The sequence below is a fragment of the Vulpes lagopus genome, chromosome 6 (assembly GCF_018345385.1).
Source record: "Vulpes lagopus strain Blue_001 chromosome 6, ASM1834538v1, whole genome shotgun sequence".
NCBI classification, from domain to species: Eukaryota; Metazoa; Chordata; class Mammalia; order Carnivora; family Canidae; genus Vulpes; species Vulpes lagopus.
In genome coordinates, this window is record NC_054829.1 from 60860184 (window position 1) to 60932272 (window position 72089).

The window sequence follows — 72089 nt, forward strand, 5'->3', positions numbered from 1 at the left end:
TCAGACTATCCACATTTCTAGTGCTCAAAAGCCTCAATAGCCAGTGGCCACAATATTGCACAGTGCCAATATAGAACACCTCCAAAATTGCAGAAGGTTCAATTGGGCAGCTCTACTATAAAATGCTTTCATGATTCCTAAAACCAATGTTTATGAAGTCTGTTTCACTATTGTTCTCTCCACATACAGTTAAACCAGTATAAAATGTCAAGTGTTCCTGGCTACTCTGGAGGTATTGGCAGCTCAGCCAAACTAAAGATATTCTGAACACAAACTGAGTGAGGATAATTTATGTTCTAAAAAGCATTAGAAGGCTGGTACCATAAAGGACTACCAAAGACTCAGTCTGAAGGTGAGCCAGTGGGAGGCACCACTTCTGATACCAGTTCCAAACACAGGCCAAATCACATTATCGCTCTAGACTTTAGTTTCCACATTTGTCAAATGGGAACAAAGGCGCTGACGATCTCTCAAGTTTCTTCAAGCTCTAAAACTCAATGACTATACAGCCATCAAAAAGAATGAAATTTTGCCATTTGCAACTAGGTCAATGGAACTAGAGGGTACTATGCTAAGTGAAATAGTCTGTCAGAAAAAGACAAATGCCATATGATTTCACTAATAGGTGGAATTTAAGAAACAAAACAGATGAACACTGCAGAAGGGAAGGAAGAATAAGATAGAAACACAAAGATAGGCAAACCAGAAGAGACTCTTAACTATAGAGGACAAACTGAGGGTTGCTGTAGGGGAGGTTGGGGGGGGGGGTGGTGGACAAGATGGGTGATGGGCGCAAAGGAGGGCACTTGTGAGGAGCCCTGGGTGTTGTATGTAAGTGATGAGTCACTGACTTCTACTCCTGAAACCAATACTACACTATGTGTTAACTTGAATTTCGATAAAACTTGGAGAAAGGGGCATCTAGGTGGCTCAGTCGGTTGAGCCTCTGCCTTTGCTCAGGTCATGATCCCAGAGATTGAGTTTGCATCAGATCAGGCTCCCTGCTCAGCGGGAGGCTGCTTCTCCCTCTGCCCTTCACCCTGCTCCTGCTTTCTCTCTCTCTCTCTCTCACTCCTTCTGCATAGCTCAAATAAATAAATAAATAAATACATAAGTAAGTAAGTAGGTAAGTAAATAAATAAATAAATAAATAAATAAAATCTTTAAAAAAACGGAGAAAAAAATAAGAGAATAGAAAAAAACAAAACAAAACAAAACCCCATAACTATATATGCTACTCTAATGAAAAAACTGACCTGCGTAAAATATTTGATGACTCACAGATGCAGGGTAGGAATCCTACAACTGGTTTTAAACTGCCTCCTTCAGGTTCACCCAGGTGTCCAGACTCCTTTCTTCTACCAGGATATTAGGGCAAAGACAGGAGAACGGGGGAGGGAGTAGGATTGCACCTAGGGAGTTCAGCCACCTTCCTCTAAAGATCTGGCCATTCCTAACTCCTAGTCACCTTCGGTATCCCTCAATGGGTCTTGTGAGCCCTTGGGAATTTTTTTCATATCATGTGACTGCCATAGACAGTCAGGCCAGGTGGTCTCTCAGTGCTTTCTCTACCTAAGGATATTTTGCCACCATTTCCATTGCCCTGGGTTTACTTCATGTTGTGGGCTAAGATGCTTGAGCGTTTCCTGAGCTACTAGGTCTTGGAGGGCAAGAAACAAGCCCTTGTACCCAGGATTGTCTCAAATTTATCTATTCATTCCAAGTACTCCCTACTCCCCATTGACTCTTGGGTCTTCAGGTTTGTCCCAGGGTGGGGGTGGGGGAAGGAGCTCCCACATTCATACTTGACCTCTTGCCCTTCATCTCACTTCTCCTTCATGTCTAACCAAAAATGAGTTTTCACCTTACCCTGCCTTTGTACACTGTTTTTAAGCAAACTTTCCTTTTACACCCTCTAAAAGAATTCTGAAAGCTTTCACATTTTTAGGTTGACATCTGAAACTTTTTATCTCAAAATTTAATAGTTGAACAAGATGTTATCTCTGGTGTATTTTACATTGGATGTGTGCTCTAAATATATTTTTGTTGAAACCTTAGAACATTCGATTTTGCTAATTCAATGTATGGAAAATAACCACACAGAACCTGGCTGGCAAAGTCACTTTTTGTTATCTAGCCAGTCAGCGAAATCAGCCATACTTTCTGTCAGGACAAGTCTGGATTTTATTTTTCAATTTAAGTCAATGTTTCAATATAAGTCCTCATGACAACCATATCACTTCTGAATTCTAATACATAGAAACAACGATAAAATAGATGAGGCACTTAGCCATGGATGACGCTATAGCTTTGTTGAGATGAGCCCCCCCACCCCCCCCCACCCCCACCCCCCCACCCATGGCCCTTAGTATTTTCCTGGGAGCTCACCTGGTGTTGCTCTCAAAGAACCTTCCCTCAGGGGCATGCATTCTCCAGTCATTTGGTGACCTAGAGGTTTTTGTACCCTTAGGCAATGTATTATTTTAGGATTCTGGACAATGAGAGGTAGGCTTTTCTTTTGTGAAGGAGAATACTTTTAAAAAGCAGGGTAATCTGCAAATGCTAAAAGCAGGGTAATTTTAGGAACGAATACACATGGAAGTTGACCATTTTGAAAACTGTTCTCTTAAAATTCCCAGTGACCATGCATCCCTTAGCAAATCTTCATGTACTCCCAGAGCGACACACACAGCAGGGTGAAGACCAGAACATTCTAGTGAAGTTCTGGGCTCAGACCCCTGAGCTTTGCTCTTTAAATGTTGAAAAGAAACTTTTTGAATTTAGGCAAAACCCTTTTTTCTCTTAACAAAGCCTAGAATTATCTTGCTGTGAACTTAAGAAATCTAGTTTGACACTCCAAGCTGGGTAATGACTTTGTTCTACTTAAGTATGCAGCCTTTCTCTGAAGTAGTCAAACCCATTGATTGAGCGAGTGAGGGGTCATAGGACAACACCACTTATGGGGAATGAAAATTACTTTGGTTTAATATTTCAAGGGCATCATCTTTCCTTTTTCTTTCATTTGGAACAGGGATGAAACGGACTGAGTTGTTACAGAGCAGAACCAAAGGCACGGAGGCAGATGCAGATTGGGAGCTGCTCTGAGGCAGGAGCAGAGCTGTGGAAGGCGGGAGGAGGCCTCGCTGGGGCCTGTGGAACACAAGCAAGATGGAGCCTCCTCCCTCAGTTTCTGCCAGGTGAGGGTCCAGGGCTGCGACCAGGAGTTTGGCAAGTTCTGGTCTTGTGGTTAACGCCAACTCTGGGGGTCCACCTTCACTTGTTCAGTGTCCATTTCACAGCAGATCAGTCAAAGCTTAATGTCACCCACAACTCTGATTTTCACTAAAAGACAAGGAGCTGTTAACATCACAGAGAAAAAAAACCCCAAACAAACCAAGTAACAGTCTCGTGGTGTGCTAGGGAGAGAGACCGCCAGCCAGCCCCTCTCAGAGATGGCTGCGGGGGTCCCAGCTCTCTCAGCTTGTGAAATGCCCCCTCTTCTCATGTTTCTCTGCAAAGCTCTCTCCCATTCCCCTCAGGAAGAACAAAGATTATCCCTCTTGTCTTATACAGAGCACTGGGTCTGCCCCCTGGTCTTGGGGGCTCACCACACCCTAGTACCTTTAATATTCTGTATTTCTCCAAACTCTCTTCCCCTCCCAGATGGAATTCTGCTGTCATCAGAATTATCTTGTTATACTTGGAAAGTACTGAGTTTCCCATTCATTAAGTCTGGGTGAGGGTCTATCAGAAACCTCCAGAATGGATTCCAGCACTGGCAGTAAGAGGATGGTAGTGGGAGAATTGGATTAGGAAAGTTTTACTGTTTCTTCTACATTAAAACTCTTGGACTCAACCCTTCAAGCTGAGATTTTAAAAAATGAAAATAATATTACTATTGGTTCTACTATTAATTCTAATTCAAATAGCTCACCCATCATCTAGGGTGTCCATCATCTAGAGAAAAGCACTGCCATTTACATTTTGGCATACATCATTTGAAACTCCAGATTCATACAGTATTATTTATTTACTGACTTGCTGTACAAAAATGGGATTGAAACCTGCTGCTTTATAACCTGTTTTTTTCCCCGGTGAATATATTTCCATGTCAACAATTATGAGCCTACATCATTTTTAATAGCTACAGAGATTTCTATGGCTTATTTAACCACCATCCTATTATTGGACATTTAGGTTGTTTCCAGTTTTTAGATCATGCTGCAATAAGGATTCTAGCACTTAGCTCTTATAAAGAGACTTTCTAAAGTTTGCCTTCCCTGAAAATGTTTGAAAGTAACCACTTATGGAAATCCATTTTTCCAACACTTTCCTAAGTTATTTAAGATGCAATTGCAAAGTCATTTTAGAAGATGGTGGTTATTGGGATCCCTGGATGGCTCAGCGGTTAAGCATCTGCCTTTGACCTGGGGCATAGTCCTGGAGTCCCAGGATCGAGTCCCACATGGGGTCCCTGCATGGAGCCTGTTTCTCCCTCTGCCTGTGTCTCTGCCTCTCTCTCGGTGTGTCTCTCATGAATAAATAAATAAAATAAATAAATAAATAAAAGAAAAAGATAGTTATCAAATCAATACCATGTTGTTGTATCACTAGGTAAAGGCAGCTCTTAAAAAATTTAAATAAAGGCTTTTCTTTTGCATACACTCCAATGTAATATGCCATGTTAGAAAATATTTCCTGTAATTATTATTGGTAAACCTCATAAGGATAATTTTTATCAATTTGCAGCTCATTCTATCACTCCAGGAAAAGTTGGAATAATCTCAATCTCCTACAGGGAAATCCAATTTACATCAAGTTATATATCCATGAAGAAACAGCTGGACTATGATCCAAATGACTGTAATGAAGCTGATGATATTTAACAATAAAGTTTTCTGTAATTAAATTGAAGTGAGCTCCAAAAATTCTACCTAGAAAAAAAACTCTCAGATGCCCTCAAATCTAATGGCAGGATTTCCTCTGGAAAGAGAATTTTCTCTGTTAATGCTTTGGGGTTGGTCCGTCTGAGTTTGTATATGACCTGGTGGCTATATTAGTTAGACATACCTTTCTGGGTCCAAGTATCAGAAATCAGTTCATGCTAACTTAAGGTAAAATGAGAAATATGTTATGGGAATACAGAGGTGTCTTGTCAACGGGATCTTGAGGAGGTTCTGACCCAGGACCTGGAAAGCTGCGTAGCCACTCTGGCTACCCAGAGAAGCCACTGCTTCTCTGTGCACGCTGCCTCCTTCTCTTTGCTTATGATCTGGCCTCTCCGGAGTCTCTGCTGTGGAAAGGGCTTGCCCCACAGCTCAGCTTCACTTACCTTTTACGTGTCTAGCTCTCCGGAGAAGGCAAGTCAGCTGATCTTTTGCTCTTTCTCTCCCAGTTCCAAATGTATAGAAAAAGAAACTCGGGACTGGGTCAGATGACTGCCCCTTTCTCACTGTGGCCTGAGGGCCAGAGCACATCACACAAGATGGGTGCCTGGGAGGTGGTGATGGAGTAGTCATGGTGAGTTGGGAAAATGCTCCGAAGTATTCCCTCTGAGTATGATGAAACTTGTGAGAGAGGTGAGTCCTAGAGAAAGTCAAATGATATTAGATGATAGGTCTTGATTATAAACTTGGGAATAAACGAGATGGTGTAATTTTTAATTGTGTGAGTAAGGAGGGAAAGACAAGCAAAGAATCCTGAGGAATCTGACATGAGGGCTGAGCAAGGGAAAGGGAACCATTTCTCCCAAAATAAACCTGACTCGGTGAAGAGAACTCCAGGAATGTGTCAAGAGCTGCCAAGGGCATTTGCTTTTCATTTCTGGAATTTATCAAGTTCACTGCTTGTTTCCCTCAAGGGATTTTTCTAGATCCTTTGTCTGCTTCCCTTTCCACCTGGTGTAGGTTTTATAAATTTTCCACCTTGATCAATAATGATGCAGTTGTGCTTTCTGTTCTGGCATTTCTTCACACAGGGATGAATCCAGGCTTGAATGGGACCTTGAAGCTCACATGATAGTGGAGGCCATTTTAAGAAAAAGAATACAAAATTGTGGATACAAAACAAGGTATGCAAATATTTATGTAGAATGAAAACAAAAATAACAATCATTAGAAATTTTTAAAAGTTGAAAAATACTACAACATCACAAGATCTAGAAAGTCATATAAATTTTTTTAAAAATTTACTCTTTTAAGTACCTCTAAAATGCGTTTCCCCTAAATTTTTTACTTCATAGTTTTTTTTATCACTGATTCATATGATAATGAGTTTGCCATATCACTCTTCGTAAATAGGTATTTTTTCTTTCCTCTAGCATACTTGTTCAAACTTTAAAAAATTGGTGATTTAGAAACTTTTCTTTAAGCTTCACAACAATTATTGATGATGTCGTGTAAATATTTAAGATTGTTGTCAAATCTGGGAAAACTGTCAAGCTTCTTTCCTCTTTGAGCTGTAAAATTTGGAAGAGTTTTCCATAGACCAGCTTCTGGCTCCATATATGTCAAACCTGCTTCTCCACTAAACACATGCATCCAGGGCTGGGCTCTACAGGATGCATTCATGTTGCAATATAGCTTCTGTCTCTGTACTTTTGTGTTAGGAAGCTCACACAGGAGAGGTCAGCAACTTTGTGCGGGGGCTGGTCTTGAACAGGCTAGTTACCAGGGTGGGAGAGAGACAGGTAAATGTGTGTCTTAAGGTAGGAGAAGGGATGGTAGGAACTTGAGAGAGTTCCTGCTAATGACTTCAGATTTTACCAGGAGACAAAGGTGGCTGTGAGAGAAAGAGAAATTAGGGGCAGGGTTGTCAGGTTTTAGCAAATAAAAATATATGACATATTAAATATGGCAGGGAACATACACTAAAAATTATTCATTGCTTATCTAAAATTCAAATTTAACTGGGCATTCTGTATTTTTTCTTACAATAGATAGTAGACCCTTCAAGAGAAAAATGAAGCTCTGGAACAGTCACTGAGAGAATGGAAGAGCTAACCAAAGATTAGTGCAAGGAGGGCCCAATTAAGATTAGACACCAGAAAATTCATGGGGGGCGGGGGTGGATCTCTAATGGAGCTCAGACACTCAGGTGCATTGGGATTCACACAGCCTGTGATTACTGAAACAAGGTTTAATGTAGATGATAAAGGATGGGATTCAACTAGGTTTCTCATCTCTTTATGCTTACTATTTGTGCTTTCAATAAAACCAAGGCAGCAGAAATTTTAAAAGAAAGATGTACTGATTATGGATTGGAATCCAAATCACAGAATATGTTAACATAAGAATATTTTATTCTACACTTCCCAAACATGCCATAATATATTCACCCAAAGCAATAAATCCCAAGCTGCACAAGCAAATTATAAACAAATGATAGAAGCTGAAGTTTCCTCTCAAAAGAGGCTAAGGAACAGATAATTTAGAAAGAACAGATTTTATTGGAACGTCAATAGTTTTCATGACACAGATACTTAAACTACTCGTTTTCAACATTCCCATATAAAGAAAATTATAAAAGGTTTTTTTGTTTTTTTTTTAAGAAAAGATAATTTGACAGATGGAGTCTTTTTATGGGATCAGTAGAAGTGATAAAATTGAATAAATTACCAAGATTTTATCTCCATTTCTGTAATTCTCCCTAAAGATTTAGAGGTGGCAGATTGAATCAACTGGGAAATAAATTTGCATGTTTATAACATGTCTAAAACAGGAATTAAAGACAAAAAACTTCTCACTTGCTTTTGAGAGTGGTTTGTCTTGAGGAAACCTGCTCTTATGAGATCACACATTTCCTAACCAAGTATCAAGGTTCATCAAATGGAAACGTATTGCAAAAGGTACACAAGGTTCAGTGAACAGGGTAATGCCTATTATTATCATTAGTGTTAAAGAAAACTAAAAATAATCATGAACTGAAAAAAATTGAGGCAACTTAATTGAATTCTAGGTAATTTTATATGAGAGGATTTACTTATGCAGGCTGGACTAGATTTTGAGTAAAGTTGATCCACAGTATTTGGCTCACAAGATAGCCGCAAGATAGATAGCTTTTATGATACCTGAGCCATGTGACCACATTACAGAGCCCACAGTCCTGACTGCCCCGTAAGGAGCAAGTGCAGAAGGACCCCTGCCTGGGTGGTGGTGGGATGTTTTATGCACAGTGTATGTGTCTTACTTCAAGAAAAGCACCTAAAGAACACACGTGCCTCCTTCTCCTGAAGAATCCTTAGTGTTACACATCCAGTGGCTTTGGCTTAGACCAGAACATGAATGAGAAAAGGCGGTGGGATGTACAGTTTACATCGAACCATGGGAGATGGTGTCTGGAGAATCTGCCAGTTGTGTGCCCCTCACCTGACAGGTGAGAATCATGAGACCTAGGGGGCACAACTGACTTCTTCAAGCCTCATACACTTACTATGTGAGTGGCAAAACTGGCCCAATAGCGAGTCAGACAAAGGCTGCAATGGGAAGCCTTAGAAAGTGAAAACATCTTTGAGGGCCTCGTCCTAAGTCCTAAGTCAGCTGGCATTATCATTTTCCATTGGTTTCTTGGCATTCTCTAATTCAGGATTTACATAAGGAATATTCTGTGTTCTGTAATTATTTTTCTTTTTCGTTTGAACTTGTTCCATAAAAACAGCTTTCTGGATGTACTTTATTTATGTACCCATTGCTAAGAAAAATCTGCAGTAGGCAAGGAGTCATGTGGAATGGATTCATCAATTTTTTAAAAAGCAGAAAACCAGCTCTTGTTTCCTGGTATATTTTTGGCTGCTCACCCCTCTCCTCCATTTGCAAATGTTTGCCTTTGTTCTTGTCTTAAATTAATTTTGTAATATAAACAGTGAGCACATCAGAACATTTAAGGATTCTTTCTGCTTAATGTATTTAATAGTACTGCTCTGTGTTTGAAGTGGGACCCCTCTTATCTCCCAACTAAATCTATGGTGGGTAAAAAAAAAAAAAAAAAAGTTTAGAATTTCTTTTCCTCTTGGGTGTTTTCCCTCTTTGTGTAGGATTCCAATTCCAAATTAGTGTGGTTGCTATGTGTGGAAGAGAGATGTCTCAAGAGAATGTGGCCCCAGGGGAATTGGAAAGGAGTCAGTGCATCCAAAGTAAGCACACTGATACCGTCTTTGAGGAAACATTAAGATATTATTTGGATAAAAGATGGCCCTAGAACAAACATGACGTTGACTTGGCTGGAGGGAGAAGCTAAGAAAACTTGTAACTACAGTTCTCTTTTCCTTCTTCTGCCAAGAGCAGAGCATATCTGCTGGCCAGCTCACCTGGCTGAAGGCACATCCTGCACTCACCTGGAGACCTCCCTGACTCCACTTGGCCTGCCTGGCCCATGTTTTCGATAAGGGGAACTTTACTTTTTCTCTGATCAAGTGATAGAGGTGAGGCGTTGGAAGTAGACAGGGCATAAATCCCGGCACCATTGCCGCTCAGCGGTGTTACTCTAGGGAAGTCACTTGACTTTTCTTAGCCTCTGTTTCTGCAGCTCTAAAACAGGGATCATAATTTGAAACTTGGAGAACTGCCATGAAATGAAATGAAGCAAAAGATGTAAAGCACTTAGCAGCGTCTGGCTTAGCAGAGGTGCTGACTATGTGCCACCTGCTCTTGGGCCTTCCTTGCCCAACTCCCCTGTTGGTCTGCTCCACTTCGTGCCAGGTTCTGAGAGCAGCCTGCTCTGTCCCCTTTTTCTTCTTTTCTTCTCGTTTCAGTTCCTGGTCCTAACACGGCCTTTCTCCAAGTTTAGTATCACTTGGTATTGAAGGTGTTCCTTTGCTAGAAATCCTATGGATGTAGGCTTCATTTTTTTGCCCCTCTTCACCTCTACTGCATTCTGACTTTGTGATCCCATCTGTAATTGTGGCTTTGCCTCATTCATAGTGAAGACTCTTGAATCAACTTCCTATTCCTATCCTAACTCCTTAGGCCAGTCATTGCCCTCACAGTTCCTAGATCTGAACTGTTAAGAGGAAACCATACTATCTGCAGTTAGGCATTTTGCAGACACAGCCTGTGAATGCATATTAACGTTACCTGTTTTTTGAGCATGTAGTAGATCCTCGCTTCTGCACCAGAATACATACTGGAGGGAAAAGATGTGGTTCCTGCCCTCAGGGACTCCTGGGTCATAAGGGGCTCAGTGCCAGTTACATGCATAGTATCACTATAAACCGGTGTCACTGAAAATAGAAAGATATTTCCATATAAACACTGTATCACTTGTCCTTTAATGCTATCAGTGGAGGCGAGAATAAAGCATTGGCAGTACTATCAAGTGAGAGAAGATAAAGGAAAGGAAGGAAAGAAAGAAGGATGGACGGGAAAAAAGATTTATGAACAGAAAAGAAGGAGAGAACCTATGAAGGAAGAGAAAAGTGGGGGGGATGTATGATATACCATGGAAAATCTCAGAATCTTGGTATTCTTGGTAAAAAAAGAAATGTCACAGAGTTGAACTATGAAATGATTGTTTCCCCTAGTGTTTCCACCCAGCTGGGTTATACTTCTGCCTAGAAAATTCTAGGACCAGCAACTTGCAGATGAATACTTCTAGAGCCCAATCCATGCTGGACAGTGATAATATTTAGAAGATTCATCTAATAATATGTAGAATCTAAAATTGCTTCCTATTTTTAAAAGATCTTTACAAATTAATTAATCAATTAATTATTTGATAGAGAGAGAGAGAGCACAAACATGCAGGAGAGGTGGAGGCAGAGGGAGAAGCAGATTCCCCACTGAACAGGGGCTCAATGCAGGGCTTGATCCCAGGACCCCAAGGTCATGACCTGAGCTGAAGGCAGCCACTTAGCCCAGGTGCCTCTAAAATTGCTTTCTATTTTTTTTTTCCCCTCATTGATTTTGGTTCCCCTGTGGGGCCTTGAAGCTAGCCCATACTTCTTTTCCTGACCTTCAGAACCTTTATGATTTGGGCCCTTTCTAGCTCTTGCATTCCTTGTACACTGTGTTTGCTAACACCCAGACCACATTCCTTCCTTAGAGCCTTCTGATGAGAGTGCCTGTCTCCTGCTCTTTGCATGCATGAGGCCCCTCACACAAATAGATGAACATGAGATCTTTGAGGTTTCAGCTCAAGTGCCACCCTTTCTGGAGGCGACTTCCTACACTGCCATCACTAAAATTGCCCTCTCTTGGAAGGCTGAATTGGATGACTTTTAAAAAAATCTGATGGTAAAGCCCCTAGAAACCAAGTCAAAAGACCAATAAAAAAACTGGGAAAAATATTTGCATATTACATATTGCAGGGATAATTTTCCTAAAATAAAAAAGATGTCTATAATTCAGTAAGAAAAAGACCAATTAGGTTATTGGTCTATTGTAAAAACAAAACCAAACAAAACCAAAGCAAAGGATACAAACAGTTCAAGTAAACAACCCACATATGCTGCTCAAATATATGAAAAAGCACCCCCCCCCCAAAAAAAAAGAAAAGGAAGAGAGAGAGAGATACAATTTTTCATCTGTCACATTGGCAAAGATAAATAAATAATAGTATTACCAGCAAGGGTATGAGAAACAGGTACCCTCATTTCCTACTGTTAACAGTGTATGCTGGAACAATTTTTATAAAGGTAATTTCATAATATTTATCAAAATTAGATATGCACAAATGTACCTTTCACCCAGTGATTTTAGTCCTGGAAATTTGCCCTACAGATATGTTCCTGAATGTAGAAATTAATGTATGTACAAAAGTACTCATGGCATTGTTTTATATAATAGCAAGAAGCTGGAAACAATATATGAATCTATCAATATGGGAATGGATAAGTAAATTATAGTGCATTCATACAATAAAATAGTATGAAGTTATTAAAAAGAATGAGGCAGATCTGTTTGTGGCTCTGTAGTGCTCTAAGTGCATTTCATATTAGCTTACAGACATTTTATATCTGCTACTTTGTTTTTTTTTTTAAAAGAGAGCCCCTAAAATTCTATCAGCTTCAAGCCCCACAAAATCTGGATATACTCCTGGCCCCAATGCACTTGGAGACAGACACAATCCTGTGGGTAACAGAAGTTCGTTCTACAGTATAAGGTGGAAGAGGAGGGTACGGAGGGATGTGGGGGTGGAGGGCATGGCGGAGAGGGTTGGATCAAAATGATCCAGTTTGAAAAAAAATTTACAGGTGATTCTGGTATGCTTCCCTCTTTGAAATGCACTACTACCCTGTGTTCAGCCCACAATTCCCCAACCTGCATAGCCACCCTTTCCTCTTCTTCTCCTTTAAAGCTCTAAAACCACTTTCACTCTCAGATGAAGACTAACCTTGCAGCTAAAGCCCAGAGGGCCTTTGTCAAACCTAGTTCTCTGGGTCCTTAAGGTGCCTGAAGAAGGTGGACCAGCCATGCAAACTCCAGAATTGTTTCCTCTCTCGGATTTTCTGACCTCTAACTTGAAACACAGCTACTATTCACCTCATGTTTATTAAAAAAAAAAAAAAAAAAAAAGGGGATCCCAGGGTGGCGCAGCGGTTTGGCGCCTGCCTTTGACCCGGGGCGCGATCCTGGAGACCCGGGATCGAATCCCACGTCGGGCTCCCGGTGCATGGAGCCTGCTTCTCCCTCTGCCTGTGTCTCTGCCTCTCTCTCTCTCTCTGTGACTATCATAAATAAAAAAAAAAAAAATTAAAATGTGGCTACTAAAATATTTGAAATTAAATATGTGACTTACATTTCTATAGTGGAGATTGCTTTAAAAAAAAAAAAAAAAAAAAAGGCAATATGCTGAAGTTCCCAGATCATTCTCTAAGCCACTAAGTCTTCTTATAAGCAAGCAGCCTTTAAACAGTTCTTATCTTTTAAAAATCACCTGGGTATTCACTTTCTTTGTTTCCTTTTTGCCAGTTGTCAAACACCTACTGCTGCTGGGAAGGTTTGGAGAGATTTTGAGGAGGATGGGGAGTAAACCATATTGGCAGGAAAGATTATGGTCTCATAAATCAAGAAGTGAAGTTATGTGGGCTTTTTTTTTTTTAACCACATTTTTTAAAAAAGGGAATGAGGCACAGAACTTTGAAAAATGAAGGAGCACTCAGGAGTAACTCCACTGTATTTAGTAAGACATGATTCCATTTATATTCCTAGATTTTCCTCCTCCCTCCTTCCTTCCCTTCCTTTCTTTTCATGAATAAAATGAACTAAAAACACTCTATAAAGGTTTCTTTTTTTTGGTTTTAAATATTATTTTGTGGTACCGCCCAGGCTCTGTGTTCATCAGAGTTGCATTCAGACTTATAAAACAAAGACATCTTCAGGCAGTCCCCAAACTAAAGATTCCAACTCAAATCTACAATATTTGAGAAAAGCAATTTATGTTTTACAAATGGAATTGGGGTGCCTGGGTGGCTCTTCTGGTTGAGTGTCTGACTCTTGATTTCAGCTCAGGTCATGATCTTAGGGTCTTGGGATGGAGCTCCGCATGGTACTCTGCGCTCAGCGGGGAGTCTGCCGGAGATTCTCTCTCTCTCCCTCCCCCTCTGCCCCTCCCTGCCCATGCACATGTGCCCACTCTCTCTCAAAATTAATAAATAAAAGTCTTTAAAAATTGAATGGAACCTGAATGCAGTTGAGAGGGAACAAATGAGATGTGGTCGAAACCAGCTACTCTCAATCCGTCCAGGAAGTTTTGTCAAAAACCCACAGCCCGCTCCCCTTCCCTTGCCAGTAGGAGTCAACACTCAGAAGAAAGCAGATACAGAGTGGGCTGAGACAGCCACCAGCCAAGTGGCTGACTCAGTTCTCCAGTTAGAGAAAAGAGGCCACTTTGGTGGGGATCACACTGAAGAGGCACAGGCCTGTTTTGAATAGTCTCGGCTCTTGAGCCGGGAAGCCCATGAAGGTAGGCACATCAGCAGAGCTCCAGAAGACTCTCTGCCCTGTGATAAGGACCAGAGAGGGGGACACAGCACCAGAACTCTGGCATTAGCCTCCCATGGTTCTCAGCAGCTTGTCACCGAGAGAAGCTAGGGAGTGACAGCCACATCCGTATTTGTGTTTCCTACAGCTCGGGCAGCTGGCAGGGGCCTGGGGGACTCCCAAGGCATCTGGGAACTAGATTGGGATTCCAGTGTTCCAGAGGTTCCTGTGAAGGTCTGGAATGGGCCTCCATTCCAGAAGTACATCAGAGGCCTCTCAGATAAGATGACTAACCAAATGGGGCGATTCAAAAGGCATCTTTTTCTACTGATAAGAGCTAGACACCAGGAAGGATACCTGGATATGAGCCCTTTGGAGAGAAAAATAAGCCCATGTTGTTGGGAGACTTGACACCCACTGGTCCCATGCCAGTCCAAGCGCCGGGGACTCACCACAACTCCTGCCAGAGCCTCTACCTGCCTGACCCCGCCATGCCCGGCCCCCCACATTCTCCGCCCAGCTGCCGAAGCCACCTTTTAAAAAGGGAAAATGAAATCACGCTCCCTCCACAGCTGAAAATTCACCAGCTCTTGATCTAATTTCATACATAAAAAAAATAAAATAAAATCCACGGAGCAGCAAACTTCTGTGTACAGTGGGCCACTCAGTATTTTAGGTTTTGTCTGACAGGGCAGCTGTTGTGCTGTTGTCCTGCGGTGGTGGGCTGTGCCTGCGGGAGACAGACAGGTCGCCTAAGGGAAGGAACACAGTTAAAGGAGATAGTTCCTGTTGGTGACTGTCACGCAAGTGTGGAAGTTGACACAGATGATATACAAAGAATGGGTAAGGCCATGTTCCAGTAAAACTGCATCGGGCCCCCAGGCTGTACATACCAAGTTCTCAGTCAGAGTCTTTGCATTTGCTCTCCCTTCTTCCTGGAATACTTTCTCTTCAGATTTGTGCAAAGATGACTCTAAGTGCTAGATGACTCGGGAAACAGATGAAGAGTATACTTGGAGACTCAGAAAAAAAAAAAAAAGCGCTAAAAATGAGAAAGTATTTTGGAAAGAATTTGATTTTAGATATTTTCCCCAGTGGGGATGCCTGGGTGGCTCAGTGGTTGAGCGTCTGCCATTGGCTCAGGTCATGATCGTGCAGTCCTGCTTCTCCCTCTGCCTATGTCTCTGCCTCTCTCACTGTGTCTCTCTTGAATAAATTTAAAAAATCTTAAAAAGAAAAATTAGATATTTCCACAAACGTATTAAGTAGTTGTCATTGGGGGGGGGGGGGGGGTGATCAGAGCTTTGTTGACCTTCTTCACACTTATTTTAAGCCTCAGTTGGCTTTTTAAAATTTTAATTAAGTGGGGGGATGGTAAGGAGAGAAAAACACCATAATTTTTATATGTTCCAGTCTTAGTGCAGCCTTGCTGATGTGGCCTTCCTAGGGGAAGATTTCTCTGACCAGTAACTTGAGGACGCCCCTCCACTGCATATCACATTCTGCTGTTGTATTTTCCCAGAGCACTTAATCACCAGGTGAAATTATTGTGCTTTACTTATGGGCTTCCTTATTGACTGTCTGTCTCCTTTTGCATGTAGGCCTCCGAAGCCCAGGAATCCTGTCTTTCTTGTTTACCTCTGTAGCCTGCTCCTGGTGCAGTGTGTGGCACAGAGAAAGCATGCAAGAAAATATTTGTTGACTGACTAACTGATTCAATGAATGAATGTCTGGCTGAAGAGCTAAAAGTATTTGAAGAATGAGATGTGATCCTAAGTGAAATTCTCTGCTTGACCTTCATGTAGCCTTAAGAGACTCAGAAGTCAGGCTGGATAACTGAGCTTAAATCAGTTTAGGCAAAACTATATTTGTCAACAGAAGAATTTGGACCAAATCAGATTTGGTTGAATGTTTTGCAACTACATTATGGGAAAGTTGTTTAGCTCCTTATTATCTTCTGTCAGTTTGGTCTACTTTCCAAAATGTTTACTTGTTTCCTTTCTGCTTTTTAGATTTGTATTAACTTTTGGCTTATTCTCTACAGAAAGATAAGGTAAACACCCAACAATGAAAAAATTATTGAGAAAATCAGATTTCCTTGAGTTCCACTCATGAATTTAGAAACACACTTAAATATGCAGCACGCTCATTCAGTGGATCGCAAACATCTGATCTGTGTCAGATAGCATGGTGATCATGTCCCTGCCTTCAGACTTCTGGGAGAAATAGAGGTAAAACACACCAAAAAAAAAAAAAAGAAAAGTCAAGTTTTGATAGGCACTATTAAAGGAAATACACAAGGAACTGAGATGGGCAAAGCCCACATCTGTTAAGGGTGATAAAGAAGGCCTTTTTGAAGAAATAAAATGTAGGAAATGATAAGAAGAAGCTACCTTATGTAGGGTAGGGAATAATGTATCCCAAGGGGAAGATACCACATAATGCAGTATCACGAGGTAGGAAAGAGCTTCACTTGTTTCAAGAACTGAAAGAAAAGTGTGACTGGATCACAGTAAGTGGAGAAGACAAAGCACAATGATGACCTAGTCACTGGGGCTTTGTAGGCCATGGTCATGAATTTGGACTTTTAAAGGCAGGGGTTTCACAAAGGGGAATGACGCCATCTTGCTTATGTCTAAGGAAGATTTCTCTAGCTTCTATGTAGAGAATGGATGGTTGTAGGGCAAGTGTAAAAGAAGGAAGACATGAGAGAAGGCTGTAGGGACATGATGGTGGTCTGGACTGGTCATGGCAATGGAGACAGGGAGCAGAGGAGAGTTGGAGTTACAGATTGGCAGTAAAGGAGTTGTCGGTGAATTCAATGCAGGAACTGAGAGTACACAGTCATATCGATCCATGTCCAATTGGGAAAACAGAAATCTTTCTAGGTATTTCAAACAGAAGGAATTCAACTTGAGCAGTCAGTTACAAATGCTGGATTAGAGGAACAAAAAAGGGAAGGTGTGGTAACCTGGAGGTAAGCATCTGCAGGAAGTCAGGACCAGTCCTAATGCTGGAGGGGAAAAGGGAGGTAGTGATGGCATGTGACCCTGGGAAGCTGCTGATGCTCTTGGAACTGGCCACTGCCCCAACCACGGATGCTGTTGCTGGAACTGCTGAAGGCTACCGGAGCCCTTAGCTGCTGGTCACTGCCACAGCCACTGCCAGAAGCTTTTAACAAAGGGGAGGGTGTCTCTCCATCATTTCATACAGTTTCCCACCAATGCTTCCCACTGGCAGCGTCTCATTTGGCCAGCTGGCAAGGGAGTCTGGGAAATGCAATTCACAGGATTCCAGCCACCTCCAACAGAGCACTGCACAGAATGACAGGATTGGTACTTGGCACTGACAAGCCAATGACCAGCACATGGAAGAATTAGAGATTTGTTTTATGTAGGAAAAACAATCCCATATCCTTTATACAGATATATTTCTTTGTTTTTACAAAACCAATATGTGCCCATTAGAGAAAAATTAGAAACTGCAGACAAACAATAGGACATAAAAAAAACTTTCATATTCCCACTTATAAATAATTATTAGTAACATCTTGGTCTCAGTCTCTCTCTTCTTTTCTCTCTCCAAAAGGGATTCTTACTCTACATTCAGTTTTGTAACCTACGGTACTAAATTTATGCAATAGACATTTGTTGGACATTTACTTTGTTCCAACTAGCTCCCAGTGTTGAATATTTATGTTTTACTAACATTTTCTTATTATAAATATAAAAAAAGGATCATTGCCTGAAAACAAATTTGCAATTTAAGAAAACAGTTCATGAAGCATACAATTGTAACCTCCAATTTGACTATTGTGAGATTATTTGCTTAGGTAGATAGATAAAACTAATTATTTTTACAGAAGGTAAGATGTCAGGTCTTTCCTCATCCTGTTCATTTCCTCTGTCGGGGAGAAGAAAACACAATTTCAGAGCTGGAAACGTGCAGTCTGGAAAGGGAGAGGTGCTTAGCCACAGACTATACCAGAACTGTACTGCTGCCCCATCTGTCCAGTCTTCGTGAGTCAGATTTTTGACAAGAAAGCAGGTCCCTTGGAGTGTACAAAAGGGGTGACACCGAGCCAGGGTGTCTTTAAGAGTAGAAGCTATTTGTTATGGCGACAGGATGACCATTTCTCTGGGGTCACCTGTTAGAATGTTTCTCAGCACTAGTAGCTGAAAACCGTGACTTGAATTGGTTTTTAAAATGAGGAAATGTGTTATCTCACATTCTCACATAACTAGAAGTCCAGAGGTAGGACAGATTCCCAGAACAGTAAGATAAGCCACTCAGTGATGTCACCAAGGTCCCAAGTTCTTTCAACACTGTGTTCTGCCTTCCTCCGTGTTGGATTCATCCTGACACTGGCTCCCTTCATGGTGACTAGATGGCTGCCAGAGGCCACAGAGCTGCATGTTGCTTTTCTCAACATTCAGCATAAAGAAAAATAGAGAGACCTTTCCCTCCACTAGAAATTCTTTTCAGTTTAAGCAGACCAGGGGTTCTCAATACTGCTACGCATTAAAATCATGAGTGCTTTATTAATTAATTTATTATTTATTTATTTTTTAAAATTATTTATTGCTATTTCATTTTAATTGATTTTTAAATTAATTTATTACTTATTAATTTGTGATGGTCATGATGATGTATCATTTATTTACTTGCTATTTTGATCTTTAAACTGCTGGATAACTAGGCCTTATCGCTGGAAATAATAATTTATTAGTCTGGGGTGGGCCCTGGCTGGAGGTAGTTTTTAGGAACTCCCAAGTGAGTCTAATATACAGCCAGGAAGAAGAACCACTGGATTTGGCTGGTTAAGGTCACCTGTTCACCCACTGGCCTAATGGTTACCAGGGTAATGTCAGGAACTGATTGGCTTAGAAAAGTGGACCTCAAAGTGTGACCCCGACCTGCAGAAGCAGTTACTGGGAACCCTGTCAGAGATACAAATTATTGGACCCCATCCAGAGCTACTGAATCAAAAATTCTGGGGGTGGGCCCGGTAATCTGTGCTTTAGCAAGATTGACAGGTGATTCTGATGGATGCTAAAGTTTGGGACTTAGACCAATTGGTCTCCTTCTCTGGAGCTAGGCAGGAGGTAAATATGTGAACAAAATCGAGGTCTGTTAGAACAGTGAGCCCCAGGTCGCTGGAGTCTTTAGCACCTCCTCCTTTCATAGTCAGGCTGGAAGAGGGAGGAGAGAGGAGGGATTAGTGACATGAATCCTAGAGACCCCTGGTTGTACAGAGTGTCTCTCAATGGTGCCACCAAGGCTCAGCCACCACAATGGGTTGTTAGGATGGGAAGAAGACATGTTCTGTAGGTATCCGTTCCTTCTTATCCTGGGGAATTACTGGAAGTTTCTGCAGGAGCCCAAGGGATGAAAAGACTGTCTTGGCCTACACTTTCCTGAAAAGACTGTGAACTCATTTCAACCACCGTACAGAATAAATACTGTCCTCAACAAAATGGGAAAATCACTTAGGAAGACTGGGTTTGATAAAAATACAAGATGTTTGTTTCTTTCCTCCCTGTCATGCATTCGTTATTCATTCTTGCCCACCCTTTAAATATCACAGTGTAGTCCACAAGCTCCTGGAAAAGAAAAAGGCCATTCGGTAAAAACACAGGAAATCTGAATACAATAAGGACTTTTGTTAAAAATAAAGTATCGATATTGGTTCATAAATTGTGACAATATGCTATATCTGTACTAAATCAGATATAGAGGAAACTGGGCATGGGGCATATTGGAACCCTGTATAAATCTCCACAACTTTCCTGTAAATATAAAACTACTCTAAAATAAAAAGGTCTTTAAGAATACAATACATTAAGATGTGAAATTCTGATGAATGAAAACACTTTTGGAAAAGGATCTATGAAATTAAGCATAAAAAATTCTTTAAAATACTCCATATTAATATAAACCTGATCCTGCTGTATTTTTAAGATCAGTATCATGTTTTTAGCAAGAGCAAATGCTTTTAAAACATTTTCAGCTTTCGCAGGAGTTGAATTGGAAAATATTAATGAAGATTCCTGATATTTCACACCCCAGAATCTGCACATGGCCTGAATTATCAAAGAGCAAATGAGAGAGGTTTAAGCTTGTCCATATGTTAGAACAATTAAGAACCCATATAGGAGCGCCTGGGTGGCTCAGTTGGTTAACGCTCCATCTTGATTTCAGCTCAGGTCATGATCTCAGGGTTGTGAGATTAAGCCTGTGTCTGGCTCTGTGCTGGGTGTGGAGCCTGCTTAAGATTCTCCCTCAGCTCCTATCCCCCTCTATAAAAAGAAAGAAAGAAAGAAAGAAAGAAAGAAAGAAAGAAAGAAAGAAAGAAAGAAAGAAAGAAAGGAAGGAAGGAAGGAAGGAAGGAAGGAAGGAAGGAAGAAAGAAAGAAAGAAAGAAAGAAAGAAAGAAAGAAAGAGAGAGAAGAAAGAAAGAAAGAAAGAAAGAAAGAAAGAAAGAAAGAAAGAAAGAGAGAGAGAGAAGAAAGAAAGATAAAGAGTCCATATAGAAAGTCACTTTCTTTGCCATCCCCCTAGACCTGGAAAGGAGTAGGATGGGATGACTCACAGGGAATGGCACATAATCATATGCATCTTTCTCTAAACCCAATTCATTGCAGTGAGCTGTAGCATAAATTCCCTTCAGGAACTCTCCTCTTGTTTCACCTGCTCCATTTAAATTAAATGCACTTCCTGTATCCTGAGGGGTAAGCCATGCAACCCAGTAGACTGAGGTGTGGTTTATTATGAAGGACTACTTGACTACTGTCAACAGACTGTATATCACTGGATTTATGTGGGATCCCTGGAAACACTGGGCCATAATTGGTGGAATGGAGCAAGGAGCAAATCCTAATTTGTAGTTTGGACGTTTGGAAGATTACTCTTATTATAGCTGACTAATTTATGCACCAAATATCAGTACGGGAACCAATCATTAAAATTGTCATTGCAGGTGAGAGTGTTATAATTAAGAGTTATAATGAAAAAGAGTATTTAAGGGAAAAACATTGCTATGCCAAGCAAATGGTTCAAAATGATTTTTTTCCCCTAATATTACCACATTGGAATCTCTCTGATGAGAGTGTTATAATTAAGAGTTATAATGAAAAAGAGTATTTAAGGGAAAAACATTGCTATGCCAAGCAAATGGTTCAAAATGATTTTTTTCCCCTAATATTACCACATTGGAATCTCTCTGATTTTGTCCAGTGTTGTTATACTCTGTTACTGTGTGACTGGGACAAGTTCCTTAGCTTACATCTCCTTTTCATCATCTTCACAGTGTGGAATAATAATAATAATCGTACCTTGGTGGTGTCATCAGAATTAATGGAAGTAGTGTTTGTTAACACTTTAGCACAGTGCCTGGAATGTGGTAAATGTTACACATAAGATAGCCCTTGGCCACATTAAAGTTATTCAATGTAGTGATTGACCTCGATGTGGCATGGCAAAAACACAGGAGATGAGTATTCGGGTAGCAGCTAGGAGAGGGGGAACCTCAGGCACAGCCTAATGCTGAGAAGGCAGAAGAAATGTAGACAGTGTTCATCAGAAATAAAAAAGGAGGGCACCTGGGTGGCTTAGTCAGTTAAGTGTCTGACACTTGATCAGGACTTGATCTCAGGGTTGTGAGATCAAGTGTCTAAGCTTCTCTCTCTTCCTCTGCCCCTGCCTCTGCTTCTCTCTCCTTCTCTTAAAAAAAGAAAGAAAGAGAGAGAGAGAGAGAGAGAGAGAGAGAGAGAGAAAGAAAGAAAGAAAGAAAGAAAGAAAGAAAGAAAGAAAGAAAGAAAAGAAACAAAAAGGGATATAAAAGGACTCTTCCACTTTCCCCTATTATTGGTGGGAATGTAAAATGGTGCAGCTACTGTGGATCATAATTTGGTGGTTCCTCAGAAAGTTAAACACAGGATTACTGTATGACCCAGCAAATCTACTCCTGGATATATATCCCCAAAGAATAGAAAGCAGGTACTCAAATACTTACATATGGATACTTGTAACAGCATTACTCAAAATAACCCAAAGCTGGATACAACCCAAACGTGTGCTGGCTTATGAATGGATAAACACAAGTGGTATATCCATACAATGGAGTATTATTCAGCCGTAAAAAGGAAGTAATACTGATGATACATGGTGCAACATGGATGAACGTGGAAAACATGCCAAGTGAAAGGAGTCAGTCATAAAAGATCACATATCTTATGCTTCTACTTATGGGGACTCCAGATTGAAAGCAGATGGGTGGTTGTCAGGGGCTGGGGGGGGAGGTGGGAATTGGGGAATAACTGTTTAGTGGGTACAGGGCTTTCGTTTGGAGTGGGAAAAAGGTTTTGGCACCGGAGAAAGGTGGTAGTTGTACTCATATGAAAGTACAAAATGCCAATGAATTGTTCACTCTAAATGAGTTAATTTTATGTTTTGTAAATTTTACTTCATTTAAAAATGAGCAGGGTGAGAGGGAATGTTCTAGTTCTAGTTGAGAAGACAGAGGCATTCCAGGCTTCCTCTCCCACTTACCAGAGACTCCTTACCTCAGAGCTGATGCCCAACCCCTCTGGGCCTTGGTTTTCTCATCTGTAGGGAAAGGAAGTTGGACAATGTGGCCACTAGGATCCCTTTTAGTTCACATTCTAAGGCAAAGAAATTCAACATTCTTCTTTCTTCCTGACTCAACCACATGCTTGAAAATGACTGCATCTGTCCTGCAGATGTACACTAGAGGACGATATTATTGTAATTAAATGACATGGAAATTAATTTGTTTTGATTATTAATATGAAGAATATTTTAATATTATTATAATGCCACCAATTAATGGACAAATAACGAAAACAAATGTACTTTACCACTCGGCTTGGGGTTTGCCACTCTGAGGTTCAGCCTCCGAGCTTGCACACTAGGCTCCAGCCTGTCCGTGCCCCATTGTGTAACCGCACGCTGTGCTTTCTGCCAGCCACAGTGTCTCAGGCTCCTTTGCCAAGTGCATGGCTGGCAGCTCCAAGTGGATCGGGGTGGGGAGTGGGGGGATTGGGGGGGTGGGGTGGAGGGGGGGCCCTTGACTGATTAATCAGTGCCCTTGCTGAGCAGGAAGGGTGGCAAGGGATTGAGTACCCTTCTAAACTGCCCATGTCTTGCAACCAAATAATCTAGAACGGTTTAAGGCTGTCAGTCACTAGAACTTGTTTACAGACTATTGCTCTAGTTACTAGACCAGTAACAACTCTCCTCTAAAACTATTGAAACATTACTTGCCTAGTAAGCCTAATTTGCCCAGTCCTGGGATTTAAAGTCCTGGGTCAATATGTTCATTCTGGGAGATGGGTACACAATTTTCTGTATTTTGCTGACTGCCACTTTCCCCACCTGCTACTGCAGATTTCCAGCCCCCTATAAATTCCCTCTGAATTATTCCTACTAGTGGCAGGTGTATCTACAGAGAATTTTCAGCTAGAAAAATTTCAGCCAGCTACCAAGGATTATCTGTCATTTCCTCCTTTTTTTCATTCGGGGATATCTATTTCTAAGGTTTACAACAGACCCCAAAGCTGCAAATACTGCAAGCCATGGCCTAGCAAGTCTGCTATTCAGGCCATTTCAGACCACATCTCTCCTGGTTACCCAACTATCTGTAATGCCCCCAAGGGGAGATCACTGAATGGGCCAGAGCAGTTCCTGGCTATGTGGGGGGACAAGCAGAAGTGGCATAAGGGCTTTCTCCCCTTTCGGTATGGCTTCTCCATTTCCCTCCTTGCCATAAACGAAGTCAGTCCTTCAGCTTTCGCTTTAGGTCTCCTGCTCCCCATGGCTGGATGGGGAGACAAAGTCAAGAGACAAATAACCCCGCAGAATGCCTAACTGCCTCCTTCACTGGCCTCTGCAGTTTTGTTCTGGACCAGGCTGGTCTGCCAGACTCTCTTCCAGCGCTTCTCTTTGGGGAGGTTCCTCAGATCCTCAAGCAAATAGACCCTTCTGGTAGCCTCTCAGACAAGTCCAGACATGTCCAAAATCATCACGGAGGTAACCAGAGCTCAGGTTTGCACACCAGCTTCGAAGCAACTATTTATTAGGCACATATTAGGTGCCAGGGGCTGGGGGCTGGGGGTGGGATCCCAGGATGATGGGCTCCTGTCATCACAAAGCTGCTGTGGAAATTTGGACAAGAGCTCCTTGAGGCTGGCCAAGTCTTTACTCCAGTTGGTGCAGCTCCTCTTGAAAAGTCATGCTAACAGTGCCAGCTAATCACCATCCTGGCAGAGAACCTCCTCTCAGTAAAATAGAAGTTTCACCACAGGTTTCTTACTGACTGCTCCCTCTTGAACATCCCCCAGGTTCTTTCTCCACCAAGGGCCCCTGAGTGCTTCTTTCCATCATGTAGCAGCAGCGCCTTTCCTATTCTACTCTTTATTCTTGGCTTGGATTTCACTTGTCTCTTCCTTTCATATCTCTCCCTCAGCATGGAGAGCAGAGAGGGCTTTTGGAAGGAGAAAAAAGTGAAAAAGCTGTGGAGGGTTGTGTACAAAATACATGATACCTGTAAAACTTGTTCATTCCTTTGTTCAACCGAAATGAAGAACCTGAACGCAATGTAATGTAAAATTTAAAATATGGAAATGACTTTGCATGCAATTTAGGAATCTTTTCCCCCTGATTCTAATCTCTGGTGTTTGGCAGGAAAGGGAATGAAAAACCCATAAAGCAATCAGCTTACCTTTGAATAACTAAAAAAGTCTTTTAGGTGGTGTCCATCCCTCCTGAGTAAAGTGTAGTTTCTTGGAGAAAAGGTGAGATTGGAGACTAGAATTTAGTGTGTCTTTTGGGGGGTATACTTATATGGCTGTTACATGAGCATGTGATTAATTCTGAAGGTAGAGGTTCAGAACATCCTATTTTAATAAGAAGCTTGAAAGAGAAGAGGATGAAAACATCCAGCGAAGCAAAATACAGCATTTTCAGGGTTCAATCAGATAATATCCAGCATTTCTTCATTGTACACATCTCCTCCTCCTCTCTCCCGTCCCCCCCCCCTTCCAGTGAGAGGACACAGGGCTTTGGGGCGTGGAGGGGGGACACGAGGGTTAGGGAAATGTTTAATTTTCGCTTAAACTGGATTTATCCCACTCTCTGAGTGGCTTGAGTCTCCTGACCTGGGTCAAACAGCAGATGAAAGAGGAATAAGGCAAGGCACCAGGTAAAGCTAGACCTGGATCACTGTTCAGCACACCTATCTGTTTCTGAGTTTGTTATTCTGTTCAAGAGGTGACCAGCCCAGACCGTGGCAGTAAACTGTGCTAATTTCATTTACATTTTCAGAGTTGGGATCCTTCAAGTTTGTTATGGGCTTTTATGCAAAACATATGCAAATCGGTAGCATTCTAAAAACTCCGGTTGTTTTCCAGCCCTTTAGTCACAAACAACCGAGGCTGGCGCCGGGCTGCGGTAGTCGGGGAGTGGGCGCCGGTCCGGGGGCGGGGCCGGGGCGGGGCGGAGCCGCGGCCTGGGGCCGGGGGCGGGGCCGGGGGCGGGGCCGGGGCGGGGCCCGTGACGCGCCGAGTCGGCCGGCTCGGGGGCTGGACCTCCGCCTCTCCCCGCCTGGGGCCGCCGCGGCACCAGTGGCGGCTCCGCATCTCCAAAAGGGGCCCGCCGACTCCTCGCTGGGCCAGTCCGGCGCTAGGTCGTGGATCCCCGCGCAACTCGCACTGGTCTCTGAAGGGATCCCCCCTCCCAGAGTTTCGAACAACTTTCCCCTCTCCCTGGCGCGGCGGTGGCTCGGGGGCCGTGGCCGCCGCAGGTAGCTGAACCCCGGGCCACGCTCCCCGCGCCTCGGCTGCGCGCGCGCAGGTCGCTCCGGGTCTCGGTGCACGCTGGGGATCCCCGAGCGTGGCTCTGAGGGCGAGATGCCCCTGGGACACATCATGAGGCTGGATCTGGAGAAAATCGCCCTGGAGTACATCGTGCCCTGTCTGCACGAGGTCGGCTTCTGCTACCTGGACAACTTCCTCGGCGAGGTGGTGGGCGACTGCGTCCTGGAACGCGTCAAGCAGCTGCACTGCAACGGGGCCCTGCGGGACGGCCAGTTGGCGGGGCCGCGCGCCGGCGTCTCTAAGCGGCACCTGCGGGGCGACCAGATCACGTGGATCGGGGGCAACGAGGAGGGCTGCGAGGCCATCAGCTTCCTGCTGTCCCTCATCGACAGGCTCGTCCTGTACTGCGGGAGCCGGCTGGGCAAATACTACGTCAAGGAAAGGTCCAAGGTAGGACGCGCGGGCTCCCCGCCGCCGCCGCCGCCGCCGCCGCCGCCGCCGCCGCCGCCGCCGCAGCGCCCGGGGCCTGGGGACCTTCGGGGCCCGTAGTCTGTTGCCTTCGCTGGGCTGCGAGTGAACTTTAGCTTTTAACCGACGAGCAAGAAGTCAGTCCGGGCCCCCTCCCCCACCCCGCCTCCCCGCGAAAATCCGTGCTGAGGGACTCAGGTGTATGATTACCATGACCTTCTGTTGACTGAAATAGTGGGTCTCGTGGGTGGTACGCACCGGGCAAGCTGCGGGTTTTGGGCTGACTTTAATACGTGGAGGCTCTCAAAGGTCCAGATGGGGGACAGGTTATTGGAAACGTTGCGTATGATGGGAGACACGTGCGAATTCATGGTATTAAATGTGTCCACTATAAAAGTCCCCTACTACTGTACCTCATTTGTGTTCAGAGGGTATTCCTCTTAAAGGATTCTGGAGACAGTTGTGATGTTTTTCAGGGTGACATTTGGTGTGTGGAGTTTGGCAGGCGTGACAAAGTTTGACCTGAGAAAGAGTTAAGCTGGTCTGCACTTTTGAGTGCTGCCCTTGGCTTGTTGCTGCCCTTGGCTTGTTGCACACTACTAGATGGGCTCCTTGGCTGAGCAAAATCTGTCCTGGTGCTGAGCCCTACGCCACCACCTTCCCTTTCCGAACTATCCATTGGTGGAGAAATCTACTCAAAACAACCAGTTAAGTGATGGGGAGAGAGTGTAGTCAGGTACCTCTGGAAAGAAACCCTGTTTTTGTCCGCCACAGCCAGAAGTGACTCCCTGGGTGGTAATTTATCTTGGAAACGTTTACAGGTAGATTGGCAGAAATACGGAGCCGTGGTACCACGATGTTGGTCTGTGTATGTTACTTTGGGATAGTCCAGCTGCTCAGCCTTTTCTACAAATGCTAACCCGGCCATTCTCCAGTGGCAGTTCCGAGTGATTTGCACTTTTATTGCAGACTGGTCAAGGTGCACCCAGAGCCATAGAAAACTTTAACACAGGAGGCAGGGCATGCTAGCATGAGAAGAAAGGTGCACCAATCTTTAACAATATCTATACCATTTCTCAGTTTAAGATCGACCCTTTGATAAAACATACCATTATTGTCTCATTTGTCTCATAGACCGAGGGGATGCTTTTAGTAAAGGGCAAGTGAAAGACTGAAAGTGGGTAGAAAGGACCCATTGGAGTGGGGGGACAGAGTAGGGGAGAAACACATTGCTATATGCCTTTCAAGCCAGGAGGACATGAATAGAATGTCTGAAAGCACTTGTTAATCAGACGCAAATAAAGTAAATCTTGGGAGAAAATGCTGCTTTCTAAGTTTTATTTTGATTTGGGGAAAACTCAGCTGCCTGGACTCTGTACAAGATTGACATGGAAGTGTTTTACTCTTTTATCACTTTAGTGATTAGAAAGCCATTTGTCTTGGTTAGTTTTGTTTTTGCACTGAATGACCTTGCCTCCTGGGGCCGGAATGGGGGGTGGGGCGGGGGGGCTAGCCTCAGTGTTACAGAAGTGCTTGTTGCCTCAGTCTGGAAGAGCAGATGGCTTCTTATCAGTTTTGCAAGTTTCATTGCAACTCAGGTGCTAAGAATTTTACCCCCAGCGTTCTAGGAATGTAATTTGCTCAGAGGGAGGTCAGGATTAATTGGTAGAAAGTCGTCACTAACAAATTTGAAAGTTAAGTATTTGTATTTAGCTTTGACTAGAAATTGACTCCACAGACTGGGGGAGAAACACTGTATGTCTGGGTAAGGAAAAAGATCTCTAGATAAGATTCTTCAGTTATAGATTATCTTCTGGGTAGAACAAATAGCTTCTCAATTAACCCTTTCAGAAGGTGACCGAATTGAAAGGAGAAAAGTCATCTCTTGTCCATACCTAGATTTCTGGCTTTTCTTGGAGCTGTTTTGGCACAAAGCTTTTCATTCCTGTCCTTTAGAAAAATCACCTCTAGGTTGGGCTATTCCGTGGCCAACTGGAACCAGCTGTAAACCAGACTTGAGCCAACAATTATTAAGAGTCGAAGATAAAAAGTTTGATTTGTTTGTATAAAGAGTTCTCCCTCGCTTTGTGGCCTTGGGTCTTAATAAAGCATGGTAGAAATGCAGTGCATTTCTTTGTGATTTATATTAGTTTCACATTAACTTAACTTTCTTCTTCTCTTCCCTCATCTGAGTGCCTTACCCTATCCACTTCCCAGAGTAGTGATATAAACCCAGTTTCCTGCTGCATTCACTGAGCAGGTTTTCAGTAGAAACTAAATTTTTAAAAGGCACAATTTGTGCATTTATTTCCAAAATTTATCTGCAACGTCTTAGCATGGAAAATTTCAAACACGTATATAATGTACAGAGGTGAGTGGAATGAATTATGCTCCTATGACCCATTTTCAACAATCACCAATTTACACGTTTGGTTTAGACCAGCTGTTTTTTAGGTATTTCTTAGGGTTATGTGTGTCAACCCGTTCATCCTAATTAAATACTTTTCCTTCTTGGACTTTTAAAGGTCACTGAATAATGCAAGAATGTCCTTTATCTCAAATGAAGCAAAAGCAAAGGCATTGCCACTTGATGGGATGAGCACTGGGTGTTATACTATATATTGGCACATGGAACTTAAATAAAAACAAGTTAAAAAAAAAAAAAAAGCAAAGGCATTGGGAATAAAATAGAAATCTCTATGTCGGACCTAAAGTTGAAATTGTGGAAGAGTGTGGGAAGAAATATTAAAGGCTTCCCTCTTCCTGCCAAAAAAGTTGTCACCAGTTAGAATTTATCTGCCTGCCATTTGTTGGCTAAAACTCCAAGGGTGCTGGGGACCCTCTGGGGAAGTGGTTTCCTAAAATGTACAGCAGCATGGCGCCCCCTAACTTCCAGCATGGTCATCGCTTTCAGGCTATCAAGAGATTTCTTATCTATTATACTCCCTTTCGGAGAATTTAGACCATATCCAAGATAAATATTGGTCATAATTTGCTCCTTTTGCTTTGGCTGCCTACATCTTGGAAATGGCTCTTTTCCAGAGAACGTGTAATTTATGGAACTAAATGTTCTCCTGCTTGAAGCATCTCACTGTAGGCTCACTATTTAGTAACTTTAAGAATAATAACTTTTTTATTGAGCAGTCTGCCCCCTCTGGCACTGTGCTAAGCACTTTATAAACACTAGATAGTTTATAAACACTATCTCTCTGACTTAGTCTTCAGAACTACAATCTTCAGCAAATTGAGTGATGAAATCATTTCCCCAAGGTCAGAGTGAGTGGTATGCAGCAGTTTCTCCTAGGTGTTAGGGGCTTAGGCTCAGGAACTCTGTGGCCTTAGGTAAGTCGCTTACTTTTCACCAAGTGTAAAACAAAGGGTAATAATACCTTAAAGCTTTTTGGGGGAAGGAGCATTAAATAAGATAACATACATAAAATTCTTAGTGCAATTCTGTGCACCTGAGAATGTTACAAGGCTCTAGGAGGACGATTAGAATTCTAACCCAGATCTGACTCCAGAGTTTGTGTTCTTGACTATTCTACTTTTCGTCCTTTGATTTGTTCAGTGGTGTTCACTCTGTGTGGGGTACTGGGCAGGGGCTGGGGATACAGAGGTAAACAGGCACAACCCCCGCCTCAGAGAGCTTCCATTCCCTTCTGCTTTCAAATTGTAAGATCCCTGTAGTTCACACCGATTAATTCTGGAGCTTAAAACAGCAAAAAGACAAAACCCAAACATTGAAGAAGAAAGGGAGCGACTATGTTAATGTTCTCCTACTGTTACTTCCAGGAAAAGTATTTGCCAACAAGACTGGTTGTTAGGATCCCTGACTGGAGAAGTTCCGGACGTTGGGGTCACAGGAGTTGTGTTGTGAACAGAGACATCAGTCCTCCTGAAGCAGTACAGACAAAAGATGGCAGGGATAAGTTATGAATAAAAGAAAATGTGTTGCAAGGTGGTGGGCTTGTTCCCCTGCTGCTGAGCAGTAACAGTTGTGGCCTACCCTCCTCATGTGATATCAGGAATATCTTTTACTCAAGGGAGCTGATCATGGTTACAAGCTACTTTAAGCAAAAATGGCATCTTCAAAGATCAGGGTATGTCTCAGGACGCAAGTGCAGGAAATGCGATCAAGGTTCACAGAAGACTGGGGCCATGAACTAGGAACCAGAAAGTCCTAAGGACAGCTGGTGTGGTAATTGTTTTCTCCAGAGTTTTATGGCCCTCATCTTTGCTTCTCTTCTTGTTCTCTTCATTTCTGCTCCACAGTCTACTCACCATCTAGCTTTGGCTGCCTCTCCATGCTGCCCCACGATGGCCACCTCAGCCTCAGTTGAGGTCAACAGAGACTTGACTGACATTCTAGAATCCCTTCATTCCATCTTCATTCTGTGGAGTAAGTCTGATGGCTTCTTCACCTTGCCCCAGGGGACCTGTCAACCTGGGCTGAGGGTGGGAGTGGGGCATGTAGAATCCTATGAAACAACAGCTGCCAGAGCCCACGGAAGGTCCAGGCCTTAGAGCATGGTGTTGGAGGCCTAGACATCATGCATGGTGGCTCTGTAATTAAGATCTTAAAAGTCTGTGAATAAGGTATTTTAGGCAGAAGATTCGCTGAGTTTGAAGCACCGGAATATCTTGTGAGGATGTGAGGAATTTCTATAAAAGGTTTTGAATTTAAAAATAACTTAGCTCCTGGAGGAAGGATATTAATTCAAGGAAATAATTTATAGGGTACGGCCTTAGTGGCAGGGAAGCAGGTTTCCCCATTGGGTGAGATTTCATAATGTTCTTGGTTGATTTTGTAGAATGACACTTAGGAGCAAAGAAAAAGCAGTAGGGAGAGGTGTGTTTATGTTTACCTTGTAATTTCTTTTGTTCACTTTTGGGCCCCTTGCCATTCTACCACACTTTATCTGCTTGCTGTAAAGTGGCAAATCAGTGATTATTGGTTTAATTTATTCACAAATTGTTATAAATGCCTTGCACTGCAGTGGACCTGGACATGGACAGGCAAAAGGAGGTGGAAAGCGATTATGAAACTACCTAAAGAAGAACACTGAAAATAGGGTGGGGTGAGATAGTTGTCACCAACTTTGCTTTCTCTTTTTCTGTTGTTTTTTTTTTTTTAAGATTTTATTTATTTATTCATGAGAGACAGCATGGAGAGGCAGAGACATAGGCGGAGGGAGAAGCGGGCACCCTGCGAGGAACCTGATGCGGGTCGGGACTCATCCCAGGACCCTGGGATCACGACCTGAGCCAAAGGTAGACGGTCAACCCAGGGGCCCCTCTTTTTTTGGTTAAACGGTCCACTCGTGGCCTGATTTGTCATTTTTGTTTCTCTTCTTTGGGCTTTCGACGATTTTTCTGTTTACTTAAAATAAGATGTGACCAAAATATACTTAAAATAAGTGACCAAAAATACACAGATCTTTAATGATAGAGGTTTTTAGAGCTAGAGACGTCTGAGAAATCACACCTATCCAGTCCATCAGTCACGCAGCAGGTAAGGTGTTTTTATATTTGGAGAGATGAGGTCTTCCGCAAGCCCTGGAGAAGGGATCAGGGTGTGTCTTGGGCCTGGGCAAAGGTGCTCTAGACAGGGGCTCTCCTGGCTCGGCTTGCTTTGTGAGTGAGTGGACTAGAAGGCAGGGTCGTTAGGTTAATTCAGCCACATCAGCATGTGATCTGGGAATTTTAAATATACCTGTGACTTAAAATTGATGAACACCTTCAGGTGGAATTATGTGCCTTTGACCTTTGGGTGTCATGAATTATTTCGCTTTCTGACCTTACTCAGCTCAAGCAGAATTTGTAAATTCCTTCCTGTATCCTGACTCTGGCTTAGACAAATTTCAAATGTGTAAATAACAAGCCGCCTTGCAAGTTACAGCTCCATTCTGAAAACACCCCATGTATGGAAGATTTCTCTGCCGAAGCTTAAAGGTGGGGTGGAGTTTAACTCCTAATGAGCAGAGCACATCTGAGAAGCATCTCCGAGCACCCCAGCATCATCATGCACTTGAGGATAACACTTCGAGGACCTTGCCTGCGGGCCAGGTTTGCTCACTTTGGCAAGGACTCTGCCTCTGACACACCTTTGTGGCCTTGGGTACATTAAGTGACATTGTGACCCAAGTCTATTGAGCACCAAGGAGCAGCTTGCAGGTTAGCACTATGGAGAAGGTTATTAGTTCTTTGTTAATTATTACAGGAACAGATTTGGTAATTCCTTGGTAGTATCACTTTGTAGTTGGTAACTAATATTGCTCTAAGAAATGGGTGTCGTATTTTTCTAGTGTTTGTCAAATGCTGACGTTCTGACAGTAATGATAGTTCAGATGCATTCTGCTGGGCAACTGCCAGGGGTGCCCAGCGGGTAGTGGAATCCAGAGGCCCTGGAATTGTAAATGCGACAGACAAATCATTTTATGATGCCAGACTAAGGAATTCGGTTTTGGCAGATTGCCAGGAGCCGTTGATTTGGCTCCGATTCAGAGCCGTGTGTCTCTTTGCCAAGCGAGATTAGTTAGCTTGGTTCATTATACATAGAATTTATACCCTGTTTCCCTCGATTATTTCAATCTTAAACCAATATGGCACTTACTTTAATTTTGTATCTTCTTTTGACCATGATTTGTGGGTTACATTTCTGTTCCTGTTTTGGTGAGCTGGTCCTGACTGAGGGTTATAAGTTTCAGTCCCTCCCCCAACTTGGTCCCAGCCTTACAGACGTGGGTTTATAAGCCTGTAACGCAGGCTTTCGGATCTTGTACCGGATTCATCCAGCAGTACCTCCTTACTGAGGGTCCCTCATGTTCTGTGCCCTGTTAATACCTCCTTATTAGGCCAAACCAGTTTTTTTTTTTTTTATCCTTTAGGAGATGCAGTGATCAATGTTTCTCACGTTCTGGAATAAATGTGCCTATTGCATACGAAGTATTATTTTTCCTTCCAAAATGAGGCCAAAATGCTATTACCATATTTAAAAAAGCCCTAAGATACAAAGGATCAAAGACTATGATCATAGTCTTGTTTTCCTTTTTTCACTGGGAAGAAAACAGAATGAAAAACTCAATTCCAGGTGTCCGTGACATCTATTTCTGGTTCTGCTGGGGGAATGTGAAGTCGTTTTGAAGCATTGAGGATAATACTCTTTTGAGCTTTGCTTGCAAGTCGTAAGGACATACTGTTTTAAACAGTCTGAACATCTTTGGGTGCTCGCTCTGTGTTGTCCGGACACAACATGTAGAACAAAGTTTCTGCCTGTGTTCTTCCCCCCCACACCGCCTCCTATTTCTCCCCATCTTTCTAGTTAAACCGGAGGGACCGTTGGTCAGAGAGCTCCATGGACCGTTGCTCAGAGAGCTCCATGCCCCACACAGAACTGACGTGAGTCTGTGTGTGCGTGGTTCTGGATGTCTTTCTTTCAGGTTCATTACTGTTTTGCAGGTCAATTTGAATGATCGGAGTGGGCAGAAAAAACCTTTTTATTTTTTATCTTAATTATTTATTAAAAAAATTTTTTTTGACGATTTTATTACTCATGAGAGACACACAGAGAGAGGTAGAGACACAGGGAGAGGGAGAAGCAGGCTCCATGCAGGGAGCCGATGTGGGACTCGATCCTGGGACTCCGGAATCATGCCCTGGGCCAAAGGCAGGCGCTAAACTGCTGAGCCACCCAGGCTTCCCGAGATTTTGTTTTTTAAGGAGTCTCTATACTCAAGGTGGGGCTCAGACCCAAAACCCCAAGATCAAGAGTCCCATGCTCTACCGACTGAGCCAGCCAGACGCCCCTACACAAAACCTTTTTAAAACACAAAATAGCAAATACTCGGGCCAGAGCATGCAGTATTATTGGTCCAAATTTGGCCTATTTTGTACTGTTTTGGATTTTTGTTTTTGTTTTGTTTTAGGTTCACCATGGAACCTCAAGTTTTGTCTTTTTTTTTCTTCTTCTTTCCTTTAACTAAATTTTGTCTTGCTTTCATAGTAGGAATCCCTGAGGAGGGAATTATTTTAAAGAGACTTATTTTAACCATAAATCCCCTGCCTTTGTTTCTTGTTCTCCCTGTCATCCATTTTAATGTGATTCTCCCAGAATGTAAGTAGGCTAAAACCCAACAAGAATCCTTCGTCTCCATGCTTTCAACAGACCCAACTGTGCTCTAACACCATTGTCTACTGTACGTGCTGCGAACGAACTTCTTACCAGGTCATTTAAGGCCCTCCCCGTCTGACCCCCCTTGACCCCATCTGACCCTTCTACACTCACTCTCCTGCTGACCGACTTCCTTCCCTCCCACTCCCTGAAATGCTAGAAGCTAATTTGCCAGACACACTGAGCTCTCTGCTATTTGTCTCCTACTCTTCAGCATCCATCTTTGTGCCTTCTCCATGAGGCCTTGCCTTCTGCTCCCTGGAGAAAAAGTGCCTGTATTTACCTCCTTCCTTTCCCTGCCCTCCGTTTACTTACGAATTCCTTGAAGGCAGAGACGGTTAAGCAGATACTTTCAGGGCCTGGAGCAGGTCTCTCCCAATTCACAGGTGCCTGACTTAATTTCATCTTCAAACAGAACTTTGATTTCAAAGGATGGCAGGGTGACAGGAAAGCTATAAATGTTTTGTTAGGCGAAAAAAAAAGAGCTTTTGCAGTATGGCCCCTACTTTGATATCAAAGTGTTTCTATATTTTATTATGTTAAACATGCTATGAAGGAGCATCCGAGAGACAAGACTTTGGCTTTCTAAAGGTTTCTTTTATCTGTTCTGAAATTTTATTCTCGGTCCCAGAAAGTCCCCAGGTCACACCTGGATCCTGGCAGCTCATACAAACGGGCCTGCTGCAGAGAGCCCCCAAAAAAACCCAGGGCCGTGAACTTAGAACCCTGGCCTCTGATCCTGGCTCCCTGGCCAGTGGTGTCTCAGGACCTCAATCTCCACTTCTTCTTCATGAATGAGATGGATTCTTATTTTTATATTTTAGTTTAATTTAGTTGGTACTCACTACTAGGCCCAAGGTTGGGCATTTTACATTTCAGGCCATCTCGTTTTCCGAGCCTTGCTTTCCTCATCTATAACATGGATACCATCGTATTTATCGACCTCCAGGGTTAGAGGGAATTAAATGAAAATTGAGACTGAATTTCCATCTGAGAGGGCAAATCCGGGCTCTCAGTGCTTCTTATTTGATTCCCGAAGAGCCTCCTACTAGCAGTCACACTCCACCGCTGACATGACGGTAATCCTCAGCAGTGCTGCAAGAGTTACAATTGGAATGTTTCCTGCCAGCTTTAGGCAGCCCGCCGCCAAGCCTGTGCCAGAAACTGCCTGAGGGGTTCCTCTCCCCTCCTGCTGTGCCCACCACCTCCTCCATCTACCCACCACCCTCCCCTAATTAGCCAGTGCACTTGACTCATCACTCGGTACCTTTTATCATCTAGGGTGAGGCACGGCACAAAACCCCTTGATTTTGCCACAGGATAGACCATGGTTCTCAGTGTGGTTGTCAGACCAGCTTTATCAGCATTGTCTGGAAACTTGATGTAAATGTAAGTTCTTGGGCCTCTCCCCAAACCTAGTGAATCAGAAGCGCATGAGTCCTGCAGGTGATTCTCACACATGCTCAAGTCTGAGAAACACTGAGTGAAATTAGTACGGGGAGGCTGAACACCGAGTGGGTGTCAGATCTTCCTACACTTTGTTAGTAAGAAAATCAGAGTTTAATCGTTCGATCCGATCTGAGTTTATTCATTGCTACAACGAAAACACACAAGGGTGTGCAGTTTATTTGGAAGATGGTTGAGAAAAACCCACCACCTGTAAACATGTTAAGACATTTTTTTCCTGAGGTGCCTGGGTGGCTCAGTCGATTAAGCATCTGCCTTAGACTCAGGTCATGATCCCAGGGTCCTGGGATCGAGCCCCCCTTGGGGCTCCCTACTCGGCGGGGAGCCTGCTGTTCCCTCCCTCTCCCTCTTCCTACCACTCCCCTACTTATGCTTGTGCTCTGCTGAATAAAGAAATAAAATCTTTTTAAAAACTGCATGTTTTCCTATTATTTTGTGTCAGTAAACTTAAATTTGCTAAGAGCTCGAATTGGAGCGAAATTTGGAACTGATTCCCTTCCGTTGACGTTCAATGCGGGGGTGGGGGGTGAGGAAAAGTCTTTGTTAATGTCTGCAGGATATTGCCTCCCTCCGTGTGTGTCCAACAGTCTTGCAAAAAGTGAGCTGAAGGCACCAGGAGAAGGGGGAAAGGATCCTCCGGATTTGGGGAGCAGTAAGTGCGGTGGTTCCATGCTAACTATTAAGCGCTCCCTGCTAGGACCGAGGACCGTACGGAAGCCTCTGGCCTCTGGGGTCGGATGTCGGATGGCTGCCCCCTGGGACACCTGAGAAGGCCGAGATGAGCGGCTCTCTGGGGGTGCGGAGGAGAGTGACCGCAGATCCAGCTTGACGGGGATCAGCGATAAGACCTGGTGGAGGTCAGAGTAGCTGCTGCTTGGCCTTTTCTTACTTCTTCGGCATGGAGGCCTTTGATTCCTAGTTAAAGGTTTGAGTCTGTATCTGGTAAGTCATAAGAGTCATCGGGGAGTCATCCTTGTCGCTCTACCTTGGAGTTGAAGCGGTCGCTCTGGACATAAGAGCACCTGTTTTCACTTAACAGATGCTTCCTGATATTTCAGAAGCAGCGTTCAGTGGTGGAAAGACCATGCTTAGTTCTATAATGTTCCATGAGTTACTTTTGGTTTCTGCTTGTATATATCGTGGAAAGAACATGGGGACAGTTAAATTAATGATCCCTGTCCCCTCAGTTCAGAGCCAGGCACTCCTTTCTGGTCCCCTCGCAGTTAGTTCCCCAAAATAGTCAATACTCTGCTCTCAGAGGAGCCTTTTACTTTCTACCCCTTCAAGTTATCCCTTTGGATCTCGCCCCTCCTCTAGGGCCTAGGGGGTCTGTACCCAGCATATTCTAATTACCATGATCTTAGAAAGTTCTGTATTCAGTGAGTTCCAGTTAACACGGTAGCGCTGGAGTTGTCTCCTAAACAAGCTTTGTGCGTGAGCAAGGAAAATTTATCTCATCCCTGGGATTCCTTTGAGTTGATCAGGTGCCGCTCCTGTTACGAAAACACTTGTATTTCCTTTATGATTTTTTTCTTAATTGGTCGTTTATCTTCTGACTTTGAAACAAGTCCAAAAACCTTGGCTGGTGTTGACCTGAGCTGACAAGGAAAGGTCCAGAGACGCTGACTTCCTCCTATAGAACCTGAGCAGAGCAGCCTGGGGATGACTTGGGCTAATTGTTGAGCAATTGCATGCAGAGCAGATTAGGGGCTCTGCTGGGGCTGCAGAGAGTTTAGGGCGGGAGTGAGTTTGTCTTGCAGCGGGAGGAACTGAAGCCAAGACCAAGTGGACAGCTGGTACTCTGCGCCAGGATTCAAAGTCACTTTGCTTTGCCCTGTGCTTTTGTTAACCCCGCCCCCCCTACTTTGGAGTTTCCCTTCACAGACTCAATACCAAGCCCGCTTCTTTTTCACATTTGTTTTTTTTGCACTTTGCAATTTCCTTGATTATGGAAGGGTGAGAGGGATTCAGATACTTCAAGTACAAATGAAGATCTCTGTTCCCCCGAAAAGGAGTGACTTGGTTAATGCCAGACATTAGGTGAGCGTGACTTGATGAGGACAGCCTCACACTCCGTAGCCAGACTCACTGGGTTCAGAAAGCAAGGGACCTAACCTCCTCATGCCTCGGTTTCCCCATGTGTGTCAAATGGATATAATGATGGCTTATGAGGTTATGAATATTGAATGAGGGAATATTCATGAAGCATATAGAATGGTGTCAGGAAGGTAGTAACCATTATACAAATGTTCGTTCGGTAAGTAAACGTCTACTGAATGTCACGAATGCTAATTCCAGCTAATTTGCTGTGTGTCATTTCTTTCATTGAGCAGATACATTTTTCCAGGTACCAAAAGGCACATGAAAATAGGAGATCTGGCTTCCTAGAAAGTTCTCTGACTTTATTTTATCCGGCATAGTTGCAGTGTCCCCTAATTAATACTCTGAAAATTCATTGGGAATGGTAGGTAAAGCGCTTGCCTGGTTTTTCTTAGCTTAAGGATATTGTTTCAAGACATTTTTCCTGATGTGTTTTGACCGGTAATTTTTTTTTTAATTTCCCATTTATAAAATCTTGTCTTACCAACTACATGTGAGTTATCGTGGATTCCCTTATTTTAGAATTCATGGCAGATGAGAAGTTAAGGACGGCCACACTTAATTCTGTGACAATCCTGCAAACCACAAACATTCCTGTTTTCTGCTATTCCCAGAGCCTTTGGAGGGCTGCAGGTAAAGTTTTGTTTTTCTGAGAGGTCTGCTTCACACATCAGAAGTTAAGTGTTGTGAGTCCCTACCCCCTGTGGCCTTACTCATGAATTTGCTTTTCTATGCAAAGAAGATAACTTACAGGGTGGGGCAGGGGGTGTAATGACTTCTGCTGAGAACCCGTGAGCAGCGTGACTCCAGGCTGCTGGCTGCAGCTCACCTTCCCCGTGATCAGGACATTAACCGGGAGGGCGTGTGCAAAGTGCCACCTGGCTGCATAGGTCCTCAGGACACGGCTGCTGGTACCGTGTGGAGCAAGGCGTCGGGAGGGATCCGGTTAGACGCCCCTCTTAACGCCCTTCACCCTGAGTCTGGCTGACTTTTGCGGATCTCATAAGTGCAAGGAAGCCCTTCTTCAGAACATTTCTCTGGTGACTCGGGCGGTGGCGGGGGAGGGCTGTCCTGTGCCGGTTCCCTCCGCAGTCTGCCCTGCGGTGCGCTCGGGTGTGGGCTGGCTGCCACCCTCACGCAGCGCACGTAGCCCTGTCACTCAGCCGTCACCCTGCTGGCCTGCAGCCAGGCCTCGGGGGAAGGGCCGCCTCTGCAAACCCAAACAGCCTGTATTGATATGTCGGTGTTCCTCCGCCTGTTTACTGTGCCTAATTGCAAAGCTCTGGCTGAGCCCTCTCCAAGGAGAGGAATTAACCACAATTCGGAAAGGAATGACAATAGTTTCTTAAATTCTTGGCCTCAGCAGAGTTTCAATGGCTTCTCCTGGGAGAATGATTCACTCAAGTTCATGCACGAAATGCAGGATTCCCTGGAGTAGGATCTTGATCTAGTGCAGAGTTTACAGGCCTGTGACTCTTAGGGAGACGTGTGTGCGCGCGCGTGCGCGTGTTTCTGGGGTGGGGGTGGGAGCCTAACTCTTGAGTGTAAGAACCCCAAGGGGCGCTGGCATCTGGTAAAACTGCCCTCCCTGAGCTAGGAGAATTAAATCGAAGGTTCTAGAGTCTGGGTAGTTGTTGATCGTTTGGATGATCCCAAAGCGAGGACCAGACTCATAGTAGAGCAGCAGATCGAGGGTGCGGATGGAAGCCTACCTGGGGACAGGTTTTCAAGTGAAGCTGGTAAATTCCTGCCTTTACAGGCACGATGCTCTCACCTGACCTGAAAAGGGGTGAACTCACATCACCAGAGCAACTGAGAGTTGGTTATGTCTCTTTACTTTTCATTTTCAGAATTACCTAAGCTCTTGCATTTCAACGAAATTCATGCAAGGCGGGGGGTGGGGGAGTTGATAATTATTGCTCTAAACCGAAGGTGAGGTTTTGTGTAGCAACGTTCTGGGTTCAGGAAGAGGCTTCTAAAACAGACTTATTATTATTATTATTATTATTATTATTATTTTTTTTTTTAAGAACGCTCCATGTGGGATCCCTGGGTGGCCCAGCGGTTTGGTGCCTGCCTTTGGCCCAGGGCGCGATCCTGGAGACCCGGGATCGAATCCCACATCAGGCTCCCGGTGCATGGAGCCTGCTTCTCCCTCCGCCTGTGTCTCTGCCTCTCTCTCTCTGTGACTATCATAAATAAATAAAAAAAAATTAAAAAAAAAAAAAAAAAAAAGAACGCTCCATGTACAGTGTGGAGCCCAACACAGAGCTTGAACTCAGGACCCTGAGATCAAGAGCCAGATACTTAAGGGACTGAGCCACCGAGGCACCTCAGAAAGAGGCGTTTTTAGTGTGGATTTAGAATAAGGGAGGAAGACAGAAGTGGTTCTCCGTGTAGAAATCAAATAGCAGAAAACATTTTAATGAATAACGTGAGGTTTGTTGAAAGGATTACTTACCTTACAGTTGGTTGTATTTGACTGGTGTTCTGACTCCTGTGAATTGTCTGGTCAGATACTGAAACTTTAGGAAGGGGAACATGCTCGTTGGCCAAGGCTCACGTTCTCCACCAAGAGCATATTTCCTATTTTTTCCCTCATTTTGCTACATCAATCTTTAACTAGAAGCAGAAAAAGGAAGGAAATAGCTAGGTTTGCTCTTAACCAACAAGATAGATAACAAGCAAGATGCCAAGATAACTAGTGACAGTTTGCAGTTTCCTACTTTTTTTCGAAAGTACCTACATTTAACTGAATAATTCCTTTACGCCAATCTAGATGAAGTTAGAATGAATGTAAAAGGTTCTTTTTTTTTAAAATTTTTTTTTTAAATTTATGATAGTCACACAGAGAGAGAGAGAGAGGCAGAGACACAGGCAGAGGGAGAAGCAGGCCCCATGCACCGGGAGCCCGACATGGGATTCAATCCCGGGTCTCCAGGATCGCGCCCTGGGCCAAACGCAGGCGCCAAACCGCTGCACCACCCAGGGATCCCAATGTAAAAGGTTCTAAAGCCCTTTTCTTGTTCATGAGCAGTTCATCATCACCTTGAGAGCTTGCTTTTTGTTGTTGTTTTTGTTCAACTTCAGATAAAGGATGGGACTGGCAGCAGTGGTGAACTTTGTAGGGTGATGTTTTCTGGAAATCCGTGGAGAAAGCTCTGCATAGTTGCCTTTATCTTGTAAAGATGTCTTACTGAGTATTGGACAGTAGGAATTTAAGTGACAGTCATGGGTCCCACAAGGTATCCTTGAAGATTATGTCCCCCTGAACCAGAAAGAACCAACATGGGGGAAAAGGCTAAAGCAGTCATCTCAGTTTGCCTTCCTTGTCCTCTGGATTTGAGTTCCTTGCCCTTACAAAGGGCTTTTATAGTTCTTTCCTCTGGGTCCCTGTCAGAGCCAAATGGAAAATCATGGAAAATGAAATCTTGGCTTAATTTATATTTTATCTTTACTTTTTCTTTTTTTTTTCAAAGAACAAAACTTGGAAAGATCCTGCTTCTTCCAGTCTTTCTATCTAGCCTTTCTCATGGTTTACCTGCATAGAGCAGCTTGAGTACTTGGTTTTTAATTTTTGTTTTTCTTTTTAAAGAGGAGATCTTCGATTTTAGAGCTAGTGCCTTTGTTGCAGTGGCTAACAACCACCCCACCCCTCGCATTACCAAACTGGGTCCCTTCCTTAGTGGGTGCTTCTGTGAATATGGAACATGAAGTACGCAGCCAGGGGGCTGCCCTGCTCACTCTCCCCATTAAATGCTCTGAACTCAGAGCACCCAGAAAAATGACCCTGGGAGCATATAGCCTTCAGCTCCTCGAACCCACAGCCAACTAGAAAAATCGGCAAGTTTATTGCCTTGGCGGTTGTCATCCAACTATCAGTTGGACCCATTTCTAGCCAGAAAATTTGATCCATTACGTTTTCTACTATGATGAGCCGCCTGGCTATTTTTCCAAGCTGAAGAATGTACGTAATCTCATGTATTACTTCTCAAATCTTTACACATCAAGTTGTCCATGTGGTTAACTGTTTCATGGTGGAGAGGGGAAGGACCCTGTCCAGAGCTAGCACGGGGGAAGGACTGGAGGAGGCATGTGGAATGTGGATGGCGCTGAGGGATGGGGGCTCTGCCTGGGGACAGAATGCATCTGAGCCAGGGGAAAAGAGATGGAGTGCCCACCTGAGCTCTGGAGCTGTCACAGAGCTGCTTGACTTAGGAGACCACAGGCAGTGACCTCAGAGTACAGCCTGAGGTATCTTTTGTGGCCATGATTAAAAACTTGGGATAAAAGCTGTTCAAGAGAGTTTACATGCAACTCTGGTTCAGTCGCCTGTATTTCTCCTAAAATCTGCAGATTTGGGACATTGGGCCTTCATGGCAAAGGACGGCAGATTCCCTGGTTGTAGGCAGCAGAGCACACACGCCAGAGTTCAGGCACATATATTTCCGATTGGCTTCAATCATTTATGTTACTCGGAAGTGCCAAAAGCTATTTGAGTTTGCCAGGCCTGGATTTGAAGCTACTGAGCACTTAAGTAGAATATCAGATCCCTGATGGGAGACATTCAGAAGCCCTGGGTGAGGGGAAGACAGCTGTGCACATCAGGAACTTTAAACAACCCCAAGAAGCAGCGTTTAGTGTATGCCAGGCCTTGGCTAAAGCATTTTACATGGATTAACTCCTTCAACCTTCATAAACCCATTTTACAAACGAGAAAACTGAAGCAACCAAGAGGTTAAGTACAGGTTATCCTGTACTTAGGTTGTATTTTATTTAAAATATGCTGCACCCAAGACCATTCATAATTCAAAATAAATCCTTACAAAGACTGACTGGTATTTCTGCCCAGCAGTTAAAAGGGTCTAGCATTTGGCATTGGACCAAAATACTGGTTTTAAAGGTCACTCTACCAGGTAGCTTTGAAGTCATGCTATTCTTGACAAATTTTTTAAAAACGGATTCACATCTATTGCAGATTTTACAAGGAAAATGAGTTGATTAATATTTTAATTTGTTAAGTTAAAATTTACGTCAAAGGCCACTTTACAGCTTGTTTAAGATCGAGTCATACTAGTGAATCTGACTCAAGTCATGAGCAAAGTGAAATACATTTCTATAAAAGTCTAGGCCATTGATTGTTAGGGAAGTGGTGAGTCTCACTGGAGGCTGAACAGGGCACATGCACCCTCTTCCGACCTGTGGGTCTAAAATGATCATCGTGGCTGAGTGGACAGTGGGGGTTGCGGATGGCACTTTTTGGAAATGGTTTATATGTGTGACCAAGCTGGGGCTGGTGTCAGTCAAGAGCATTCTGTGTAGGCATTGGAATGGAAATCTTTGACTTCATTTTTCAACCTTACATTTGGGATTGATGAGATACGCTTTTTTATGAAGGCAGCTCAGTGATATCTCCAGCAGAACCACTGTTTTCATTTCTACCTGTGGCATTCAGGAAACAGGTTTTGCTACCTGGATTTGGCTATTAAAATTCTATGTATCCGGGATGCCTGGGTGGCTCAGTGGTTGAGTGTCTGCCTGTGGCTCAGGATGTGGTTCCAGAGTCTGGGGTCAGGATGTGGTTCCAGAGTCCTGCATGGCGCTCCCCACAGGGAGCCTGCTTCTCCCTTTCCCTGTGTCTCCGCCTCTCTGTGTGTCTCTCATGAATAAATAAAACCTTAAAATTTTTTTCTATGTATTCATGTGCATCTTCAAAGAATTCATATACAGTTCCTGCCTGAACGTGGCCACCGAGATGTCTAGAGCACATATGTCTGGTCTAGAGCCAGCCTGGGAGGGATTCAGTCAGTTCATTTCCCTTAGCTACAGAGCTCTGGAAATGCCTCCTTCAGGGGTGGTGAGGAGTGTTGCGGGGGCAGGGTGGGGTCGGAGGAAGAAATGGTGAACACATGGGGACGCGTGGATTTATTTGCACACCCAAGAATATAGGGCTATATTGTATGTCCTGTTGTGGGCCACACAAATATGTTATTAAACCTCTATAAATTTCAAATACGAATCCAGTCAGGAGGTTTTGGCAAATAGAAAGTCTGCAATGAGTCATCCTTCTGGTCAATGTCAGTGTTATTGCTTGACATGTTGGTCACATGGTCATAGAAGTACCCTGGGCCTCTTCTTACTGTTTTGAAGCATTCTCTGCCTTTATACATTATAAATCCCTTCCCGGGCTTGATGAGGTTTAGGTAGCAATGTAGTTGAACCTACTGGTTTCCGGGGTTTGTTTCTGTCCCGTGCAGAGATTGGCACAGAAGTGTGTGACTGGTCGTTGACATGAGCCCTGCTTCTTAGCACATCCTTATTAGCCTCTTGGTTCTAGACTCTGTCGGAGACCAACACATAGTTGGGAATGTGCCCAAGCCAAGACCTATCTCATATGGCTCTTGTCCAGAAAACACTGATAAAATTGGCCTATGTAGTTTTGACAGGCCCACTGAGGCCCACAATAATTTCCTTCCATTGTTTCAAACTTGATGCCGTGGCTTCAGAAACCAGGAGAGAGGGTGAAGATTCACTCGGGCCAGAAACGTTCTCTCTGTTCCCCTTCCTTTAGCAATCAGGCACTTTGCTGACACTTAGAAGTTGTGTCAAAATCAGTCCCTGGGATGTGCTAGCTCTTTTTCTGTATGTGTGCTTTATAGAAGCAGCAGTTCATAAAAGAGGTACTATTGTGAGTTTGTATCTGCTTTTTCTGTATTTATTATAAACTGAATTCTGAGGCAGATAAGTGCTTTCATAATGCCCTGAAGAACCCTGTTGCTCCTACTGGGGTTGCTGCTTAGCTAGAGTCTTAGACCTTCGGAGGCCCTCCAACCTAAGCTCCTCCTTCTAGAAAAGAAACTAAGCCTGGGATCACACAATTAGTTGCTGAGTGAACCAGATGGCAGGCATCCAGACCACTGACCTTTTCTGTAGAGTAGGGCTATTTAAGAATATAAGATTATATAGCATTGATGGAGTGCTGCTTCTTTTCAGGGCTTCACAGTGGGGAGAGGCTGAGGATGGTAGGGAATCTAGCCTATAGTTGTTTGTGGCTTAAGTGACTTTCATTATTGGCTCAGTGGTGGCTCTTATAATCCTAAGAGCTGCTTCCAGGGATGAGTAATTCCCTAGTCATTATAGGTGACTTCATTTATCTCTTCTTCCCAGCCAAGCCCGTCATTTCTGCCTGCTACCAATCAGCTTTCTCCGAACCATCTTTTGCTTGGTGGTACCATCATTTGTTAAATCCTGATTGCAGTGGCCTCAAAATTCCACTTTCTGAACGAGGTTAAGGCTAACAGGCTAACTTCGGCTCCAAGATAGGACATTGCATTGACATTTTAGATGTTCGAAGGCAGGATATGGGGATTGATAGCAGCATGAGGCATATGGTGATTTAAGCATTAAGATAACTGTAAAGCCAAGTTACTCTTCAGCCTTATTGTTCTAGTATGCAGTGTGTGTGTGTGAAGCCTTTAAAGCTACATGCTTTGTTCATGTCTTCATGCTACTGCCGAGAGTGATTTGGCACCCACAGCATTGAAGCTGATTCATTGAGCCTCTAGTGTATTAGCTTGGGCCTCTACCTGACAGATCGTTTTACCAGTGGAATGTTACTGCCTGTTTGTGAGGGAAAATACCAACTACATACATGTTTAAAGATAGGTTTTTTTAAATGACGGAAATCTTGGGGCAGCTGGGTGGCTCAGTCAGTTAAGCATCTGACTCTTGCTTTTGGCTCAGGTCATCATCTCAGGGTTCTGGGATCAAGCCCCCTGGTCGGGCTCTGTGCTCAGCAGGGGAGTCTGCTTGAGATTTTCTCTCTCTGCTCCTTCCCCCACATATACTCTCTCTCTCTCTAAAATAAATAAATCCTTAAAATAAAATGATAGAAATCTTTATTGATCTAGGTAGAATGTAAACTTACTCTTTAGAGGACAGAGCCATTTGCTAATTTGTTCACTTGTCAAATTTTAAACAGGCACCTTTCCATGTGTCAGGCACTGTTCTAGTCACTAAGAATGCAGTAGCCAACAAATAGGAAAAATATCCCTTTCCTCATCTTATGTTGACAATTCCAGTATCTTCCCTGCATATGTCTCATCCCTGTGAAAATATTTTAGGAACAAGGCAGTGTCCTGTGAAGAGAACTAGCTTTTGTACTTTGCCCATTGTTTTCTACACCTTGCTGTCATTTTCCCATGGAACATTTAGAGGTGGTATCCACTTAATAGTAATTCTCTAATAGTAATTTTCAGTAGGATGTGTTTGTTTGGCTTTCTACTTTGTTCCTCCACCTGGCTGATATAAGTAGTGTTTGGGCAAAGGAAGAGAACTTCAGGTTACCACCTGATGTGATAGGTGCCAGTAGGAAAGAAGATGAGCATAGAGAAACATACTAAGATGTGTCTGTGGCTTCTTCTATGAATTGGACCTGATTGTGCTGCCGGTGCCAACAAATTGGGGCACAGCTTCCTTCCGAAGGGGCACAGACCCCTCCCTCTTCTTTCAATCCCTAAGCATTGTATTGAGCAAGCCTGATCTTTTCCTCATTTGTGATTGGTTCCTGTCTCTTTGTCAATGCAAGGGTCTTTAGTCATTGTTCTGAGACAGTGGGTGATTTGATGCTTTGAGAACAGATATTATACCAGGCATAATCCCAAAAAGCCATTACCTAGTGATTCTGATTTTGTGGGTCCAGGGTGGGAACCCAGAACCTGATTTTTCAAAGAGGAGGTTTGGAGAAAAGCAGGGCATCCTCATGATGAGGTAGCTGGGTTACTGTCTACAATGTTCTAGAACTGTGGGAATATTGCTGAACCACTTTCTATTTGGGCTGAACCATAAGGTATGACTTTGCTGTTAATCTTCTATGACGAAGCATCTTGATTTATGTACTGTCCATGCAATTAAGAAGCCTGCGGCCACCTGTAAATGTCACACAACACCCGAAAAGAATGTGTTACTCAGCTGTTCCCCAGTGGGAGAAGATGGTCTCGGCTTTGTTAACCAGCTTTCTTGGGATTTCTCCATAGGCAATGGTGGCTTGCTACCCAGGAAATGGGACAGGTTATGTTCGACACGTGGACAACCCCAACGGCGATGGCCGCTGCATCACCTGCATCTACTATCTGAACAAGAATTGGGATGCCAAGGTACTCTAGAATAAAGGGAGTAGAGTGTGGGTCTAGAAACTCTAGGGAAAGAATTCAGATGATTTAGAGGAGCGTTTGGGATTCATAATTCCCATGGATGAATATTTTCTACGTCACCATTTCCTTTTTGTCTCCTGCTGTGATGTTAGTACTCTAGTTGACCAGATGAAAATAATGAATGCGAAATTAATCTGGTATGTGTGTGGGGGTAAATGGTGGTAGGGAGTATCATTACTCTGTTTGGGAAAAGTGGTTGATAAAGAGAAGGTAATTTATTATTTTAGGAATAGGGATCAGTTTTTTGGGGGGTCTAATCCAGAGCTGATATGACTTTCAGTGCACAGTAAGATATATACTTCACCCTTCCAGCAGCAACGTTGAGACAATTCCACAAAAATAGAACTAACTGTAAGATGTAAAACCAGCCCAAGCGAGGTTTCCCACACAGTCCTCTCGGGGTGATATGTCTCATTGGTGGCCGCTTGCCATGGCTCACCATGGTTTGTGAATGTCAAAGGCTCTCTGGCTTATTTTTGTATTTTTGAACATATAGATAGATAGAGATATGAAGTCTGGTTCCATGCTGACAGACATTTTGTCTGGAATTTATATGCTCTCTGAAACTTAAGGATGATTTAGGAGTCTGAGAAGTCAGAGAATTTTTCAAGCTCATGTGGCTTTTGAACCTTCTGCATCTCCATTTCCTGTTCATTAGGGGTGGGGGGAGATACTGGTCGTCTTAAAAACACAAGGATATTTTATCTGGTGTCCGAAAAACAAAACCTGGGAAACCAGTGAGTCAGATGTCTCTTCTCCCTATTTGGTAACGTGACTGGAATATGTCCCTTAGTTATCTCTTAAAATCTTGAAAGGTAGTGTTACAAGCTAGAGAGTAAAGTTATCGGGTCAGTGATAATAAATCATGAAGTATGAAATCATTCAACAAATATTTGAGTGCCTGTTAATGGTAGGCATTATGCTGTATGGAAACACTGGTGTGTGAGGCCCCAATTCTACCTTGATATGGCTATCTCAGCAGGAGATTTGGGTGTACAAATTTTTAAAAAGTAATCCAAGGAATAGAGTGATGCATGTAATAAAAAGCGTAGGTAAGGTGGTCTGAGTTCAGAAAAAAGAGCATGTGTAACTTCCAGTGATGAGATCACATAGGAGCTGGAGGAGTTCAAAAGAAAGCTGTAAATTCTGATTGAAGGGGATGTTATATGTGATGACTATCCTAGGTTGTTCTTAATATTAGATGGAGCCATATGAAATTGCTGGTGGGTTTTTGTAGGTTAAAAACAGTCAAGTCTTGACGCTTTTGTGTGATTGGATCTAATAGCACTGCATTTTGTATCCGTGAGTTTCATGACTTGGGGTAAAGTGGATGAGGAGAGATGACCAGCTAAGTTTGAAATAAAATGTAGTACAATAGTACAAGGTATAAGGTTAAAGAGAATTTTAGGAGTGATACATATCAGGTCTGGAGTTTGGAAGATGGCATTATTTATAGATGAGGCTGAAATAGCATTGTTAGTTAATTATGTGTGAGGCTAGTAAATAATCCATCTTCTTTGTGGCCCTCAGCTACACGGTGGGGTCCTGCGGATATTTCCAGAAGGGAAGTCATTCATAGCAGATGTGGAACCCATTTTTGACAGACTCTTGTTCTTCTGGTCAGACCGCAGGAATCCACATGAAGTCCAGCCTTCCTATGCAACCAGGTAATAATAGCCAGGGCCATGACTCTTCCTGAGAAGCTTTTTTTTTGTACAAAACCCAGCTCCTGGAGAAGTCCCTAAGCTGATTTCCTGTGCATATGAGGGACCAGCTACACCCCAAAGCTGATAGCAAACCTGTTTGGAGGCAGTAACACTTTAAAGGGGCAACTAAGCAACTAGATTCTTTAGTCAATTGGAACTATTGCCACTAACATCAATTGGAACTATTAACAAATTGTTTACCATTAGGTGAACACAGTGAATTCCAGATTTTTTTTTAAGACTTTATCCATTTATGAGACACACACACACCACGCACACACGCAGAGGGAGAAGCAGGCTCCCTGGCTCCCTACAGGGAGCCTGAGGCTGGACTGAAGCCCGGGTCTCCAGGATCAAGGCCCCGGGCTGAAGGCGGCACTAAACTCCAGATTTCCCACAGAGTTTTCCCCTCCTTCCTTTGCCACTCCTCCCTGAAACAAATCTAAGGTTGAAGTATCCCTAGAGAATGTTGGCTATCACATATCAGGAATTCTGATGGTTAACTCTGGATGAATTTTTACAAGAGGCCTATTGCAAACAGAGAAAGAACCTTGAGAAAAGAAAAAGGAATTTGTTCTGACTTCTTTTCCTTTTTACCCTTTCCTTCTCTTAAAGTTGGTTTGGGCCCTCTGTACCCATCATGTCCCAGTAATGGGGTTTTTAAAAGCCCCTTCTTGAGATCAAGCATGAGATTTTTCAGAGGAACTGAATATTGAACTTGTATTGTTTAGTGTTAGTCTGAAAACTCTGGATATAATCTTAGTTTTGGGATATGCCTCTCACTACCTTTGTTTTATGGCCGGAGCTGTAAAACCAGGTGGTGGCCAAGTGCTGTGGGGGTGCAGCTTGAACTGCAACTGAATTGCATTTGAGGGCTGGGGGAGAGAACTTCGGTGGGATAATGACTGAACCTTAACAAGCCTAATTAAATTAGAATCACATGTGTAAAGTATTTAAGCTTTCTAGGCGTTCCCCTCCAGAAATCACAGATCTGAGCCCCACACGGAGTTGCGTATTGAATGTCAAATGGGAATGTGCCCTAGGTGAGCAGGTAACTAATTCTACTACCAAAGCCTGGTCGTGGCTTGTTTAATAGGGTACGATAATTGGCCCCTGTCAATTGTTGCAGAATTCCCCAATCTCTTGATGACCCAAGTCACAGGAGAAACAGTAGCAGATGTTGATGGGCAGCTCTTGAAAAAAAAATCAAGTGCTGTAGAAATTCCAGTAGCTAATAATAATTATAAAATGAAACTTTTTGAAAACTCACACATGAAATGATTCCTATTACAGTCTATCCCATAGATGGTATAAAGCAAATTAGTGGAAACACAGTAGAAAGCTTGAGGGCATCATTATTCTGTTGCATCGTTGTGTTAGTATCCAAAACTAAAGAAGCAAGCCAAGAGCTTAAAGTGTCCTGTCCTTTAAATAAGTCATTCTTTAGAACTTTACTCGTGTCACCTCCTCTTCTCTCTGTTCTCCCCAACAGCTTGGGTCTCTCAGTCGTTAGCAGAATGGCTCCCTTCTTGTCCTTCCTCTGTAGATCATCTCGACCTGTTACATTATTTGTTAAATTGCCTGTCTCCCCTGTCAGAGCCTGAGCTCCTTGAGAAAGAGGCAGATTTATTCACAAGATCATTTGAATTCCCATTGCTCAGGATAATGCCTGGTGCATACTTGGAATTCCTTACATGTTTTATTACATTTAAATAGAATTGCAACCAGAGAAGTTTATTTTAAATTAAAATTGGGACAGACTTCTAATAATAGGGAAAACTTTAAATGTTGGCTTTACAAATGACTCTGATGTGAGACTTAAATATTTTTTGTTTCTTGGTGGTATTTTTAAATCTCTTGTCTTATATCTGCTTATCTTTCACAGATACGCCATGACTGTTTGGTACTTTGATGCTGAAGAGAGAGCAGAAGCCAAAAAGAAATTCAGGAATTTAACTAGTATGTGTTTGAGAATTTTCTGTGACTTGTAATCTAGTCAGCCTGTGACTTTTATATAACATTTGTGTATGTATTCTAATACATACTTGACCCTTGAACAAACAGTGGGGGGTGGGGTTTGGGGTGCTGACCCCAGACACTCCCTCCCCGGCACCCCGCTGCAGAGATCTGCATATACATGTTGACTCTCCAAAACTTAACTACTAATTGCTTACTGTTGACAGGAAGCCTTAAATATAAACCGTTAACACATATTTTGTATGGTCTATGTATTATATACTGTACCACAATAAAGTCAGCTAGAGAAAAGAGAACGCTCTTAAGAAAATCATTAGGGAGAGAAAATACATTGACAGTACTGCTCTGTATTTATGGAAAAAAACTCGAGCGGAAGTAGACCCGTGCAACTCAAACCCATATTGTTCAAGGGTCGGCTGTACTCTGCGCAGTCTCAGCTGTGGCTTACCTTCATATGCAATGACATCTTGAGGGGCTGAATCCTGAAACCCTGGCCTTACCTCTGCAGGAAAAATCAGAAAAAAAAATACAAAGGACCTCCTTTGTGAATGTCCACGTATTTTATGACCATACATAGTTAACTTTGGGGATACACTGGAGCCCAGTTATAACGGTTAATTAATTATATTGATGTGGCAGTATGACTCTCTCTACAAACACTGGGCTCACATAATACAAACCGAATATGACTTTGCACGGTTCCTGTCCCCTCCAGCCTTAATACCATTCCTGTCCTGCCTCCAGCTGTAAGGCAGCATTTCCCAAAATATGTTGTATTGAAACACTCATCCTGCTTGTTTGTGGTCTTGCTGGGGGCGGGGGGGGGGGCGGTTGTAAAAGGTAAGCTTCTGGCCCACTGAATATGGGAAATGTTACTTACTGTATCCTTCTCTTGAACAGTCACAGTGGCCATTGGCATAGTAATCAAGAAAAGTTCATTCAAGATTGAAATAAAGATGTACGTAATGTTACCTAACATGTGACCCATTTGGACCATACTCCTATCAAAACCCAAAGAAAACACATTGTGTTTTCCTGTCCTGTCTTGTCAAGGGGCACCATGCTCACCTTTATGTTATAAGATAGGAAGTATTCACTGGGGGCTTTTTTGATGCCATTTGTGGCATTAAACTCATCAGACCTGGCTCCTTACCCTCTTTCTTTTCTGCCTCCAACCCAGGGAAAACGGAATCTGCCCTCACCGAGGATTGACCGTGCTCTGAAATCCGCTGACCTCGTTCGTTTTAGTCATGGCTCCTGAGATCTCTTTAAGAGTTGAGATCCAAAGAAGGCCTCTTCAGTGACTTGGTGACAAGAAGCCCCCTCCGACTGCTTGCATCATTCACATCCCTGTCTTGCATATGGTACTTTGTGTTTTCTTGCCAAGACTGCATCCACCTTCAGACACTCTCTTTGCCAGATGAACTCATTTTGCTAACTCCAGAAATACCTGCAGATGACCCAGCGGGCCAGCGGTTTAACTGATAGATTTGATAACACTGGCTGCCAAAACAAGATCCTGGAAGCATGGGCAAGGGAATGAATCTTACTTGCACTTTATGTACACTTCCTGATTTGAAAGGAGGAGGTTTGCAAAGAAAAACAAAATGGTGACAGATGCCACAGAGAGGCATCCGTGAAACCTTAACTGCAGGAAACAGAAATTTGTGTCATCTGAACAATTTCCAGATGTTCTTAATCCAGGGCTTTTGGGGTTTCTGGAGAATCATCACAACCTAATGACATTATTACTCTAGAAAGGGCTGCTGTCATAGTCATCAGTTTATAAGTATCCTGTGGGTGGACACTCTTTTTTTTTTTTTTTTTTTCCTGGTCCTGAAACCTAGATTTTTCTGCCTCTCCTCCATTTTGCTGAAAATAGGACTTTCTGGTCAGAGATGATACACCATCTATTTTTTACTTTCACTTCTACCTTAGAGAACCTAATTTCCCAGAGGCAAAAACTAGACCTTAATTGTTTGGGTTACTTTGTTGAAATGGAATTTGAATTTCAGTCAAAGGGGGGAAAAGAACCTACCTGGTTGGTAGTTCAGAAGCAACCACGTCTGGTAATGGTATCAAAAGGCCAATACCCGACAAGCCTGTGTGCATCTTGGACAGTCTGCGAATGGCAGTGGGGTTGGAAATGTAGGCATTCCCATGTTTCAGTTTTCTTTTTTTAATGCGCTCACCCTTCTTTAACAGAAGGAGAAAATAACAAAAAACGGGGTGTTGTGTTTTAAAAAGGAAATGGAGATGAATCAAGAGAATCCCGTGAGACTATTTGAGTGTGTCTACACGTTTCTGTCCCTAGGAGCCTTTCCTCAACGGAATTGACTCTCGGACCCACTGTGTCTGGCAGAATGTCCAGAATCCTGGAATTCACTAGGAATGTGGGAGGTCCTGCTAATGCAGCAAACTCAAGAACTCCGGATTGTACACCTGTTTTAGGAGAGTTAGTCTTTCTGGTTTTCAGTTCCATTTTCATATCTTTAAATCCCTTTAGTTTCTTGCATACGAATGCCATAAACAGTAAAGAGCCAGAAATATATTCTTTTGTCATTTATAGAAAATATACACTTTCCAAGAAAGAAACTTATTTTTTTTTCCCATTTCTGGTTTTGGAAAATTTCCAGATAAGACTTGTCTTCATTCTCACAACTGCTCTATTTTTTTTTCATAGTAATTATCACTTTCTAACCTCCTATGTAATTTACTTATTTATTACGTTTCTTGTCTTGTATCCTTCCTCTAGAGTGTAAGCACAATGAAGACAGGGATTTTTGTATGTTTTTCATCAATGGAATGTATTCGCAGCACCTAAAATAGTGCCTGGCACATTAAGGGCTCAGTAAATACTTGTTGAATAAACTTGCTCTCCTACCTTGGTGTTTTCATGGTTTGATTCATTTCCTGCATCTTTAGCAAAAAGGGCAAGCTAGAATTTTTTTATACACGTCTTTCTCTCATTGACTTACAGATTGAGGCTGAGAGTTTTAGAATGCTTTGGTCACCGTGTCATTCCGTATCTGTTTACTTATTGGAATAGGTCTCTGACCACTATGAATCTGAAAGCTGAACAAAGAAAAATTCTGCCCATGAGTATCTTGGGACTATAGGAGTAACAAAAGAATAACTGGAGACAGGACAGGGTACATTCCTCCTTTGGAACAGTTTTGAAAAACTTTCAGCAAGAAGAGAAGGAAAGAATGTTGTTCACTAGGACTTCTGTATTCCATAAAATTAAAAATAAAATTAAAAATAAAAATAGCTTTTTCCCATGATTGCTAATGTCATGAGGATGCGAGTGACAAGATTCTGAAGGAATATCATGTCATTCCAGTCATGTGTCTTGCTTCTTTCACTTGAGTCAATATTTGGACTTGCCGGAAGATCTGACCTCTTAGGCCTTGCTTCTTCCTTTTTAGACAAAGGTCCTATAAACTAATAAGCTAAATACCAAATCAATTTTTTAATGCACTGATGTTTCTCATGGTTGAATCTGAGCCCTAGAAGATTGAACCTGGAAAATAAAACTGTAACAGTGTCCGCTTTTTGGTCGTCTCTTTGACAGCCCACTTAGGGGAGGACTTAGCCCTGCTAAAGAAACATTATTTGGCAAATAATCTGATCAATTTCCTTTATATTCCTGGCAATGAAATGTTAAGAGCCCACCTCAGTGTTACGTCACCTTTATAGTGCAGAGTCCTCGGCAGGAGATTCAATTTTGAACCAAAGATCCAATTTCATGGAAATAAAAAGTCTTACCTAAGTGCATTAAGAAGATCTTCAGTAGAGTAGTTAATACCAATTAAATGCTGGGCTGTCTGAATCATGAACTATCCATTCAGACATGATTTTGGTTTTTTTCTTTAAATAACTTGGGTTCTTTCGAGGCTGGGTCATCCTAATTTCTTTTGGCCATTCAGTCCCGAAATTTCCTGTGTTTTAGAAAGCAATGATGGGAAATGCCATGCTGGGTCAGCAGTTTGTATAAAATAGTATTTTGGACATGTCAGGTACTTTTATATTTGATTAACTATAAGGACTAGCCCAAAGGATGTTCTTGGTAAAGTTAATTTTAAATAAACATAAGACAAGATTGACTTGGCTCCAGTCTTGAACCCTCTGACGTGAAACAAATACCACTAGTTAGCCAGGTGGTTAGAGACTTGTCAAAACAGAGTGGAGAGAAATAGTTTTTCTCAAAATGAGGCTGGTTATCGTTGAACTCTGTTGGGTCATACATGCTAGTTTATATTAAAGAACCAATCTACTCAGACCCACTCGGCTCCCATCTGAATGGGATTTTTTAATACGTTGCTGTTTCTCCATGTTGCTAGGTTAGGCCCTTGGAGAGGCTGCGCTGACCAGCGCCTGTGTCCTTTACATTTGCAAGGCTGGGGTGAGAGGTTAAAGAGACTTAACGTAGAACAATGGGTAAAATGACTCCCTGGACTCCAAGAATACCTATGTGCCAGGCCTGCGCTACGTGCTCTCACTTGTTTATTCTTTCCAGCCACTGTGACACGGCTCTTCTCCGCACAGGAGGAAGTGTTCTCAGAACAGTTAGGTGGCTTGTCTGAGGTGACAGGGTAATGGAGTAGCACCCAGGATTTGACTTGGGACTTGCTGCTCCTCAGGATTTGTGGTCTTTGGTGGTCATCTCCTCCCTGCAGAGGAGATGGCACACAGAAAAGTAGGAATGAGTGGAGAAGGGAGAAGGGGAGCGAGCTGCTTGCATTTTACATAATATTTTGGTTATCAACAGGGGTGTCCTGCCCAGCCTTCTAAAGGAATGTCGGTTATTCAGTGTCAACCACATGAACAGAAATCACCAAATTCCTCCTTGGCGTCCTCCCTTGACTTGGTAATGGGATCTTGCCCGCATGCCTCTCAGGCTCCCCGGGGGACCTTTGGCTATCTCAGGCCCGACTCAGGCCCGACTTTGGCCCCCTGGGCTAACGCCAGACACGAGCAGGATGGGGCCACTGGAAGGGAAACAGATAGGATTTCCTGGGTGCCATTAGGAGGCCTCCCGGCAGCCCACGGTGCCTGATGGGGCCATCTGGGCAGCATGCCAACTGCTGCTCTCCTGTCCCTGTTTTGACGCGCTCTTGGGGAGGAAAGCAGGTTTTTCTTTTTGATACACCTACCTTCCCAATTTGGGGTTGAGGTCGAGCTGAGATGTCAGTGTAGTTCTGTTACGGACAGGTCTCCATCGGGTAAGTAGAAAGCGAGGGAGAAGACAGCAAGGCCCCGGTGTCTTAGCAATATTTTCATCGCCTCTGAGTGACATTGAGTGGAGGTTTATAAACATTTTTAGTTCTCCAAGGCACTTGAGCAGTCTCTGCCTAATCTTTTTAAGGTGGCTTGTAGAAGGATGTCGTTTTAATTTCTTCAGCACAGCTCTTTTGCTTACATAGATACTATGAGTGTCAAAAAAGCACCAGATCTCTTTCTCAAATCCTGTTTGTTTGACCCTTGATAAACTTAGCACTTAGAATAGTCAGCTTTTTTGGAAGTGGTTGCTGCTCACACTCCTGAGTGCTGAGATTTTTCAGAAAATTTATAAAGACCACTCTGTAATTCTTTTCTGAAAGCCAGAGAGGGAGCTTGGAGAGTGGCTGTCCTGTTTTATGGTCACAATTTTGCATTGCAGATTTAAGAGCAGTTGTGGAATGAAATTCATAATTTTAGGAGCAGATAAACACAGGGTCATTAAAAATTAATTTAACAAGTAGTCTTTGTTCTGTGCCTGGTTTTTGAGGGAGAACAGCGTATCTCTTACGACAGATGCCTGGCGGGCGCAGGCAGAAGGTGACTTGGGCTGAGGAATGGAGGGACTGTTTTATTTATCATTCGTGAGCTTCCAGGGAATTAAAAGAGAACAGGGTCCGGGTGTGGTCGGCTTGTTGTGAAGGGAGTTTTGGGAGTAGCCCAAATTCCTGTCAGATCTCCCACAAGCTGTAGGTGGGCGGGGGTGGGGAGGCGGGCGGCTGTTCTCGGTCCGTTGCGCCCAAGGCCTGGGTGAGGATGAACGAAGCAGTAGCAAGCAGCTGGAGAGGGGCTTAAGCACTTGCCAGCTTCTAGATTTTGAAAAATTCCCTGGGGGTCAGGTTACCTACCATAAAAAGGCTGGTAAGCAGGAGTTCCCCAAGAACCTTTACTTTTTCTGAAAAGGTAGTAAAGGTACACGGGGCCTGGGGTGGGGGAGAGAGCAAGCAATCGATTGGAAAAAGGTACAAGGGAAAAATACATCAGCACGGGAAACAGTGGGTTGGCCAGTTTCTTGTGTACCCCTTGAGGGTTACCGGCCTGTCCTGGAGAGTCAGCACCTCAAGAAAGGCCCTCCTCCTGCAGAGTTGGCACGTTTGCTTGGTCATTTCCTCCTATTTTTATGCTTATTCATCCTGTGGCCCGTGTTCTCCTTGACATGCCTATTTTTTTTTTCCACCCTCCTGTGGGGAGAGATAACATTCTCCGGACTTAGGACTTAATTCTCATCTGATAAGTTTTATTTTTAACCAACCTCTACATCCTTTCTTCTTTGCTTCTTATTTTCCTGAGCCCAGGCGCTCCTTAGCCTCCCCTGGCTTTCTCAGAAGGCGTGAGCCCTGAGGTCTGGTTACCATATTACCGTGTGTTGTGTGGGGGTGGGGGGCTGGGGAAGGGGTGGTGCAGGGGCTCCCAATCCTGGAGCAGCTGCTCAGGGTGCTGGCAACCTGGCTTAGTTTCCACCGGGAGGGAAACTTTCTCCTCTGCACATGTTCCTGTTTTTAACTGGGCAATTCACTCTTACCTCCTGCTTCCCTCTGGGCTGTAAGTTTCCTTTTGTCAGTAAATTTCTGTTATCTTGATGAAGGAAACTCGCTTAAAAAAAAAAAAAAAAAAAGACCGCTGTGATTTGCAGTGATTAGCATGGACTGTCTTCCTGCAGCCGGGGCCTGGCAGCCACTTAACTTAGGCTCCCAACCGTGTGACAAAGCCATGACTTGACATGATGTTTCTTGGATTGAGATGAATGAAAGCAGCCAGTGTCCACTCAGTTGAAGGGAGAGGTTTGGGTTCTGGTTGGTTTTGTTAGCTGTGTGACCTCTGACTGGGGCTTTCCCAGATAAGTATGCTAGGAGTAAACTGATCTCAACTATGGAAGTGTGTATACACACACACACACACACACACACACACACATATATTCTTTATTTTTCTTTTTTAGCTTTTGGCTTACCACTCCCCCCCACCCCAAATATGACTAAATATGGTTATGGCTGAAAAGTTTTCCAAATAACACCAGGGTGAAGAGGAAGTTTTAACCTGGAGAGGGGAATGGGCTCTGCAGTTACTGGGACGGCATTCCCCAGAGAGGGGTGTGCATGGGAATGCCGCTCAAGACGTGAACTTCGTGGCCTCCGCCTGCATGTTGTTCTCAATGGACCAGTTGTCTCTCAAGCACCACGTAGTTCTGTCATGCATCATGTATATAGTCATTGCATTTCCTGTAACACCATAAAAACCCTGGAAACAAAAGCTAAAATAAAAAAGATCTGTGATACAGTATTATAATTTCTCCAGATGCAACACGGTTACCAAAGGATCTGAGAATACTGCTAACAAAATGTAAGCACTTTATCCTGGTGTATGAGGCAGGGTCCCAGGAGGAAACAGATGACCCACGCCAATTGGGGTAATTGGAGAAGAATTCAATGAAGAGGCTTTTGACCAATGCGGGGAGGGTGGAGGGAAACCACAAGACAGTGAAGTACCCAAGGCTATCTCAGCAGGTGGGATCACAGGTGGGAGTGCAGGGGTGTGGACAGTGGGAAGGCAGGGAAAGAAAATGGTATACCAGAAAGAGAGGCAGGGATGGAGAGGCTCCCTGACAGGAGCTGGGATCTTCACTGGAGGAATCCAGCTGGCTCATGGGACCCTGCGAAAAGGGAGCCAGGGGATGAAACACCCCATCCTCCTGCTTTTTCCTCTTTAGCCCTGCTGGGGCCCACCCTTGGCTAAGCACATCTAGAAGTCACTTGTCACCCAAGCCCATTGACGGAGACACAGGTCAGGCTCCTGGGGCCCACCCAGGGCAGGGGTATAGGCGTGGAGAGTGGGAGGGGCAAAAAGAAATCCACACAAATGGCCTCCAGAGTTCTACAAGATCCAGTCCTTGCCTATCCCTCTCTCTCTTAGAGCCTCTTTCTTACTATTCTTTGTCTGCTATGTTTCTGCAACACTAACAGTCTCCTGTTCTTCAAAAAGTTGGGCTTGTTCCTGCCTCAGGGACTTTGCACTTGTTCCCTCCACCTAGAGAATTCTTGCCCTAACACCTTGCCTGGATACTGATCATCTCAGCTTCTTAAAGAGGATTTGTCAGCCCCTCATCTCAACCTCTGGTCATATTCTATCTCACTATCCATTTCTGTTTTTACATTTAAGAGAATAGAACAGTTTTATTTTAAAAATGTCAATATTTATACTGTGAGTGACATTGTCTGCAACCGTTTAAACTCAAAAATGAAACATTTAGGTAGTAGCTTAAAAATATGCAAGGGCTACCTATTTTGTTTTTCACAACTTTAATTTGGGTCTGTGCAAAAATGGACATCACTGCTGGAGCTCAACAGGGATTATGTGAAGGAGTGAATGGTCCTCCTCCTCCATGGGGAGTCAGTGTGCCTGCGCTTTTTACCAGGGCCACCAACACTGTATATCTTTATCCACAATCTCCCCCGAGAACCTCACAGAGACATATTTTTCTCCCTGCTCTGATGGTCACACTCTGCCTCATTCTGACTCATGTGAATACAGGACAACCAATGTTTGAAGTGACTTTTTTTTTTATAAGGTTTTTATTTATTTATTTGAGAGAGACAGTGCAAGCTCGGGAAGAGGGAGAGAGAGAAACAGACTCACGCTGAGTGGGGAGCCCTAAGTGGGGCTCCATCCCAGGACCCTGGGATCATGACCTGAGCTGCAGGCTGCCACTTGACCGATTGAGTCACCCAGGTGCCCCTGAAGTGACTACTTTAGTTCCACCTAAGGATCTGGCTTGTGTGCCAGGCCAGGGTGATTTTCCCTGTGTTTCAGAAGGGTCTCACTTCAGGCACCATGGAAAGTGGGGTGACACTAGAAGTGCCCAGTCTGGGTAGGAGAAATGTGAAGACTGTATCATACTTGATAATTTATGGTAAGCTCTTGCTGCATTATCTCATTTAGGGAGATGTGAAGCCATTTTTGATGGTCTTCTTCCGAGCACCATGACCCGCCATCCTGGGGCTGGCGGCCAGAATATACCTGCTGGCACCTGACTGGGCAGGCCTCCATTCTGATGAGTGGGGGCCTCTGCCGGACAACTGTTGGGTATTTTCTTGACCACTCCTATTTTTGAGGGCAGATATATCAGTTTTGCTTTGGAGGCCAGGATGTGGCACTAAATTCTGCTGCTAACTGATGGACCACTAGTTCACCATCTAAGTTGTGTTCTCATAGCATTGGAATTCAAGAGGAAACATCATGGGCATCCAAGAACAGGCCAAGAGGAGTGGCAGTCTCATTGGACCAGCTCTGGAAGCCTAGAAAGCAGCCAAGGACTAAGGAAACTCTCAAGGCAGCGATCCCCTCACTTTCTCTCCTCTGTCCTCCTTCTCTTGGCTGGAGAGTCTCCTCTGGACCACGATACCCTCACTATGTGCCATTCCAGCTGCTTTCAGTTTTCCAATCCTCAAGGAAAACAAAACAAAACAAAAAACACACAACGATTTGCAAAGTTCATCTTTTGGGGCCAGACCGGAAGTCTGATCATGCTGGGAGTGGAGGCGATGGGGATCCCTAGTGAGGCTGTTTCTCCAGAAAGGGGATGTGGGCAGCGCTAGCCCTTCCAGATCACATAGGGTCTCATTCACTCTTTTGGTTTTTTTGAAAGCAGACATGAAGTAATTGCAATCACTTGTCCCTTAAGAGGTGAAAGCTAGATTTCATTACTCATCTACTTCAGTGATGGTACCTCGCCCCTTGTCTCTTGGCACGTGCACTGGTTTGGGAACAGATTCCCCACTTGACATCAGAGGTCTGAGAGCTCTGGACGCAGGAAATAGGTTTCCGATAATGGAGAGCAGCCCTGAAGGAGGCCCAGCTCGAGGAATTTGGGAGAAAGAACGCAGGGGTTGGGTGGCCCGGCTCAGGGCGCGTTTCCCCCCTTCACCCCATTTCCCAAGGTGGGCCCTGCCTCACTGCTCGCTCAGCTCAGTGGTAAAATGGAATAAGTGGATGAGCCATGCCTGACCTGGATGGAGCTACACAAATGAGATGGTGTTTCTAACCCCACATCGGAGCCTGGTCTCGGGGGTGACCTTCTGTGCATGGAAGTTTTATTATTATGGGTTTCATCGTCAAGGAGAATAACTATATCACATTCATTCCTTTCCCTACTAGATGATGGCTTCTAAAAAAAAAAAAAAAAAAAAAAGACTGCATTAGACTCGGGATGAACTGGAGCTTCTAGGTAACATTTTCCCCACACCTGAGCCACGTGTGTCTTCTCCTGCAACCGTTAGGGGGTCCCAGAGTTGGAGATCATCATAACATCGAGATCTGGGGCCTGAGCAGGCAGGCGCCCTGTCCAGGGAGGGGCAGTGGTGGCGCTTGCCTTGCCGACCTAGGAGCACTCCCCCTGCGGGGCCTGTCTTCCAAGCACCACTGGCTTGGAGGGGCTCCTGAAGGTCAGAGGTCCCTCCCTCCCTCAGCTGCTTCCAGCTGCTTCCAGCTTCCCCGCTTCCCCCCCGCCCCCCCGCAGAGTCTGTAGCGCCCCGCACTTGGGCCCGAGTGTCCGCTGCCCGAGGCGGGGTGTACTGGGGGGCTGGGGGGGGGGGCTGGGGCTGGCCCCACAGCCAGCGCTGCCGCGGTGTGTGCAGGGCAAGGACGGCCCTGGGAGGCGGGAGGAGAGCAGCGCTGCAAGATGGGTCGCTGGGTTTCAATGTTCTTGGGTGAAGGCTGCAGTTTGGGTGCCCAGAGGCACCAACAGGGACTAGCACGTCTGTGATAAAGGTGCCCCCCGCCCCTGCTCCAGGCAGCACTCCCCAGGACTAACCCCACTAGGAATGCGGGTTCCGGGTACTGAGCCAGGTCAAGAGCCCCGGATACTTACATAGCTGGGAGAAGGAAAAGGGGGTGCAATGGAGAGTGAACAGCGTAGTTACCAATTTACTGTCTCCCCACTCCAGACGTGCCCTTCTCTGCCTTGACCCTGGAACCAGACTCTAAACAGTTCTCCTTTGCCATCCGGCTGGATGCCCACCTTTGTCGCTAGGGGGTGCTGGAGGGACATTGAGGGGCAGGGGCACCCTGCTGTTCTAAGTGTCCTGTTCTGCTTGCCTCCTGGCTGTCCTGGAACCTGTGAGACACTGAGGGGGGCTTCCCCGCCAGCACTGTATGGCCAGTCCCGGGCCCAGCTGCTCTGCTCGTGGGCACCCTGCAGGAGGCTTGCTGACCCTGGCCTGGGCTCTCCCACTGCGGACCGGGTCTGGCCCTAGGTGTCTGCAGTGCTCCTCCACCACCCAGTGGGCTGCAGCCTTGTCCTCTAGAAAGAGATCTGAATCCCACTCTGGGGAAGGGGCCACCCTTCCAAACTTGTTCCTTCCTTGGTTGCTCTTCCATAGCCCTGTTCTCTACTAGAACATATTCCCCACAGAGGGGATCCCTGGGTGGCTCAGCGGTTTGGTGCCTGCCTTTGGCCCGGAGCGCAATCCTGGAGTCCCGGATCAAGTCCCGCATCGGGCTCCCTGCATGGAGCCTGCTTCTCCCTCTGCCTGTGCCTCTGCCCCACAACCGCCCCCCCCCCATGTCTATCATGAATGAATGAATAAATAAATAAATCTTAAAAAAAAAAAAAAAGAACATATTCCCCACAGATAGTTCCTCATATTAATCTTCCCTAATCAAATTCTTTGGTAGTTTCTGTCTCTTGCCTGGACTCACAGTGATAGAAATGGCACTGGGAGTGGTCCCAGAAGATAAATATCACACACACACACACACACACACACACACACACACACACACACACACAAATGGTATTTGGGGATTTGGCTAGGCTTAAGTGCAGTGCTCTGCTCCTTGCTAATGGGAAATGGGACTCTGGTGATCCTCATGCATGCCTCATGCCCTGGAATCACAAGGAATCAAGCTATCACCTGTGGTTAATTGTGATGCAATGTCACTGGAAGCAAATGCCTTGAGATCTCAAGCAACTGCTGCACTGGACTCAGTAACAAGGACTAAAGAACAGAGTTGTGGGGCAGATTGGCCTGAGACTGCTAGAGTGCTTTACAAAGAGGAAAGGACAAGTTCAGGTCCATTAGTTCTCAGCTCAGAGCCTGGTCTAATTATAGGATAGCAGAGCCCTCCAAGAATTAGTGCTTCTTTTAGTCACAGAGCTGATATTGCTAAAAGTCAGGTACAAACTTTAATTGTGTGGATTGTAGCCTTAGGAGGACTAAATTCACAATGAATAAATTCTAAATTCACAAAGAACATAAATTCTTATGTTCAAGTTTAGGGCATCAGCTGGAAAAGATGGGGTTCCAAAACTTGGAAGGGAAATGTCTGGTTAGACTTCTATAAAACGACCAATCTTGAAGCCCCAGATCACCCCAAGCTTGCCTTGCCCACATAAGTTTCTTGTCCCGCCAATATCTCAAGAGCCTTGCCCTCCTTTGCCTGAAACCTACTGGATCACCTCCCACTAGGGGCGGATGTCTTGAAGGGGGATGCTCATTCTCCTCCAGACCCCCCACGGCCATACTTACTCCCATTAGCTCGATCAAAAGGGTCCCTTCTTAGCAGGTTCTTGGGACAGAAAGACACTGACACCTTGACAAAAAAAATAACTTTACACATTAAAGAGTTTTAAGACTTTGCTAATAAATCAGGAGAAATCTGGAGGGGATATATAGGAGTGGATTCCAAGAATATTAGACCTACTGCGCTTACGGATTTTCCTTTCATATATTTTTATGAAGATTTTTTACTTTTGGTACTTTGACATTCTGGGGACAGTGCACAACTGGGTGTGACTGCTAGGATTTTTGTGGATTGCAATTTTTTAAAATTTATTTATTCATGAGAGAAACACAGAGAGACAAAATTTAAATAAAATTTATTTATTCATGAGAGACACAGAGAGAGGCAGAGACACAGGCAGAGGGATGCGGGATTCCGAGGACTCTGGGATCACGGCCTGAACCCAAGGCAGACGCTCAACCACTGAGCCTCCCAGGTGCCCCTTTGGATTGTGATTTTTTAAAAAATATATACCTCTGTTTTCTGTGGGTGACTATAGACTCCAACTCTGTATTATCTGAGACTATCGTACTCTTCTCGTGGCATTTTTCTGGTATGTGGATTTTTTTTCCATCTCTTTATTTTTAACTTTGTGGTGCTATTTTATTTTAGGGGTATCTCTTGTAAATAGCTCCTAGCTTTGTTTCTCCTCATATGAGCCATCCGTTGGAGTCCCTGATGTGTTTGGATTGACATACTGTGTTTTACCATGCTTAGTTTCCGGTTTTGTTACTTTCCTATCTTTGATCAAGTTCTTGTTTGTTTACTTTTGTTCTCGTAGCTGTTTTTTACTCAAGTCATTCAGAAGCAACGCACTACATTTTTCAAGTAGTTAACCTTGAATTTTTGATGTGCATCTAAATATTTTTCTATCCTCTGGAGTTAATCAGAATCTGTAGCGTCCTCTTGTACAAAATAACCGTATCTGCCTGCTTTCAGTTCCTTCAAGATTCCAGCCACCTCTCACGTTCAGATAATCTCAGATACTAATTCTAGGGTTATTTTTTTTTCTTAATGATGAATTTTTAGAGGTTTTTGTTTGTTTTTAAATTGCTTTCTCTCTTGCCCTTGGTTTCTGTATGTCTGTGTCTTCCTTTTGGACTTATTTTTTTCTTTAGCGAGGAAGTACTATAGGATTATACTATAGGATTATAGTATTTCAGAAGGCGTTTATGGATGCTAACCTTCAGGTTCTTGCATTCTGGATTTTTCTTCTCATTTGAGTTCTGCTTTGGCTAGTTGGTCTGTCAACAACTGAGATTTAGGTTAAAATCTCTCACTATGGATGTGGGTTTTTCTACTTCTCTTTGTACTTCTGTTGCTTTGGGTTTAGATATTGAAGCCATTTTATTAGACATACACAGTTTTAGAATTTTTAAATTGTGAATTGAACTTTTTGAAAAATCACTGAGATTACTTTTTCCAGGAATACTTTTTGCTTAAAATTTATCTTGTCTGGTATTTAGAGAGCCACCTGCGCTACCGTTTTAAAATCTTCATTTTCAATTTTTTAGTATCCTGGGGTTTGAATATGGCTGTCTTATCTACTGCATATAGTTGGATCTTTTTTCTTTTTTCAATTGAATATAATCATTTGTCCTTTAAATGAATATTTCAGTTAAATTTCCCCCAACTTTTGGTGTTGAAAAATTACAAATCTATAGAAAATTTGCAAGCAAAAACACCAATTAGATTCACCAATCATTGGCACTCTGCTACATTCTCTCTCTATATGAAGATGTGAAGTTGCAGATGCTTATGTGTGTGTGTATATATATATAAAAAATTCATAAACACATACAAAGGCATTTTTTGAACTGGGTGAGAGCTGAGCCTTTATTTCCTAAGAACATAGACGTTCTCTGTCCACAACACAATCATTCAATTTCCATTTCACTTTTAACATCGATATGATGTTTTATCATCCAATAGTCCGCATTCAGATATCCCCAGTTGTCCCAGTAAAGGTCTTGTACACATTTTCCTCCACCCAGGATTCAACCAAGAGCCTTGGATACTAACATTTAGTTTTCACTAATGAAGAACAGAGACCCAGACTCTTTTTTCGTTTGATTTTTCATTCTCTGTGTCCTCTATCTCTTTCAAGATCCCACCTCAGTAGTTGTGCCAGGTATCTCTCTTTGTATTTGTCTGACTCCTTCTATGTTTCAGTGTAGGCCTACACAAATATTGCTGACCAGAGGATGGCCACGACGATGCCGTGTTTTCATCGGTGGGTGTGTTAGGGGCTCATGGGACAATTTGTCCCATTATGATAAGCTTGCTTCCCTGGTTAAGGTAGGTCTCCGTTGGGTTTCTCTACACTCTGCTCCCCAGCAATCTCTTACCCCATATTTTATCCTCCATTGGTGATTTTCACTGTTGAGAAAAAAAAAAAAAGATTTTTGATTTCTATCTTTCCTTCTACACTTACTGGTTGGCATTCTACTCTATTGACCAGCTTCCCTTTTCTCTCCTCTCTTGCCCATTCCTTTTAAAGTAAAGTTTTGGGATGAGGGTGGACTCGTGGATGATTTTGTTATATAATGTTATAATCTGTTCCTGTCATTATTCATTTTGAAGTTTAAATTACCCCCAGTTTGGCCATCTCCAGCTCCTTCAAGCTCTGGTATCAAGGAAACCTGTTCTTGTGGTAGTACCCACCAGGTTTGAGAGTACAACTTTTTTTTTTTATAAAGATTTTATTTATTTATCCATGAGAGACACACAGAGAGAGGCAGAGACATAGGCAGAGGGAGAAGCAGGCTCCCTGTGGGGAGTGTGATGCGGGACTCGATCCCAGGACCCCAGAATCATGCCCTGAGCTGAAGGCAGATGCTCAACCCCTGAGCCACCCAGGAGTCACGAGAGCACTACTTTATTCTTCTGGTACAAAGTCTTCCAAGCTTCTTCTTAACTTACCCCGTCTCAGCACTGAAATCCGTCCTTTCTCCAAGATGTCCTAATGTTCCTTTATAGCGGGGAACAGTATTCAAAACTAAGGAGGTGCTCTTTGGTACAGAGCTGTAATTGCTTCCAGGTCCTTTCTGTGGAAAGCTAAGCAATCTCAAGTTTACACTAATGAGATCTCTAATTCTATTTTTAGATCACAAGGTTTTTTTTTTTTTTTTTCTCTTCAGTACACTTTCAATATTTGTACCTTTTATCTTCTACAATGAGAACCTGGGTTCCCAACAATATATTTGTCCAGTCCTGTGATAAATTCAAAATATTTCATAATGGCTTCATCAACAACAAGCTTACTCAGTCACTTAAGCATTTTCTCGGTAGCTTTCTTTTTGTCCTTAGACTAAACTGTATTCCATTGAGGTGTGTTGTCAGTACTGTGTTCAGAAATTATTTAGATTAATTTTTTTCCGTCTGTGTAATTATGTGTATAATTATAGATACAGTCAATGTGATATATGGTTGGGTTCTTTTGTTTCTATTTGCATTCAACTTTCATGTTTTCCCCATTCTTGTTTCAATTTATTTTTTGAATGCATAAAATATTAACATGGTTCAAAAGTCAAAACTATATGAAAAGGTATACTTAGGTATACTTGTTCCCTTCTCTATCCCTTCTACTTCACAGATACCAATGCCCTGTTCCCCCATAGGCCCCTGATTTTATTTCTCATTTACCTTTTGTTTTATTTTGCAAAAAATAAGCATGTGTATTTCTATCTTTCCTTTCTTACACAAAAGATGACGGGTAATTTTTTGCCTCTTGCTTTTTCACTTATGAGGTGATTTTTCAGGAAATATTTTTATCAGCTCGTAGAGATTTTTCTCACTCTTTTGTATATGTTTCAATTAAATGAAGTGTGATCACTTTTTTATTTGGTTTAAATCTAACCTTACTTTGTTCTCTGTACTTCTCTTGTGTTGTTGGATTTTCTCTCTTCTTGCATCTTTTAAACTTTTTATAATTCTGTTTTTCCCCTACTAGTTTAGGCATTATACATTCCTTCTCTGTTCCTCTTATATGTTATCTTGAAAAATCGCAACATGTATCAAAGTCTAAAGTTAATTGGTAACTTTACCCTCCTTCCAAAAAGGCAATGACTTTTCTATATTTAGAACACACAAGACCTACTTTATGCGTTTGGGGTTTATTTACATGAACTCACAAGTCCTTTTCACATGTCTGATCAACAATTTTGGATCATATTTGCTACTACCCAAAGAGCATGTTTTAGATTTTCCTTTGGGTGATAAACTTTTTTTTTTTCTGAAAATGTCTTGATTTCATCTTGGTTCTAGAAATATTTTCACTGGGAATGTTAGGTTGATAATGATCTTCAGCATACTAAAAGATTACTCTTTTTGGTATGGTTGCTGTCTGTCCAGCACTCCTTTTTTAACAAAATCTGTTGTTTTGGGGGGTGCTTGGGTGGCTCAGTGGGTTAAGCATCTGCCTTCGGCTCAGGTCATGATCCGGGGTCTCAGGTCCTAGAATCCAGCCCCACATGGATCCCCTGCAGTGGCTTCCTGCTCAGCGGGGAGCCTGCTTCTCCCTCTCCCTCTGCCTGCTGTTCCCCGTGCTTGTGCGCCCCCACGCTCGCTCGCTCTCCAAATAAATAAATAAAACACACGTTTTTAGAAAAGATTTTTCTTCTCGGACTTCGCTTAGGAGTACCCTCTTTGTCTTTGCTTTTTAGAAGTTTTACTGTGTTGTGTCTAAGTATGGACTTATTTTTACTTATTGTAATTGGAATTTATGGAACTTCTTGAATCTGGGTTAGGGAAAATTCTCAGTTATTATTTCTTCAAATGTGGTCTCTGTCCTACTCTTCCCTGGGGACCCTGACTGAATCCCCTTGTTCTTCTATCTGTACCTCTTACTTCTTACCCATTTTCCTCTTTGTTTCTCTGGACTATGTTCTGGATAACTTGTTTTGATTTTTATCTCTGCTCATGATCTTCTGTTACCTTACCACTGATTTCTTAACTTTGGTTATCACATTTTTTAATTGTAGAAGTTCTATTTGATTCTTTTTCTCGTTTGCAAGATCACTTGATAAAAACTTTGCATTTCCTGCAGAGGCATAGCGTACATATTCATTAAACATAATAAGTGGGCTTCTTTTATAGTCAGGCCAGATCTTGTGTTTGTGTATGTGTGTGTGTACACGCACACACGCCCCTTTCTGCCTTTTTCCCTCGAGGTAACCTGTTTTTAGTGTGCATCCTCCTCACTGGTTCTGGATTATTGTACTTGGAGTATCTCTAAGAACCAGTGGGGAACTAAAACAAAGCTACAGTGTTCCAGAGAGCATTCGAGTTGGCTTCTGCTTGGCACCTGAGGGCAACTCTAGTCCAGAATGACCCTAGTCCTAGTTTGAGCCCTGAGTTCTGGGTCTCTCTCGAATGCAAGATCTCACAGAAGGCCTGGATTGTTCTGCTTCATCCTCACCTATGGATCCTGGCTTATTGAGGGGAGAGTCTCCCATTAGACATACTATCTCCTGTGAGTCTGAGTTTTGACATCTGTCCCTTCTGCAACAGGAAGCCTTTCACATGCAAGTTCAAGTCTAATGGGTGCAACAGATCGCCTTAGGACAAAAGTGGCTTCTGTGCTCTTTTATCTCCAGAGTCCCCTTTCTTCTGGTTATTTCTGTGTTGTTAGCTCCTCCTACTTTTAAGAAAGCTGTATCTGTTTTTTATTTTTTAACATTTTACCGAGAGATTTTAGGTTTGTTTTTGTTTTGTTATCAAGAAGCTTGTCCAAATACCCTAGTGTATTATTAAAAAGATTCTGAAGTCTTATGGTTTCCTCTGACAATTTCTTTCTGTCTACTCTGACTTTTGGAGGGTGGAAAATCTTCAATTCTTGGTCTGCTGATAGCCGTTTATTTTCCAGTGTTGTGTATGATGTGTAGAGCATGTATCAAGTGAGAGAATGAAGCTATTCTGTTCCAGGTACCTTATTAAGTGCTTTAGAGTTAGTTTTTACAACTTCAGGAGATGGTGTGGTGGGGGTAGATATTGTTTTTCCCATTTTGTATAAGAGGAAAGTGAGAATAAGTAACTTTACCAAGGTCTTAAAACGAGCAAGTGGCCAAGCCATAGCCTCAAGCCAAGATCTGATACAGTGTGGGCTCTTAACCACTTCATTCTGGAAGGTCGCCATTTATAGCAATTTAGCAAGTGAGTAGTCAAAATCATTACAGATGTCATCACAGAACTCAATTTTGACTCCACATATGCAGAAGTAATTCTGACTGCGTATGGACAGATGGCTGTAATACTCATGGAATTGCTAGTCAAAGCCATGATTCTTCAGTCCTTAGCTGGTGTCTATGTAATGTTCGAGGACGCTTGAACATATAATGTTCAATGTAATGTAACATCGTAACATGTAATGTAATGTTCATGTCCACCTCCACACCATAACACAGACATTGACAAATCTTCAGCCAGGGAAAGATTTCCACTTTCTTCTTCTTTTTTTTCTTCCACTACCCATTTAGCGCAGAAGGAGGCAATAGGATCATTTACTAAGTCTGCCATCATGTTGCAATCTTGTGTCACCTAATTTGTTTTTTAAAAATTAAAAAGCTACTAAGGGTATGAGTTTTATTCTTTATGACCTTGGCCATTCCTGTAGGGTTTTATGGAATTTTACAGTCTAGTAGTTAAAGATGTGAGCTTTAGAACTAGAATGTCTGGGTTCAAGTTCTGATACTGCTACTTACTACCCATATGACCTTGGGTAAGCTATTCGACCTCCATGTGTCCCTGTTTCCTCACCTGAAAAATGGAGTAATAGCCTCTACCTCATAGTGTTTTGAGGATTAAGTATAAAGTAGTTTAAAGATAAGTGACATACAGGTAACAATTGAATGCTTATTCCTAGTAATAGTTTCATTATTTCTGGACAGTCTGTAACTTTAGAGTTTATTTTTTGTTCTGAACCAAGAATTAAAAAAAAAATGTCTAGTGGCTTATATGTGCATATTTGTTTCTGTTATTTTGGAAATAAGTATTTGGTACTTATTTCCAGTTTTATTGCATACTCAGTCTTAAAAGGCTTTCAGTAATCTAATACCTAAACAAATTTTGTTCCGAAAGTATTTGAGAATGTCTATTTTTGGAAGAATACAAAGTTAGTAGTATACCTACAGGTCTCTATTAAATCTCCTTTGTTCATGTTAATTTTTTACACTGTTTAGTCTACTAGATCTGAAAATCTGAACTTCTCCGCCAAATCTCTAGATACATGTGGTTTGGGTTTAGATCTATCTCTATTTCTCTGTCTCTCTTTTATTTTTTATTTTTTATTTTTTTTAATTTTTTTTTTATTTATTTATGATAGTCACACACACAGAGAGAGAGAGAGGCACAGACACAGGCAGAGGGAGAAGCAGGCTCCATGCACCGGGAGCCCGACGTGGGATTCGATCCCGGGTCTCCAAGATCGCGCCCTGGGCCAAAGGCAGGCGCCAAACCGCTGCGCCACCCAGGGATCCCTCTGTCTCTCTTTTAAATGCTGCTCTGTAGTTGGTGGATTTTTCTCCTCTTTGCTCGGGGAAGTATTTTCCTGTTCAGTTATTCTTTTTCTTCTCTTTCCTTACTGTTTGCTCAAAGTAACTGAAAGTCAAATTTTGGCTTAAGATTAGGAGGCTCTCTGTAGGAGCCAGAAGAACCCATGATGGAGTGAGCAAGCTGTCACTGGATTGGCATTAGCAGAAATGAGGATTGTCATGTTGAAATACTGAAGTGAGAAGGTTGTAGGTTGTAGAAATTGATGCTGTTAAACTTCTTGCTCTTGCTTATTTTTTTTTCTTGCTTATTTTTAAACCGTAATAATGTACCTTTGGCTTCAAATAATAAAGCAACTTTGCACTTCCTTCTTGCAGCCTGAGGAAGAAGCCTGAAGAACCAATGGGAAATAAAACTCTACGTGAAGAGACAAGAAGAGGTAAGAAACACTTTCCCAAACCTTACTAGTCAAGGGCAGCTTACTCTCTCACGGGGCAGCTCTTTAGAGATTGTGTTACTAAACCTTGCAGAGGTTGTGTTCCCGAAGCTCATGAGAGAGGCACCTGCTTATTCTGGGGCAGCCGTAAGAATTTTCCCTCTCCTCTACCTATGAAAGTAGCTAGGCAGCAAGGAGATAAAAGTGCTGGAGGATGTGACTGTTTTCTTGCAACTCTTTGTCTCTTTCTGCCTACACAGAGCAAAGCAGCCTTCCTGTGGGGATTTAGCTTCAAAAGCAAAGCATTCTTGTCTCTGCTTCTCGGCCTACGTTATTAGCAGTAATGGAATGGCCCTGTTTTCTAAGGCTACAAAATCAAGGGAGCACAGCCTCCGCATTTAACTACCTGTGTGGAGCCTGCTGCCTTGAATGCCTTCCCCTTGAATTGAAGGACTTTCAAGGTTGCTCAGTGCAGGGTT

At 43.3% G+C, this 72089-nt stretch overlaps 1 protein-coding gene across 1 annotated transcript; it reads left to right on the forward strand.

Annotated features, from left to right (window-relative positions):
* The first annotated feature begins 25512 nt into the window (after window positions 1-25512).
* Window positions 25513-53732, forward strand: EGLN3 (egl-9 family hypoxia inducible factor 3). Its single transcript, XM_041759172.1, has 5 exons — window positions 25513-26199; window positions 46990-47109; window positions 48697-48833; window positions 50758-50831; window positions 52030-53732. Exons 1-5 carry the CDS (start codon window positions 25843-25845, stop codon window positions 52059-52061), a joined length of 720 nt encoding a protein of 239 aa, XP_041615106.1. The 5' UTR covers window positions 25513-25842; the 3' UTR covers window positions 52062-53732.
* Window positions 53733-72089: the final 18357 nt, after the last annotated feature.

Coding starts and splice junctions, on each gene's coding strand:
- EGLN3 (XM_041759172.1), top strand. CDS start 25,843: ATGCCCCTGGGACACATCATGAGGCTGGATCTGGAGAAAATCGCCCTG. Junction 26,200..46,989: donor ACGTCAAGGAAAGGTCCAAG/GTAGGACGCGCG, acceptor ATTTCTCCATAG/GCAATGGTGGCTTGCTACCC. Junction 50,832..52,029: donor GAAATTCAGGAATTTAACTA/GTATGTGTTTGA, acceptor CCTCCAACCCAG/GGAAAACGGAATCTGCCCTC.